Source organism: Artemia sp. Qi Xiang Cuo, chromosome 18 (genome assembly GCF_049724085.1).
Source record: "Artemia sp. Qi Xiang Cuo chromosome 18, ASM4972408v1, whole genome shotgun sequence".
NCBI lineage: Eukaryota > Metazoa > Arthropoda > Branchiopoda > Anostraca > Artemiidae > Artemia > Artemia sp. Qi Xiang Cuo.
This window is the reverse complement of record NC_142811.1, coordinates 61,564,436-61,626,314: the sequence shown is the minus strand read 5'-3', so window position 1 is coordinate 61,626,314 and position 61,879 is coordinate 61,564,436. Positions and strand designations below refer to the sequence as shown.

Here is a 61,879-nt window from a genome sequence, read left to right as displayed (position 1 = left end):
ATTGATTCAGACTTCGTTGGTGTTAACACCAAAAATTTTTTCGGATATAACCCTGCTCAAGCTGTGAAATTTCCCTGTGGACTTTCTTTTTTGGATTGTATTTCAGCAAGCGGATTATCGTTTTGCTGGCCATTTCAAATTCCCTCGGGACATTAAATTTCCATGGCCAGTCTTTCAGAGTGTAAACACACTGCTTTGGACTTATTATTTCACTAACAAGAACTTAATTAATACAGTGACCTTCAGCAGTTATAAAAGTTCACAATTAAGACCGGTATATCTCTCTTTTTTTACCGATGTGCCTCTTGACAGACTGATTAACTCAAACAATGAGATGTTTTCTATCGGAGAGATCTCTACCTTAGCAAAGTTTATTAACTACCCCCTTGGGCCGTTAGAATACTCGGAAGAAATTCCACCAGAAATGGACTGAGTTATCTAGTATTCTGCTACGGTACTCTTGGTGATAAAGCTAGACAGTTAGTGAAGATTGCTTAGTTTCTTATGCAGAGAATATTAATGAAGCAAAGAGATCGAAAACTAAAAAGGGCAGGACACAAGACATTCACAGTAAAGCAGCGACTTCCCCCAATATATACAAAGAGTTTGCAAGAACAGGGACGTCTGAAAATTCTTCTAGTTCGTCTATTTCTGGACTTTTTCAACAGTTAGCTGCGACCCAGGAAGAAGATTACGATAACTCAAGACTAAGCTTTAGTGGCACATAGGAAAAACGTGTTGCAGAAAAAATAGCGCAAAACATTGGAACGTGGGTCTTCTGGTGCTGTACAGATAAATACTCAAATTATTACTGCAGAAATTTATGATGCTATAGTGCTAGATTTTAATCCGAGGTTTGAACGCATTGAAAACTTACTTAAAAGGACTAAAGAGTCAAATTGAAGCACTAGAAAATCGTATTTTTTTACAATGGAGAACAAGCTTGATGATTTTGAACAGGAAGCTATGCAAGACTGTCTCGATATTCTCAGGAATAAAGACAGACACCCGGCTCAGATCTTGATATGACTTGTCCTAAAACCTTTGTTAGAGTCAACTATGTAGGAGTTGCACTATTACTAGGGAGCATTTTGTGTCGATTCAGCGTTTCAGACTCAACTCTGCGGAAGATTCTCGAAATTTAGCCCGCAGAAATCCAGATCCTCGTGGCCCCAGTTTTAGTGAAGCTGGTATCAAAAGAAACTTGCGTACAAAGTGTTTAAAACTAAATCAAAATTAGCTGGATCCGTGGAGTTTATGTTAGTGAATTTCTTACAAAACGTAGAAAGGCAATATTGAATAGTGCACGGGACAAGTTCGGTGTGAAAAATGTTTGGACAGACAAAGTGGTCGCATTTTCGCGAAATTATCCAGCCAAGAAGCGGCACCGCGTCGGCTCTATAGCCTAGCCTGATACTTTACAGAATTTTTCACAGTTGATTTGAGTGGATTTTGTAAGGATACTTAGGGTGATATTTCTCACTCTGGCGTTTTCTAGAGAGTAATCCTTTTAGAGTGGGAGATGCTCTTCATGATGATTTGCTTCCAGAAAGTAATAAATGCTGATTTTTCCCCGCAAAGAGATAGTTGTTATGTGGATGTGATTTCTTCAGGATTAGAGGTGAATGCAAGATCGTTTTGCCTCTGTCATTGGAATTGCCATGTAACTTCAGCGTGTTATGAAATTCTCCAGTTGATTGATAATGTGAATAGTAAATTTGATGTAATTGGCCTTTGTGAAAATTTTTTAACTTCTGAGCATGTTCTGTCGTTATATAATTTTCCAGGATACAGGCTTATTGTAAGGAATAGAGAGAAAATGGGAGGTAGAGGTTTTGCATTTTTGGTTGAGGATCATTTTGTTGCTAAAATAAGGGAGAGACCTATCAGTTTGGATAGAGAGGCAAGGTGGAATCTCCTATCTCTTGAGCTGGAAGTTGGTGGAAAAAAATATATTGATTACTGAGGTTTATAGGCTTTCGCCGAGTACAGTTTGGGAGGAGTTTGAAAATGGTTTTAGTAGTTTAATGGATGCAGTAGAAGAATTGAGTAGTCTGGAGTGCATTTTTGCATGGGGGATTTTAATTTTGAGTCTTTTAAGTTTATACAGTGATAATCTGGATTTTTAAACCTTTCTCCAGTTATGATTTTGATCCATTAGTTGGGATTCCGACTCGTGTTACAGGACAGTCAGCTACACTTATTGGCCAATATTTTCGGTACGATCCGGCGGTATCACATGGCTGTTATGCTGACGTTATAGTAAATGAGGTCTCCGAATCACTTTCCTATAGTAGCAGTGACTTCGTATCAATATGCGACAGAAGCAGAACAGGACGAAAAGGTTAAACGAAGGCAACTAACAAAAGAGAACCTACAGAAGTTTAGAGAGGAACTAAGTATCGTGTCATGGAAACCAGTTTATGAAGAATCTGAAAGTGCTTCTGCGGCATTCGATAAGTTCATGGATATATTGCAGCCAATATTTGAGAGAACTTGCCCAGTAAAGAGCATAGAGGTGAGGAAAAAGGATCCCCGGAAATCTTGGGTAACTATGGAGCTACTTGACTTAATTAGAAAGAGAAACAAATTGTATATGAGTTACTTAAATAGTAACCATGTCAAGATCTAACGGAATTTAAACAAATCCTTAATCAAGTAAATTGGCTAAGGCTGTCATGAATCCGCGAATATTCTGGATATAAATTTAAGTAAAATAAAGAAAATACGAAAACGACATGGAATATTATAAACTAAATCGTAAATAAGAAGAAAGAGACCGAGATTCCTGCTAGTCTGATCTTTGATGGTAAATTTGTTGATGGAAATGAAGAGGTGGCTAATTTGTTTGGTGAATATTTTTCTAAGATTGGTGAATCAATAAGTGAGAATCCATACGATGAAAATAATGAAATTAATGAGACGTTTAGTGATGAAAGGGGAGTTGGATTGGAAATGTCTGCAGATGAAACGAATGTTGAAGAATTAAAACAGATAATAGGATTCGGTAAAATCAAGTTCTCCAGGGAATGATGGAATTAATCTGAAAGCGTTCAAGCATGTTATGGTATATTTGTTGCCTTGTATTGTTTATTTGATTAACCTTTCTTTGAAGAAAGTGATTTCCTACTCGTCTGGAAGAGGCTAAAGTTATTCCGTCACAAAGGGGTTCAAAAACTGATCCGTCTAATTGGAGGCCGACTTCAATATTGCCCCCTATTTGCTAAGCTGTATGAAAAAGTGATGCATCGACGACTTTATAACCATCTGACTACTTACGGTTTTCTCTAGTGATACCCAGTTTGGATTCAGGAAAAACCACTCTGCAATACATGCAGTCAGCAATACGTACCTTGAACGACGTACAAGGAACGTATTGCTGACTGCATGTATTGCAGAGTGGTTTTTCCTGAATTCAAACTGGGTATCACTAAGAAAACCGTAAGTAGTCAGATGGTTATAAAGTCGTCGATGCATCACTTTTTCTTACAGCTTAGCAAATAGGGGCAATATTGAAATCGGCCTCCAATTAGACGGATCATTTTTTGAACCCCCTTTGTGAAGCGGAATAACTTTAGCCTCTTTCAGACGAGTAGGAAATTCACCTTTCTTCAAAGAAAGATAATCAAATAAACAATACAAGGCAACAAATATACCATGACATGCTTGAACGTTTTCAGATTCATTCCGTCATTCCCTGAAGAACTTGATTTTACCAATCCTATTATCTGTTTTAATTCTTCAACATTCGTTTCATCTGCAGACATTTCCAGTCCAACTCCCCTTTCATCACTAAACGTCTCATTAATTTCATTATTTTCATCGTATGGATTCTCACTTATTGATTCACCAATCTTAGAAAAATATTCACCAAAGAAATTAGCCACCTCTTCATTTCCATCAACAAATTTACCATCACAGATCAGACTAGCAGGAATCTCGGTCTCTTTCTTCTTATTTACGATTTCATTTATAATATTCCATGTCGTTTTCGTATTGCCTTTGTTTTCCTTAAATTTCTCTCCATAATATTCGCGGATGCATGACCGCCTTAGCCAATTTACTTTATTACGGATTTGTTTAAATTCAGTTAGATCTTGACATGGTTACTATTTAAGTAACTCATATACAATGTATTTCTCTTTCTAATTAAGTCAAGTAGCTCCATAGTTACCCAAGGTTTCCGGGGATCCTTTTTCCTCACCTTTATGCTCTTTACTGGGCAAGTTCTCTCAAATATTGGCTGCAATATGTCCATGAACTTATCGAATACCGCAGAAGCACTTTCAGATTCTTCATAAACTGGTTTCCAAGACAGGATACTTAGTTCCTCTCTAAACTTCTGTAGGTTCTCTTTTTTTAGTAGCCTTCTTTTAACCTTTGTACTGTTCTGCTTTATCGCATATTGATATGAAGTCACTGCTACTATAGGAAAGTGATCGGAAGCCTCATTTACTATAACGTCAGCATAACAGCTATGTAATACCCGGGTTCGCATGAAAATATTGTCAATAAGTGTAGCTGACTGTCCTGTAACACGAGTCAGAATCCCAACTAATGGATAAAAATCATAACTGGAGAAAAGGTTTAAAAAATCCAAATTATCAATGTATAAACTTAAAAGATCAAAATTAAAATCCCCCATGCAAATGCACTCCAGATTACTTAATTCTACTGCATCCATTAAACTATTAAAACCATTTTCAAACTCCTCCCAAACTGTACTCGGTGGCTTATAAACCTCAGTAATCAATATATTTTTTCCACCAACTTCCAGCTCAAGAGTAAGAGATTCCACCTTACCCTCTATCCAAACTGATAGGTCTTCCCTTATTTTAGCAACAAAATAATCCTTAACCAAAAATACCGAACCTCTAGCTCCAATTTTCTTGCTATTCCTTACAATAAGCCTGTATCCTGGAAAATTATATTATAACGACAGAACATTCTCAGAAGTTAAAAAATTTTCACAAAGGTCAATTACATCAAATCTACTATTTACATTATCAATTAACTGGAGAATTTCATAATACGTTGAAGTTACATGGCAATTCCAATGACAGAGGCAAAACGGTCTTGCATTCACCTCTAATCCTGAAGAAATCACATCCACATAACAACTACCTCTTTGCGGGGAAAAATCACCATTTATACTTTCTGGAAGTAAATCATCATAAAGAACACCTCCCACTCTAAAAGGATTACTCTCTAGAAAACGCAAGTGAGAAATATCACCCATTATCCTTACAAAATCCACTCAAATCAACTATGAAAAATTCAGTAAGTATCAGCTAGGCTATAGAGCCGACGCGGTGCGCTTTGGCTGGATAATTTTGCGTAAATGTGATCTTTGTATGTCAAAACATTTTTTACACCGAACTTGCCCCGTACACTATTTAATATTGCCTTTCTACGTTTTGTAAGAAATTCACTAACATAAAATCCAGCTAATTTTGATTTAGTTTTAAACACTTTGTACGCAAGTTGTTTTGATACCAACTTCACTGAAACTGGGGCAATAGGATATCGATTTCTGCGGGCTAAATTTCGAGAATCTTCCACAGAGTTTAGTCTGAAACGCTGAATCGACACAAAAAGTTCCCTAGTAATAGTCGAAACTCTCATAGTTGACTTAACAAGGTTTATGTCATATCAAGATCTGAGCCAGGTGTCTGTCTTATTCCTGAGAATATCATACAGTCTTGCATAGCTTCCTGTTCAATATCATCAAGCTTGTTCTCCATTGTAAAAATACGATTTTCTAGTGCTTCAATTTGACTCTTTAGTCCTTTTAAGTAAGTTTTCAATGCGTTCAAACCTAGGATTAAAATCTAGCACTATAGCATCATAAATTTCTGCAGTAATAATTTGAGTATTTATCTGTACAGCACCAGAAGACCCAGTTCCAATGTTTTGCGCTCTCTTTTCTGCAACACGTTTTTCTATATCTGCCACTAGCTTAGTCTTAGTTATCGTAACTTCTTCCTGGGTCGCAGCTAACTGTTGAAAAGGTCCAGAAATAGACGAACTAGAAGAATTTTCAGACGTCCCTGTTCTTGCAAACTCTTTGTATATATTGGGGAAAGTCGCTATTTCTGTGAATGCTTGTCCTACCCTTTTAGTTTTCGATTTCTTTGCTTCATTAATTTTCTCTGCATAAGAAGCTAAGCAATCTTCACTAACTGTCTGCTTATCATGAGTACCGTAGCAGAATACTAGATAACTCAGTCCATTTCTAGTGGAATTTCTTCCAAGTATTCTAACTGACCAAAGGGGGTAGTTAATAAACTTTGCTAAGGCAAGATCTCCGATAGAAAACATCTATTGTTTAGTTAATCAGTCTATCAAGAAGCACATCGGTAAAAAAAAAGAGATATACCGGTCTTAATTGTGAACTTTGATAACTGCTGAAGGTCACTGTATTAATTAAGTTCTTGTTAGTGAAATAATAAGTCCAAAAACAGGTGTTTACACTCTGAAGACTGGCAATGGAAATTTAATGTCCCGAGGGAATTTGAAATAGCCAGCAAAACGATAATCCGCTTATGAAAATAAATCCAAAATGAAAGTCCACAGGGAAATTTCACAGCTTGAGCATGGTTATATCCGAAAAATTTTTGGTGTTAACACCACGAAGTCTAAATCAATACTGATCACTTTTGAGATTACTGCTTTTTATAAGCCCATTCTTGCCAATGCCTAAAGAAAGTGTCATGTTGCGCGAAAACGACAAATTTTGGTAAAGTCGTTTTTTTTCACTTTCGCCAACAGGCATCCTGCAAGACGGCACACAGCTATCTGGGTAAAGGTAAAGAATACGGTATTGGACTTTGCAGTCCCTAACGGCGGTGCTGATCTCCGTTTAAATGGGGAGTTGGGGGCCAACCATCCTGTGCTTTCGCACACCCTATTTACCTTCCTCAGATTTTTCCAGGTACCCACTAAAAGCAGGGTCGACTCTGGCTGAACTTACAGAGTCACGCACTAGCCCCGTCCCAAACCTAATAATTGAGTACACTAGGACTCGAACCCCCATCCTCTCGGACAAGGGATCCTAAATCCAGCGCACCTATCCACTTGGCTAGGACGGCTCCATCTGGCCATCTGGGACTGAGCATTATTGTAGATAATTTCTTAAACCACATTGGCCTGACATCACATAAACAAAGAAAAACTAGCAAAAATGGGTTTTTTATAGGCAAATTGAACATACTGAAAAAACGAAGCGAATATTTCGAGAGGACAAACGCCTCTCTTCTTCAGCGCGAAACGAAACGATGTATCAATAAAAGCCAAAAATTAAAAGAATTAAAACCAAATACCTAACACCCATAAAAGCGAGTTATTCGCCAATATCCGCGATTTGCACAAAATCCAAAAAATATGATCTGCCATCGACGGATACTAGCGAACTAGTTGTTCGCTAGTATCCGTCGATGGCAGATCATATTTTTTGGATTTTGTGCAAATCGCGGATATTGGCGAATTACTCGCTTGTATGGTTGGTAGGTATTTGGTTTTAATTATTTTAATTTTTGGCTTTTATTGATACATCGTTTCGTTTCGCCCTGAAGAAGAGAGGCGTTTGTCCTCTCGAAATATTCGCTTCGTTTTTTCAGTATCTTCATTTGGCCTATAAAAACCCCATTTTTGCTCGTTTTTCTTTCTTTAAGCATTATTGTATTGTCTATTATTCTATTATTACTTTTATATTATTATTATATTATATTATGCTTAATTGATGAAGCTAAGGGGTTTGGGAAAAAGGGTTTTCGATATTTTGGTGTTCAAAGAATGATTAATTAAAGTACACAAAGAGTTCTTTAGCGTTCTGGTTATCTGGACTGAAAAAAACAATTTTTTTTAAATAGGGCCACGCTTTCCATCTTTTTAACACTATTTTATCTTCATAACTTCATAACTCTACACCGTGGGGGGGGGAGAGGTCATACTCACTCTGGACAGAAAAAGCTAATTTTTTAAAAATAGACTACTCTCTTACACAATAACTATTTTGGTAAGTTCTTAAAAAATTAGCTCTTATCTTCAATTTATAAGGAAATATTTCATATAAACGTACCTATACTGGCTCCATTAAAACCGCAACACAAATTTTTGTGTGTCCCCCCCCTGCTCTAAGCCACATTTTCTTTTTCTTAATGTCTACCAATGCTGAAGAGTAGTCTATATTTAAATCAGTCAATATTTTCACTTCTTGATAACACATTTTTGGTTCTTCTAATGTATAATTCAATTTGTAATTTGTTTCAAAGACGTACTATATTTTTTTAGTTCAATTTATAGTTCATTTTGTGGATGGCATATTTTTATTAAAACGACTCCCATTTAAAAAGTAAATAAATATTGATAATTACACACAATTTGAATCCTTAATTTAAGCTAAGAATAGCCATTTGTTAAGTAACAGCTAAAAACTACAATCAAAACTAGCAATATCGTAATTTTTGCCGTATCGATTTTAAATTAATAAAAGTCGACTGTACCTCTTAACCGATTAGGCCAATTTAATGTTTTGATAAAGAATGAACCTGGCAACACATAAACCAGATTCCAATGTATAAATTATAAGATTATAAATTATAATACATATATTTATATAAATATATATAAATGTATTTATATATAGATTTAAATAAATTTATAATTTAAATAAATATATATATAAATTTAAATAAATTTATAATTTAAATAAATAAAAATAAACAATAAATAAATTTATATAAATTATAAATTTCCACCTAATAAATTATAAGAATTTCCAAGTAATTGGGAGGCAACTGCCAACCCCCCCTCCAAACGACGCCTCTGCATATAAAGAAAGAAGAAGACCGTAGCGTATATTCTTTTTTGAGATATGGAGAAAAATCGTTTGTCTTATGATTATTCCATTGTCCTTTAAAAACATTTGTAAAATATTCGAACCGAAGAAACAAGAAAAATATGTTTTCACTGTTCAGGTTCTATCTTTCAGTTACTATTAGTGAATTCCCCTCCCCGCTCCCCGAAAAAAGGCTCAACTTCAGCCCCCCCCCCCCCTGAGACAAACCAAGAACTATTTATTTAACTGCAAATAGAATTCGTCGCCTTAATTAAAGTAATTGACTATACCAAGGTCAAATTAATTAAATAGCTTTACCAATTATATATGTTTATTGTTAGATGACAATTTTTGTTGGGATGGTGGAAAAACGACTTTTATGCAAGTATCCCGTCAAAAATTGTATTATATTTGTAGCCTTATTTTGTTAATTAAAGAAGGCACTATATATAGCTATTTCCTATCGAATGAGCCATTAAGCAACTCTCTTATAATATTCCAGTGCTATGTCAGCAGTGAAGAAAAAAAACAAAAAAAAAACAAAAAAGGTCTCATCAGCGCTACCCACCCAAAAATTCTATTTTTTGTGAAAGGGGTTGAATCTCTCAAATAGCAAGTGCTTTAGGTTTTTTATTTACATTTGATATTTTGATGTAACTTTCCCTTGTTGTTCAAGCCAGGGGACTGTATGTTTCCTGTATCAAGTTTTCAGCTCAGGCAATTCCAAAGGTGCAATTTTAATTTTGGCCCCAACACCATTTTCGAGGATTTTCAGACTATCTTTCAAAATTGCAATAACTTAGATTTTGAAATAAATTTTACCACTGAGATTAATCAGAATCATAGAAACTATTTAGGATCAGCTTTAAATGGCAATTTTTACCACTTCAAAATGGTAACTTTTACCACTGAGATTGATCAGAATCATAGAAACCATTTTGAATCAGCTTCAATTGGCAATTTTTCCCGGTTGACGTTGTAACCCCCCCCCCCCCATCCCTTATGGCGCCACTTCTTAAGATGAAAAGCTCTGAAGTACAAAACAGGTATCATTATAATAGTTATGTTCCAGACCCCTTAACTGGAGGTTTACAAGAACCCCTCCTGTACACTCCGCTCCCAACCGTCTTAGTAAGTTTCATAAATTGTCTGCTCATCAGTAAGCTACTGAAACATTAGCAGGCTACCACACCGTCGTAGATGGATGTTTAATGGCTCAATTGTAAGACATTGCTTATATTTACTTGGTTTTTAAAAAAGTCTACCATCTATAAGATGTCACATAATTTAATTTTAACTAGTTTCTGAGGAGAACTTGCGTTTCAGAGAAAAACGGTCGTTTTTTCTTCTTTATTCTCGGCCTATTGGGTTACTAGAACATTATAGAGAGATGCCTCAGGGACCTGGGATGGCACCCAGGGGACCTGGATGGTCCCCTGAGAGAGGGATTAGTTATAGGTCAAATAAAACCCCTTCAAAGTTGCTACATCCTAATAATTCAGACTGAGGGGCATACAAAAAAAATTTGTATGGAAGATTTGTTACTCTTTAGCCTAACATATTGTTATAGTTCCTACTTTCTTCAATTACTCCATGGGTCCATAATAATCATGAGTTCAGTAATGCATAATTTATTAATAGTTACCATGGTGGAACGGTAAATGGACTCTCCTTCTAAATTAAGGGATACGAGATCAAACCATTCTGTGGTAACCATTCAAAAATTTCAGTGCACTACGTCATAACTGTGGAGAAGTTCCAATCCACGAGTCGCTTGGAGTAAAATAGAGTTCATATTTACTGGATGAAGAGCGTCACATTTTCGTTCAACGAATGTCTTCAGTATTGTTTTACATAGCTTCAAGGCAATGTAACAAAACTTTTTGTCTAATTCACTATCTATATATATATATATATATATATATATATATATATATATATATATATATATATATATATATATATATATATATATATATATTATATATTAATTCAACATGGCATAATTTCCATTATAAAGCAAACCTCTCTGTCCAATATTTGCAAAGTTGGTCGGGTATCTTGCCCATGACTTGACGAAGACCTACAGGCACCTCGTTTAAGTAGTGAATGTGGTTCCTTATGCACCTCAGTAAATCACGCACCTGTCAACCCTCATATTTTTTAAACTTCTGGATCCCAAGACAATCTAAGACAACTGGTTCCAATCCTGTCGTCCAGTCTTTATCCATTATTTTTGGAGCCAAGCCATCTAAAGAAGTATTGATAGCTAGTTTACTACATTCTAGATTGAGTCTATCACTGGTAACCTGATAAAACTCCAGAATTGTTTCTGTCCCAAAACACTGGATGTTTGCAAATGGCCGTAGCTACTGGTCTTTTGTCAGGGTCAGATTCCAGCATAGGGTTATTAGACATGTGGCTGGGCAATTGATTAAACAAGACAAAATATACTTTCCTCAAGCAAAGTTCTCTTGCCCAAGTTGGTTTTTGTCCTCACCAGGCCTTAACTAATTAGGGATAAATGGGTGACTTCCCCCAGGCTATGCATAGTAGAATAAGCAATCTATCCCAAAAACCTCAATAGATGATGTGCAACGTTTTTCGGCCTGCATCTCTGGAGCGATCCATCCAAATGTTCCAAAAACAGTGGAACTTATAAAAATGATGTTTAATGACTCATTTGAAAGCCATTGCTCTTATATACGTGTTTTTTTCAATTTTATATTCGTAGGTGCAATATAGCATTGAAAACAAAACTTATGTTGCCACTTCTTAAGTTGAAAAGCTCTGAAGTACAAAAAAGGTATCATTGTAATAGTTATGTTCTAGAACCCTTAACTGGAGGTTCACAAGAACCCCTCCCGTACACTCTCCTCCCAGCCCCTTAGTAAGTTCCATAAATTGTCTGTTCATCAGTAAGCTACTGAAACATTAGCAGGCTACCACACCGTCGTAGACAGATGTTTAATGGCTCAATTGTAAGACATTGCTTATATTTACTAGGTTTTTAAAAAGTCTACCATCTATAAGATGTCACATAATTTAATTTTAACTAGTTTCTGAGGAGAATTTGCGTTTCAGAGAAAAACGGTCGTTTTTTCTTATTTATTCGAGGCCTATTGGGTTACTAGAACATTATACAGAGATGCTTAAGAGCTCATTCAAAAGCTATTTCTCATATGTACTTGGTTTATATATATTTCACCATGTGCGTGCGCCATATGGCACGAAAAAAGGCACTTCTTATGCTGTTTCTCGAGGGGTGCGGCTAACCGAATACTAGAACATCTTAGAACGTTTTGATAGCTCATATAAAAAATATTGCTCATATTTACGTTCTCCCTATAAATTCCACCATCTGCTAGTTTCAAATAGCACTAAAAACGGCACTTTTGGTGCCACGTCTCTCGTGGAAAAGCTAGGGTGAGTGGGCTGCTAGAACTTGTTATAGTGATGTCCGAAACAAAATCCTGGGTACGGGCTGGGACAGGAGGGATGGTTCCCTTAGGGACCTGAATGGTCCCCTGAGGGAGGGATTAGTTATAGGTCAAATAAAACCCCTTCAAAGTTGCTACATCCTAATAATTCAGACTGAGGGGCATACAAAAAAATTGTATGGAAGATTTGTTACTCTTTAGCCTAACATATTGTTATAGTTCCTACTTTCTTCAATTACTCCATGGGTCCATAATAATCATGAGTTCAGTGATATCCTGTTTTAGGTCAAGGTAAGAAGGAAGCATTTTTTGGCATTTATGGTAGGATTGATGAAATGTTTCTTATTTCTTAAAAATAAGGAAGCAACCGTTCACATTGAAAGAGGAAGAGAAGGGCATCTGATCGACGCAGTTTGGGTCGAACCCTTCATTAACGACGGCCAAAGAAATGAAAGTAAAATCAACTGAAATGAAAGCAATACGAAAACTACCAATTAAAACAAAATCCACACCAGCAGAAATAAGGCACTGAGTTTCAGAGGAACCTTTCTAAATGGAATAAAAAAAAAAATGTAAAAAACTCTCAATGGGCATATTAACAAAATCCAACTGTTTTCTTATAGTTTCTTAGAGTTTTGGTTACTATTGAGCTGCATTGTTCCTTACGTACTTTTCGTTACCATGAACTGTTTTAAACACACTGGTAGGAACTGGATGAAGCCAAGATTGTCAATTTTTTTTAGTTTCTCCTTTGTGTTAAACTTGAGTTGGAAAAATAGATTTCTTATTATTTTCTTTGTAGCTAAAAACTGTATCATCAAACTTTTAATCATTATTTCCCTAATTTTTTAGAGTAAAGAACAAACTCTAGTCTAAAGCAACCAAAATATTAAAACAAATGCTATTTTCATAAAAACTGAATCATATACATGATAATGCAATTCACTTATCTATAGACAAGATAACATAAAACAAGTATTTTTTGAAAAGTTGCTTCTCTGGGATAAGGTGCCATATTGGAATGACGTTGTTGCCTGATACCCTGGGGTTTAATCGTTTTGCTTATCTGGGGTAAGGTGCCATAATGGAAGACGTTGTTGCCTGATACCCTGGGGTTTAATCGTTTTGCTTATCTGGGGCATGATGCCATATTGGAATGACATTGCTGCCTGATACCCTGGGGTTTAATCTTTTTGCTTCTCTGGGGTGCGGTGCCAGACGTTGCTGCCTGATACCCTGGGGTTTAATCTTTTTGCTTCTCTAGGGTATGGTACCATATTGGAATCACGTTGCTGCCTGATGCCCAGGGGTTTAATCTTTTCGCTTCTCTGGGGTGCGGTGCCAGACATTGCTGCGTGATACCCTGGGGTTTAATCTATTTGCTTTTCTAGGGTATGGTGCCATATTGGAATGACGTTGCTGCCTGATACTTTTGGGTTTAATCTTTTACTTCTTTGGGGTATGGTGCCATACTGGAATGACGTTGTTGCCTGATACCCTGGGGTTTAGTCTTTGCCAGTTCCAACTAAGAAAAAGCCAAATTCAAACAAAGCAAAATGTTTTTTCCTCTGTGCAATATATACATAAATTGTAGGTGCCCCTCAGAAGCATACATCAATTTGATGAAGAGAGCTATATTAAAGATAGTTTTATAGGGCTGTATATGACATGATAGCGCCATGAATTATAAATCCCTGGATATATATGCATCCTTCATTATTTGAAAGGTTATCACCAGTGGATTGCTCCCTTGCCCTCCAATTTTTGATTCCTTTATTGCAGGATACATTAAATAGCCCTACCAAAATTGCAAAAGGGCACCTTCATAGCTTCCCTTTTATAAATGACGTTGTGGAGGTTATGATGGAGTCAAGAGATGATAGTTTGTTCACGTCTTTTTGGTCATAACTAGTTTCAAATCCACCACACTCCTACAGTGTCAGCAACTCTGCCAAAAGTGCACTAAAATTTTACAAGTAGCAAGTCCCAGTTTACTTTTCATGATAAGGCTACACTGATAATCCAGAAAGCTTGCCAAATTCAATTGATATAAATCTAGTAAAGAACAAACTCCAGAAAATCAGCAATAGATTGTATATATATATATATATTTCCTTTCAAATGAGCCCTGAAGCAGCTCTCTAACATGCTCCAGTGCCCTGTCAGCAGTGAAGAAGGAAAAAAAAGGAAATAAAAAGAGAAGACATCAGCAAGAAAGTGATTTTCCTTGTTGTTCAAGCCAGGGGACTGTAACAATTCCTGTCTAACTTTTCGGCTACGGTGATTTCAGCGGCGTTTTGATCCAACGCCTTTTATGAAGGGTTAAAGGCAATTTTCCGAAATTGCCATAAATTTGTTTTCGAAATGACATTTTACTATTAAGAGCAGTCGAGATAATAGTTACCATTCCTGAATTAGCTACAAATGGCAATTTTTTTTATCACTGGACATTTCAAACGAGTTTTTTTTAATTTCTCGTTACTGTGAGCCGTGGTTCATTCTTTACTAGGTTACAGCTCCTGTTGCAACCAGGATGAGCTAATCAGATCTTTCCCAGTAGAGTTCTGCGTGTAACATGGTTCTTTTGTTCTTTTGCAATTGGATTATCCTAAGAACCTAGAAGGAGGTTCATACCTAGTAACGTAGAAGTAGGGCGTGGTATTGCACTAAAAAGATAATATGCTATCTGAGAATTAATCCGTAAAATGACAAAGGCCTGAGGGGGTTTAATGACGTCACTAGCTGATGGCAGGTTTTTAAAACCCAGTCCTGTCTTTAGTTGTTTTTTTTTTTGTAGCCAGGCGACGTCAAAATGGGTAGTAAATAAGGGTACACTGAATAGGCTGTTTTGGATTAACCTCATATAAAAACGTCTCCAGAGTTTTTTCGGGGGGGGGGGGCGGGGAGGGGGGCACAAACAAAAATTAAAAAGCGCATCAAAAATTAGTTTACGTTAATTTTTGTTACGTTTTTACGAGTCGGGCAAACATTTCTGAGAGTCAGCTTTTACAGCGTCACAACCCCACATACAATATGTCCGAAATTAAGGCAGTCACCGCATGGCATTTAAATAATAAAAATAATTTTGTTGCATTAATGATTTTACCAAAACGTCCTAATTACTTCATATAGTAGCCTATTGATTGATCAACGGTTATGTATTTTTGCAATTGTATCTACACTTCAGTGGAACCTATCAATTACTAAAAAGACGGCCCTTTGGAAGTCCACAACTCCTTGCCCATGAGATGCCCCCCCCCCCCCGCCCCAGTTATGAAACAACAGCTTAGGCTATAAGACCCACCTGACTAGAGCATATCCAAGCGCATCTGATGGCAATATAGGTTCAGCTGGCATTCGTCGATTAATTCCCGGTGAATCAGTTTCACGAACAGGCGAACCAGACGGAAGAGTCTTGCTACTTCCTATCGGAGCTTTCTTCACTTTTTTCTTGATGCTGAAAAACAACAGTACAGCTGAGTTAGGTATGTATGTAAAGAATGGGGTAGGGAGGTCTTTAAGTCTATACCTACTGAAACATCGCGATTTTTGTGATATCGCCTATATTTTTTCGCATAGATCACATGATGTGTGTTTTTTTTAGCATGAATTTTTTTTAACCCATGAGAGAAGGGTTAACATGACTAGGGCATGTTCTGCAGATGAAGGAAGACAGGTTGCCAAAGAAAGTCCTTTTCGGCCAAACGTCTCGGGCTAAACGGAAAGAAGGTCGACCGCAGTTAGGGTGAAAGGATGTTGTAAAGAAAGATTTAAGGGAAATGGGAACTTCCTGGGAGGTCGTAATAGGGAGGCTTTGAATAGATTGGGATGGAGGAGGAGCATGCGTAGCTGAGCTGGCCTCAGGCGATTTGGTGCTGCGGTGAATTGTTAGTAGTAGTATACCCTCTCCCCCCGACCAGCATACATACCGAAATTGAGGTTTCTTTTCATTTTAAACTAAAGATCTAAAAGGACCTAAAACAATATTATTTACTACAGAATAATATATTTGCATCATCAAGCTTTTGTGTATCACTCCTTCTTTGGGGAAATTCATCTTTTCTTCTTATTTTTTTGTGTCTTTTGAATTAGCCCCGTCTAAATTCATTCATTGGACTTCTTTGTCACCGCCTTGGGTAAGATTGATGTGGGATGTCTACTGCAGCGTGGTGAGTACTAATATTATGTTTTTTTTTCTCTTTCTTCTTTCTTTGATTGATTATCCATATATTTTGTTATTTATCATTTTTGTTGTTTTATCCGTGCAAAACGAGCTTGTTTTTCTGTCAGATATTGGTATACTTAATATGCTATGTATATGTTACCGTGAATGTCGAAATTCACCGGTGAATGTCCGAAATACCATTTTTTTTTTCTCATTGGATTTAGTCAGCGCTGCCAGTCAACTTTTTCAATTTAATGCAAGGTTTGATGATGATAGGTTAGGTTAGGTTTTCAACCAATTTCTGATATTTAGAACCAAAAATAACCTAACCTAAACTAACATAATCTAACCTAACTTTTACCATCATAGCTTGCATAAGACTGAAAAGACTGATTCGCAAAGCTAATTGAATACAAGCAGAGAAAAAGAAATGTCGAACATTCACAGGTGGGTGTCGACAATAACCAGATATCGGACATTCATGGTAACATACATATGATTGAAAAATAAATGAATCTGAACCTGAAACTGAATTGGTTTCTGTTTAGCAAGGTTTGACCTCCGTCATTATAAACATAATCTAAAGTTTTTTTTTTCGTACTACAGGATTTTTACACAGGGGGTAGGGAGTCGTTGGATTGTTCTTGTAGGGAATCATTTCTTTAATTCATTAAAGAAGAGGTAAAAATATGTCACTTGTTAAAATTCTGAATATAAATAGGCATAAAAAACTCATAATTGCAGGTTCAACCCTTAGGATTGATATAGAACAGTTCTGCATTTTGAAGACACTATCTTTCTTTATCGAAGACTGGTCCTCTCTGAACCAATCCCGGGAAGGGGGAGATACAGGAAAATAGCGCAGATTTAGCCACTAATTTTTTCCATGGAGGCGAGTCAAACTGAAGGGGGGATATGGATTCCTAACTATGTCCCTTCTATCTGCAGATGTGATAACAACATCTTTCTGTAATATATTAGGTCTTTTTTGGTAAAAGTAATCAGCATTAGTATGCTTTCGTTGCATCGTTCATTCAAAAGAAGACAAAGGAGGGCCATTTAAGCAGTATTAATAAGTGGCAAAGCATGATACAAATCCAAGTATAATCTTTAAAGTTTTGATCAAACGGTTTTCAATAGCAAGTATAATAAACTCTTATTTTGGTCGGCATTTATGAGAAGGAGATAAAGTTGGAGCCCATAGCCAAAAACTTCCCGTTCAAGGGTTCTAAACTTTTGGACCACATACAAATGTTTACGAAAATACGAGGCGTGTTTTTAAAATAAGGTCCGTTTGAATATAACTACACAACGAAAGATTGTTTCAAAAAAGTATATTTATTTGCAGAAAGTACATACTTTACTCTATTTAAAGGCATAGTTGCCAAGCTCGTTCAAACACTTATAATACCTCTCAACTAATTTTAAAGTAGCCTCTTCATGAAAATTTGCCGCGTGATCCGGTAGCCAAGAGTTCACTGCTGTTTTTTACGTCGTCATCACCATTGTAATGGTTGTCACTGAGATGGCAACCGGTTGAACTGAAGAAGAAAAATGGGTTTCGCATATCACGCCCACATTGAGGCAACAGAACATGGTATGGAAACAAATAACACTCCCCTTTAAAGTTGAAGGCCAAAAAGACTGGACAGTTAAAGTTGAAGGCCAAACAGATTCTGTCCCAGCGCAAGATCATGGTGTTAGTGTTTTGGAATAGGCATGGTGTTTTGTTTGTTGACTTCATGCAACGAGGAACCACTATCAACGCAGAAGCATACTGCCAAACCCTCAGAAAGCTCCGCAGAGCGATTAAAAAAAACAACTTGGCATGCTGACACACGGAATTATCCTTCTTCATGACAATGCATAACCTTATACTGCAGGTTAGACATGCAATTTGTTTCGATAGTTTTTCCTGGGAAGTTTTAGACCATTCACCCAACAATCCTGATCTTTCGCCAAGCGGTTACCATCCGTTTTTTCACCTCAAGCAACACCTCGGTGGCAACGGTTACAATGATGACGACGACATAAAAATGGCAGTGAATATATATACCACCAAAATATTTTCCCCTGGTTTAAGTTTAACATTGGTCCCCAAAACACTTAAAGGAAAGCAATTTTACAATTAATTAATTTTTTCTGTACAAGCTATAAAAATATAATAATATACAGTAAATAATGCATCTATCACAGTTTGAGAGCCCCAAATGCCATAATTGGCTGCGTCTACAGGCTTTAGGTGACGTCAGATCCGCGTGCCTGAATCTATCTGGCCAAGAGTCTATTCACTTCATAATCAAACAGTTCGTGGTAACGAACTGTAAGTAAGGAGCAATTCGGCTCAAGAGTAACCAAACTCTAAAAACCGGGGTTTCGATAACAATAGATACATTAAAAGAATTGGCCTTTTATGCTGATTCCAAATACATCAATTCATTAAGTTTAATGTTAGCCATCAAAAGCTATGAGCCTGAGAAAGTCTGCCTGATTTTCGAAAAATGGGAGAAACATCCTCAAAGTTCAAACGATCTTAAAGAAAATCACATCACCAGATTCAGTATATTAGTGAACCCTACTGTGGAGATTTCAACTTCTTTTCTACAAAAATGTAAAATTTTGTATTTTTGCCATATGGAAGATCACAAATGCGTGTTTATTTGTTCGTTTTATTTCCCAGGGATAATCATATCGACCTAATGGTCCTAGAAGACCGGGAGAGAACTCATTTCAAAAGAAATCAAAAGTTCTAGTATCCTTTTTGATTACAAAAAAAAAAAAAAAAATGGAGGGCAAATTTTCGCTCTAAGATATCTGATCAAAATTTTAAGACAGCCATTTGATTCAGCATAGTTGAAAGGTATGCTTTTGGTGATGACATGACCTCCAAAGTCTCTGGGGAAAAGGCTCTAAATTACGTAGTTTGCCAATATTGTTCACATATAGTACTTGTTATTGGGATATTAAATATAAAAAAAAACCAATTTTTTTTAACTGAAAGTCAGGAACGACGTTAAAACTTAAAACGATAATAATTTATTCCGTGTATGAAGGGGGCTGTCCCCTCCTCAACGCCTAGCTCTTTACGCTAAAGTTTTTCATGGTTTAAAAAAATAGAGTTGTGAGAAAGTCAAAATTTAGCGTAAAGAGCGAGGCAGTGAGGAAGGGACAGCCCCTTTCATATACTGAATAATTTCTGTTAGTTATAAGTTTTAACGTCGTTCCTTACTTTCAGTTAAAAGAAACTTTTTTATTATTTAATTTTTTACAGTTTTTTAATTAATTCAGGTTTTAATTTTTGATAAACGTACATGAATAATTAAAAAAAAATGAATATTAATTTTACTTTTATTTGGTTAAATGGCTCTCTTGAAACCTGTTTAATTTTATTTCCAAACGTTTTTATTAGTAATAAGTATACGTAACTTACGAATTAACTTAAGTACCGAACCTCTATATTCTTATATTTTTAATACGTATATTAGAGGGTTCGCCCCCTAGTCAATACCTTGCTCTTTAAGCTAAAGTTCGATATTTGGTCCAATTCTTTAAAAATGACCCCTTAATCACAAATGCCGTTAATTAGAATAAATAGCTCTTATGAAAGTACTAAATAATCTTTGGCTTAAAGAGCGAGGTATTGACTTGGGGATGAACCCAATCATATACATAAAGTTTTCTGTCGTTTTAATTTTTGATGTTGCTCCTTACTTTCAGTTAAAAAACTTGTTTTTTTATATATAATTTCTGATCTTTTTTTAAAATAATGCTGGGAAATCCGACGCCCCCTTCATAGCAATGTCCCTTCTCCCATGAAAACTTCCTTCCTGGTAAGATCCTCCCACATAACCCCCGACCCCCTCCCCCCCCACTACCAGAAAAAATACCCTCTGAAAACGTCTGTATACTTCCCAATAACCAATACTATATGTTAACATTGGGTAAAGTTCATAACTTTCAGCCCTCCCCCCGGGGACTTTGGGGGATTAAGTCATCCTAAAAAAACATAGTTATCATATTTTCGACCGTGCTGAACAAAATGGCTATCTCAAAATTTTGATCGGGCGATTTTCGGAAAAAATGAGTGTGGGAGGGGGCCTAGTTGCCCTCCATTTTTTTTGGTCACTTATTTAATCTCCGTTCGAATGAGCCCTCCTACGATATTCTAGGACCACTGGGTCGATACGATCACCCCTGGGAAAAAAAAAAAAACAACAAACAAACAAACAAATAAACACACATCTTTGATCTTTCATTTTTGTAGATAGGAGCTTGAAACCTCCGCAGTAGGGTTCTCTGATACGCTGAATATGATGGTGTGATTTTCATTAGGATTCAATAACTTTTAGATGGTCTTTCCGCCTTTTTTCAAAAATCAGCCAACTTTTCTCAGGTAACTCACGTAAATTTGATGGGTGGGACTGAACTTGATTAGACTTATATATTTGAAATCAGCATTAAAATTTGATTCTTTTGATGTATCTATAGATATCAAAATTCCTCTTTCTACAGTTTCGGTTACCATTGAGCCGGGATGCTCCTTACTTACAGTTCGTTACCACGAACTGTTTGATATACCAAAATTGTCCTTGATAATTTTCTGCAGGGGAGGGGAGATTTTCCATGGGAAGGAAAGTTTCCGGGTGGAATTTTCCAGGATATATGGTATATATGGAGGGAGGTAAGAGGATTTCCTGGCGTGATTTGAAAAACGGTCAGAAATTAAGTAAAACAAATAAGTTTTTTTTCCAACTGAAAGTAAAGAGGAACACTAAAACTTAAATGAGCAGAAATTATTCTGTATATAACGGTGGGGGGTCCCCCTTCCTTATATTCTAGCTCTTTACATGAAAGTTTTACTCTTTAGGAAAGACTAGGCTAAACAAGCACAAGGAAAATTGATTCTGAATTATCTTTAAAGAACTTATAAGACTTAAGCATAAAGAGCAAGGTTAAAGAGGGACCAGCCCCACCAAATACAGACTTAATTCCGTTCATTTTAATTTTAAATGTTGCTCCTTACCTTCAGTAGAAAAACTTGTTTTTTTTGTTTTACTTAATTCAAACATGAGACCACACAGTCTTGTTCACCAAAATAGAGCAATTGACAGGCTTCATCTGTAGCAATGGACCCACTTCATGTCAAATTAACTTTTTGAATCTTCGTTTCACAATTTGGGTCCTATTTCACCTTTTTGATTTCATCTTTTAAGGTGGGCCTTATTTTCCCTTTCTTTCAAGTGGTATTATTTTTTTATGTTTTGAATAATTTGAAAGGCAAGTTTTGTTTTCTTTTTTGTATTTTTTCTTTTACTATTGACGTGGGCTGAGTGGATGTTTTGCCAATATTACGGGGGTATTCTCAACCATCCCAGGGTATGCTAAACAACATACCCATACCAGGTTATCAGCTATACCTGCATATGGGGTGGAAGGGAGGGAGGCCTCAAATTCATATTTGTAAACAAATCTACCCAATCAAGCAGAATTTTGTTTTCACCTTGCTTTTTCAAATATTATTCAACTCCTTACCTCCAAAAAACAATAAAAGCATTTACGTCTATTACATAGAAATGTCAATTAAACAACTCATTCATTCCACTAGTAATAAGGCTTGTCAATTATGCCCTTTTCAAATTTAAAGACTCACCTGTCAAAAATAGAGGGTTTTTCTCTCTTAACATAATTGCTGGGGACATATCCAGAATGGCCTTTGCTGTTTTGAACTCTCCACCAATGTTTAGAGTCATCAAGTAAAAGCAGTCTTTCATTTTTCTTTAATCCAAGTTCTTGTGTACCTTGGGCAATATAGTCGTATTTTGCTATGACATAGTTCTCTTCCATGCTTCTTCCTGTAAGAAAAAAAAAATAAAGCCAAAAGATATTGTGTCTATATCAGTGGCATCATAAAGTGGCCATCAATAAAGCGGCATTAGGAGAATGAACCCTCCCAAGTTTAATTTATTCAAAAAAACTATTTGTTATTAATTACAAAAGCAACTATATTGTCAGTTGGGAATCAAAAGGTTGTATCTCCAATATTGCAAATTTTCAGAGGAGCAAATAAAAACTTCACAAGTTTTTTTATTTCCTCTCTGATAACTGTAAAACAAAAATAGATTGATATGCATTGATTTTACATATCAATCCATTTTTGTTTTATGGTTATCAGAGGGAAAATAAAAAAGTTAAGTTTTTTATTTACTCTTCTGAAAATTTGCAATATTGGAGATAGAAGCTTTTGATACTTGACTAACACTATAGCAATTTCCTTTCAAATCAGCGATGAAACTTAGCCCTGGTGGGAAAAAAAAATATCAGCATGACAAATGGAAAAACATGGTTTCCCCTATTAGTCAAGAGGGGGGATTGTACTTCCACTGTACAAGATTTTCGACCATGCTGATTCCAATAGTGCACTTCTTCGTTTACATAAGAAACCCTTTTCGACGTTTTCCAGGCTTTTTTCGAAATCACCATAAGCTTCTTTTTGTTTCAAAATTTTACTTTTAAGGTGAAAGGAAAAATAGTTACCATTCCTGAGCCATGTTCAGATGGCAATTTTTTCTCACTAAGCAGTTTTTTTTTGCGCATTTTTAACTTTTCGTTACTATGGGCTACGGTTTGCCTTTTACAAGGATGCAGCTACAGCTGCAACTATGATCTGAAGGACCCCCCCCCCCCCCCGGAAAGATACAAAAATAGTACCTTGAAAATGTACCTTCCTTGGGTTTTGCCCCCACTCATAAAAATCCTCTGCTGAGCCTTCCCCTTAAGGATTGGCAATGGATGCATAGCCACAGAGAAGGGAAAAATTCCTCTTCCCCCCTGAGTATAAGATCATCTCTGACTCAGGAGTTAAACAGGGTTGAGTTCTAACCTTATTTATATGGGTCATTTTATCCACTTTGTGTTAAGCATCACAGTAAAGGCTATGGCAGAGCCTGGGACAAAATGGGGAAGTAAAACTTTCCTAGAATTAGATTATACTGGTTGACTTAAGCATCCAGATGAAGAGCAAAATGGAGGGTTTGGGAGTTCAGGGTACAAGGATAGGTTTGAAAATTAACATTAAGAAGACTAACTTGCGAAGACTGGAAATAAGTGAGGGTGATGAGGTGATGTAGCATAGCAAGAAGATGGATCAAATAGACCGCTTCCCTTACCTAAATAGTATTTTTAGTAAAGACAATGAGTCCAGTGAAGATGCTAAAGGCAGAATTAAGGCCCATGGTGTTTTTCACAGTTCAAAAAGGTTTGGAAGAACAAGAAGATGAGTCTGAAAACCAAGATTAGAAATGATATAATACGTCTCATATTTGGTCTTAAGAAACCCACAAGCACCAAGTTTCAGCTTATGGAGAGTTGATTAACAACAATAAGGGACGGAAGTAGCTTACTCTTGATAAAACATCTTACAAAAATTGAATCAAATAGCTCACACACATTACATAATTGGTCAAGAAATCCAACCATGTCTAGAGGTATTGCAGATGAGTATGCCAATATTCAAAAGAAGTTCCCTGTACCAGCAAAGTCTATTTCACCTACTTTCCCCCAATCCCCTCCATGGAATTGGTCATCTCCCATAATAAATACTGAATTTTCAAAATGGAATAAAGATTTAACCCCCATTGCTTTTGTTCAGAAAAAATTTGAAGAACTTAATACAATTACCTATAAAAATCACTTCCAAATATTTGTTGATGGGTCAAAAATGAATGAGAAGGTTGCAAGTGGTGTTTTCCTTCCTCACCTGAAAATTGCAATGGGCGAGAGATTATTTAATAATTTATGTATAATGTCTGCTGAGTTAAATGCCATAATTATGGCATTAGAACACCTTAAGCAAAACCAATCTTTGATTGAAAAATTGAATAATATTATCATCTATTCCGACTCTTTATCAAGCCTTGAGTTGCTGGCCTCAGCTCCTCAATATAAGTTGGACATTGACACTTATCATTGTCTCAGTATTATTGATAATCTTGCTTTAAGTGGCATAAAAACTTACTTTCAGTACATTCCTAGCCACTCTGGCATAAGTGGTAATCATCAGGTTGATGAAATAGCAAAAAATGCTATAAATATTGACCAGCCAAGTGGGAGACCAATCCCAATTAGAGATATTTACCGATGGAGGCTATCAGATATTAATTTTAATAAGATTAATCCTATTCTTTCCCCCTTTCCCAATAAGTATCTTTCTAAAATTTATCATAGAATTCGTTCTGGAACAAATAGACTAAATTTCCTTGCATTCTCATATAAGCTTTCTAATTCAAGGGGTTCAATTCCCCTGTCCCCTCTCTGCAGGCATTGTAATATGAATAATGAAACAATTGACCATTGCCTCTTTGAATGTAATATGCTGACGTCTGCACAACATACCTTGCTTTCTAAACTGTTAAAATACTTCAAACACCACAAAATCCCACTATCAGTCAAGAGCCTAGCCAACTATACCTGCACACAGAGCATAGAAATCGACATCTATCATCTTATATTTGAACTCCTAGAGTCGAAAGATCTGCTGAAAGATATCTGAATATATCTAATAAATATGAGGCAATCAAGCCAGTAGCTCTGTAGCCCACAGAGTGAAGCAGAAGGAAAAGGGCTAAATAGTTTTACTGAAAAGCCCGCCTGCTGTTAAATAGAAGAAGAAGAAGAAGAAGAATATTGAAAGCTACAGTGCTGACAGTGTTCAAGTATGCTTCTGAAGCATGGCCACTCCAAAAGACAAAGGAGAATTTACAAGATGTGTTCTAGAGAAATTGTCTAAGGATTGTTTTGAGTAGCCTATGCGTTTAATTGACCATATTTCCAACAGTAAGGAGTACAAAACATGTGGTTCAATCCCACTTTCTAGGGCTATAATGAGAGAAAGGTTGAGATGGCTAAGACACAGTTCTGCAGATGAAGGATGACAGATTGCCAAAGATTGTCCTTGTCAGCCAGCCTATTAGGGCAACGCAAAAAGTTGTCCATTCCATCTCATTCATTCCGGTATGGGATGGAATGAGTTTGTAAGAAAAGATTTAAGTGGAAATGGGTTATTAGGAAAATATAAACAGGGAGGCTTTGAATAGATTGGGATGGACAAGCAGCATAAGTAGCTGTGTTGGCCTCAGGCAGTTTGGTATGGCAGTGAGTTGTCAGTTGTAGCAGTAGTTTCAGGGAATGTTGAGGTGGATGTTATACTAAATCAAAAGAATTTAGGCACATCCAGGTTGTCAAAAGGGTTTATCTGCAATATATTTGGAATGGCTTAGGGTGCTAATATAAAACTTTCATGGAATGTTAAGATGGATCCTCCAATAAATTAATACACACTAAGTCTATACAGGTTGTCAAAAGGGCATATCAGCAATATCTCAGGAACAGCTGAGGGTATGAAGTTGACACTAGCAACAGTATGCACAGTATTCAAATCTAAAGCAACTGAGCTTATGAGTAACTAGAAATAACAACACATATAGGAGTATGAAGTAGTTGTCAACAACTATTGTAGTTTGAAATCCTATAAACATACAAAGTAAGTCATTATACATAAATGCAATTAAATTTAATGAGTTTATTTACAAAGACAAAAAGTAAATTGCACATAATACAAAATACTCAGTCCATTTCTGGACACCAAGAACCACAATCAATATCATTTCAACATAATATGCAGAGTGGTCACCGGTCATACTCCCAGAGACAACACTACCTCTCATTAATCAAAAAAACAAATAACTATTACCTTCCTACTCCTTTCCCCAGGGGAAGCCACCCCATCATAAATAAAAAAGAAGTCATACATAATTTAGTTATTTATATTTTAATCTTAAACTTTTTATTGATCATACTTTACATTATAGGTCTGGGAGGGGCAACTGCCCCTCCCAGACCTCGGTTTGCCCCCTTCCCCCCCACAAGACCCCAATTAGCCCCCCCCCAGTTGAAATTTAGTTTCTTCCAAAATCTTGTCAAAACTCAAATAAACCTGCATAATTCAAGCATCAACAGAGACAGATCAGTTTATTAATACATATTTACCTTTACAGTACTATAAGTTACCTTTATATAGTAGGCCTACTACAAAGTACATTTCTAGACTTTTAAAGTACTAAATAGTACCTTTATGGAACCAAATGGCTTATTTGTTTTTTTAGTTTTTACTGTCATTTTCACTTGATTTGGGAAAATTGGCTCCAACTTTGCCCCCTCCCTCCCCCAAGGAATTTGACAAAATAACATCACCTGTTGACATCCATGGCTCCCATTTATACTTGGCCCTTGTGAAGCTTGCTTCAGAAAAAAACATTACTATCCACCAGTTGCCAACCCAGGCATCCCATGTTCTGCAGCCCTTTGACAGGGTTGTTTTCAAAGGGCTGAAATCATTCTATGAGCAGATGTCATATTGTAATATGTCCCCCAGGTGATATCTTACCAAAAATGGGACTCAAGAGAAGTGTATGTCATATCTGGGAGACTTACCTTACCCCTTCACTGATTAAAAAACCATTACAAAGAACAGGAATTTATGATTCTGCTATTCCAGTGCATATCAACTGTAACCTCATTGACAAGGCAAAGTTTGATCCAGTCAAGTTAAGACAATATGTTGCAAGTAAGAATCAGTCTTAAACAGTTCAAAAAATCAGTCTTAAATATCTACTTAAACAGTTTCTGATAATAAACAATCAGATTCTTCTTTGATCTGTCTATTATTAATGAAATTAAATAATGATATTAAATAAATAATAATTAAGACTACAATTCCCTATTTGTCCTCTATGTTCACAAAGAAATTTTATGCTGGATCTTGAAAATTAACTTTGTCATACTATTGATAGCTTTCATAGTTCTTGAAGTCAGATTTTTTTTTTTTTTTTTTTAGTTTCATCATTCTGCTGTTTATCTTGATATTCACCAATACGAGAAGGCACTCGAGCTTTGTCGACGTTATACACCTTTGTTTGTGGCATCCCATCCGTCATTTTCAGAAGAAGAAGTTGAGGAGTTTTAGAGAAGAAATGTCTTTTGTCTTAGCTCACACACATTACATAATTGGTTAAGAAATCCAGCCATGTATAGAGGTATTGCAGATGAGTAAGCCAATATTCAAAAGAAGTTCCCTGTACCAGCAAAGTCTATTGCACCTACTTTCCCCCAATCCCCTCCATGGAATTGGTCATTGCCCATAATAAATACTGAATTTTCAAAAGGGAATAAAGATTTAACCCCCATTGCTTTTGTTCAGAAAAAATTTGCAGAACTTAATACAATTACCTATAAAAATCACTTCCAAATATTTGTTGATGGGTCAAAAATGAATGAGAAGGTTGCAAGTGGTGTTTTCCTTCCTCACCCGAAAATTGCAATGGGCGAGAGATTATTTAATAATTTATCTATAATGTCTGCTGAGTTAAATGCCATAATCATGGCATTAGAACACTTTAAGCAAAACCAATCTTTGATTGATAATTCGAATAATATTATCATCTATTCTAACTCTTTATCAAGCCTTGAGTTGCTGGCCTCAGCTCCTCAATATAAGTTGGACATTGACACTTATCATTGTCTCAGTATTATTGATAATCTTGCTTCAAGTGGCATAAAGACTTACTTTCAGTACATTCCTAGCCACTCTGGCATAAGTGGTAATCATCAGGTTGATGAAATAGCAAAAAATGCTATAAATATTGACCAGCCAAGTGGGAGACCAATCCCAATTAGAGATATTTACCGATGGAGGCTATCAGATATTAATTTTAATAAGATTAATCCTATCCTTTCCCCCTTTCCCAATAAGTATCTTTCTAAAATTTATCATAGAATTCGTTCTGGAACAAATGGACTAAATTTCCTTGCATTCTCATATAAGCTTTCTAATTCAAGTGGTTCAATTCCCCTGTCCCCTCTTTGCAGGCATTGTAATATGAATAATGAAACAATTGACCATTGCCTATTTGAATGTAATATGCTGACGTCTGCACAACATACCTTGCTTTCTAAACTGTTAAAATACTTCAAACACCACAAAATCCCACTATCAGCCAAGAGCCTAGCCAACTATACCTGCACACAGAGTATAGAAATCGACATCTATCATCTTATATTTGAACTCCTAGAGTCGAAAGATCTGCTGAAAGATATCTGAATATATCTAATAAATATGAGGCAATCAAGCCAGTAGCTCTGTAGCCCACAGAGTGAAGCAAAAGGAAAAGGGCTAAATAGTGTTACTGAAAAGCCCGCCTGCTGTTAAATAGAAGAAGAAGTCTTTTGTGAAAGTTTGTTCCAAGAACAGACATTTACGACAGTCAGAAGCTCCAGCAAGGTTTTACGTTAGCAAAGTCATCTTGCTTTGCAAAAATTCTTGTGATTTTTATGGTAATTCAGAATGGGGTGGATATTGATCAAAATGTAAATAGGCTGGTAACATTGGAAAAGTGTGTGCAAAACCTTTAGATTTTTTAGAGAAAACGAAAAGTAAAGTGTTGAGGTCAGTGAGTGATGTTGATGAGAGTTTGAAAACTACTTTACAATCAGCAAAATCATCTATGCCTCATATTGATGAATGTCAAAAACTTGCAAGTCCTTCATTTGGTATGAGTACTGTGACTAAGCTTCTTAGGAAGAAGCCTTCTAAAGATTGAAGCTTGAGTCCAAAATCCTCAAAGTCATATCCACCTCTTTAAAGACTCATGGTTCTTACATTGAATCTGAGGTTTTCTCCTTAGTGAAAAAGGCTTTTAGGAAAATTGAGCAATCTCTTAATGATGAACAAACACAAAACAAAGATTTATCAAATATCTTCAAGGACACACATCAAAGCTTCAAGGTAAATTAGAGCATCGTTTTAACCATTTAAGCTCTGATGGTGTGGAATCATAAGCTGATAAGGTTTGAACAGTAGCTTACTTATAATGGCTTCTCAGTCAAGGAAGATAAAGATTTGAGTTTGCAAAAGAGGATAAGGCAGATGAATTGGATAACTCCAGAAATGATTGATTGTGTTGGAAATGAGATTGGATACCATCCAAAAATTAATGGTACAAGCAATATCAAATCTTATAGAAATCGATTCAAAGAGGATTCCTCAAGACAAGCTTGAACTCATTGTAGAAACCTGTAAATTATCATTTTAGATTGTTGGTGAGTCTGTTGAAAATTTGGGTGACACTGCTGGATCTGCTGATGATCTTTTACCAATATACTCATCTATATCCTGCTTAGGGCTTATCCCCCCCCCCCAGTGTGGTTGGATATTATGTATATCACTCATTTTGCCAATCCTGCCTGATCTGAATCAGGAGAAAGTGGATACTATTTAACCAATTTCCGAATTGCTATCAAGTTTATACAGAAAATGTTGGGGAAAGATCTGGACTTAACAGAAGAGTAATTCAACTCATGTAGGTCTGGTGAATTATTTCCATTAAATGCTCTAAGAAATGGTCACTATCAATCAGAGGGATTACAGGTAATGTATAACAATTTAAAAACGCTGGAAAATATGCAATTAAAGTATGAAGAACTTGAAAGTGATATGGTGCTTGTCAAAAAAGAGATTCAGGATTTCAATGAAAATATTTCCAAAGAAGTTAAAGAGGTTCTAGATCAGTATCCAATGAAGTTGAAAGGACCAAATTTGGATTTCTGGGCAATGCTCCCCAAGATTTACCCCCTCCTTTAGTTCCAACTGTAGTTGGTCCACATTTGCCAGGACTCAGTCAAGTGGATGAAGCGTTTTTTGTTGGCGGAAATAAAATTCCAGTAATACATTGTGAAGCAAATGAACCCTCTGAAATGGATACCTTTGGTATGAGTGCTCTAGCATCAGTTATACTCAAGTTTCAGTAAAAAAAAAATTGTTTGTCATGATGAAAATTCAACAATTTCCTTAGGACTAGGTATCATTAAATTGTCTTTTTGAAAGCAAGTTAAAAATAAAATTCTAGAATGAAATACAGAGTAATTTATTAGAGAACTGTGGATTGAGAGGCAAATGTTTAAATGGCTTAATTCAGTTACTTGATAGCTGAATTGAAGTTATCAAGTATTTTGCAGTAGGTTGCATCAAGACATGGCTAATTGTAGACAGAGAAAAGCCAAGACAGATAGTTCAAGTAATTGAGAGGCAAATGTTTGGGGCATGGGTAAATATATATATATATATATATATATATATATATATATATATATATATATATATATATATATATACTATATATGTATATATGTACATATATATATATATATATATATATATATATATATATATATATATATATATATGTATATATGTATATATGTATATAAATATATACATACATACATACATATATATATATATATATATATATATATATATATATATATATATATATATATATATATATATATATATATATATATATATATATATATATATATATATATATATATATATATATATATATATATATATATTGCCTAATTTTGAGCTAATTTTTATTATCAAGGCTGTGTTTGTGACAATTCATCCCAAGCCCCCACCCCACAGAAATAAAATGACAAAATTCTTACTTTACACACAGCTATCAGATTTAAAATTAACTCTCTTTATAGACAGATTTGCAAATATTTCAAAATCAGCAATTTTTTGTTGGCTGAGCAAAACTAGCTACATTTATCAAATGTGATTGCTGTATTTGGCATAAAATGAAATAATAACAAAAATTACCTAAAAACATGCAATGGGATGAAAAATGAAAATGTGGTTAAATGACACTGGCTGCATATTATAAAGTAAGAACTTCTTTTTTTATGTAAGTTCTTTTTATATAGCCTAGGTGGGGGGGGGGGGATTGTCACAAACACAACTTTAACCATGGGGACAAGGCTGGTCTTCTTGGACCAGCCTTGTCATGTGAAGGTCACATACTTCTACAAAATAACATTAGACTGCATGGTCAATGGGTTGAGACTTGACTTCTTCAATCCAATGTTGCCAAGTACCATTTCATTCACTCTGACGAAATGAATCCTTGCTATTCTTATTTTCTCTTAGGCCATTCTATCTCCTCTGTTAATGATGAGCAAGATCTTGGAGTCACCATTGATAATGAAACAAAATTCAGTAATTATGCTAAGAAGTCTTCTTCTGTTGCTAATTCAACTCTGGGGCTGATTAAGTATACCCTTTCCACTCATTCCATCAAACTCCTTAGTCTTCTGTAAATGAGAAATATTCATTCCAAGCTTGAAGTTGGAATGTCTCTAGCCTCCTGTATTTTAAAAAAGACATAAAAGTTTTGGAAGATATGCAGAGATGTGCCACCAGTGATATCCAGCTTGCAGGAGCTTTCTTACTCTGAAATCCTAGCTAATCTGAAACTCTCAACACTTGTATACAGGAGAAATAGAAGTGATGCCATTCTAACCTATATGTTAACAAGGGCTAACACTCTCCCAGGATTATTTCCTATTGTTGATCCTAATTCAAGAGCCAGAGGTCATCCACTGAAACTTGTTAAACAGTGCATCCTAACCAGAGTCTGCACTCAATTCTTTTCCTCAAGAATTGTCAACACTTGGAATAAACTCTCTGAAGACACTGTTACTGCTGAATCTGTAGACATTTCAAGATTCAGCAGACCACAAAAATCAAGCATAAAACAAGCAATCTGAAAATACCCCTTTATTTGTTATTACAGCAAGCCTCCTTCTGAAAAGCCCTTACTCTACATATTTACCATAATACGGTACCTATTTTGATATTTTCACTGAAAAAATGCAACAAATTTGCTCTACACTAGATTTTTAACAATATATTTTGCCCCCCCCCCCTCAATTGTTGTAAATTGATACCAATGACATCATCTCTTTCTGGTAAATTTAATTAAAAGAACAAGCTTTTCTACTGAAAGGAAGGGGCAACATTAAAACTGAAAACAAGCAGAAATTATTCTATTAAAACTGAAAACAAACAGGATTAAAGTATCCTGCTTGCCCCTCCCCCCTCTTCCCTCTTAAGAGCTTGGACTATATAAGCACTAACAAAAATTTCAACTAAGACCCATGCTCTATTCTAAGACAATCTATTCTGTTAGATGTCCTGATGACAAGAAATTAATACCTCTCCCTCTTAATCCTTCATAGAAGTTGGGTTTTCATTGGTATGAGGCATAACAAGGGTATTAGCTCTTACTTTGCAGTTTGGCTGGTATCTGACAATCTAAAGATTCCCTTCCCTCCCAGAAACCCCCAAGAGTACAACCAGGTCAAAACAGTTTTACTTCTTATCAAGGTTGGTTGAGATTTAAATAGTTATTGAGGTAATTCTGCAAATAAGGACTCAATTCTCAAGGAAATTCAGTCCTCCCCTTTTGTATACAAGTCCAATCAACATTGTCTGTCATGAGTCAACCCAAAAATCTCAATCATCCCTAAAGTTCTATGACCGTTTACCTTAGTTCTGCCCTAAGATGGATGGATGATAGACTATTAAGGAATTTGGACAGAGTCAAACTTCAGAGAGGGATGTCTCCCCTCATATGTACCATAATTTCTGTTTATTTTAAGTTTTAATGATTTAAATAAAAAATTTTGTGTTACAAAAGTTAAAGCTTCTCCTTAAATGAAGTTTAAGATAAGTATTTTCAGCTTCACGACTTTGCTCAATTCCAATTTACAAGGTTTCAAAGATCTGCAAATAGATTTCCTAAATTTAGAAAAAAAAAACATTGATATGACTTAAAATTCTACTCAAATAACAGCAATTGGAATTTCAAAACTAAAACCAGAGAAAAAGAAACTGAAAATTTCTAGGACTTAGAAATAAGAATAGGGTTAACATAGGTTATATCCTATGTTATTTGTGCTGATTGTATTTTTACTCAATGCACCATGCAGGAGGAATCTAAGAAATGGAGACAGCACTTGTATATACTCTTTGTGGACTTTGAAAAGGCATTTGACTGTCAAACCCTGTGGAGAGTATAGCAGTTTTACAGTATTCCCAAGAAGCTAATCTATCTAATAGTTGCCATGAACAAAGAGACGGAATGCTGTATTAAAATATTGGACGGCAACATACACTACTTCAAGGTGATGACTGACATTAAGCAAGGCTGTGTCCTGTCACCTCTCCTCTTCGTCCTAGTTGTAGATTACATCTTTAGACAGACAAATGGACATGGAATCTGGATTACAGGGAAACTTCTTCAGGACACTGACAATTTTGGGCTCATAGAAGCTGACAAGTCAAAGCTTCAGGAATTCCTGAACAAACTTGCAGAGAAAGCTGAACAATTTGGACTACAGCTCAACACCCCAAAGACAAAAGCTATGTCAATCAATAGTTTACCCATGGGAATCCAACTAAGAGAAGAGGACATTGAACAAGTAACATGTTTCAAGCACTTAGGGAGTGCATTCACTTCTAGTGGCAACTCTGAAAAAGAATTGTACACCAGGATAGCCTTGGCCAATGTATCATTTCAGAGACTTCTACCAATCTGAAAATCTACAGTATACTCATTGAAGTTGAAACTCAGGTTGTTCTAGAGCAATGCACTGTCTGTCCTGAGTTATTCTATGGAATGCCTTCAGCTAACTGCAGAACAGGAGAAATGCCATTACTGGTGCATTATGTGGGTACTGCTATATATTGTATAAGAGACAAAACCTGCCAAATGGGTAATTTGCAAGAGACTGCTATAGAGAAATGGAATGCAAAGCATGTTTTTCATTGCAACTATGATATTTAAACTGCTACTTTTTGGGAATTAGGGGGGGGAGGTACCTAGGTTAGGTTATGTATTTAATATATGGTATGCTTTACCCCCCATCCCCCTAATGTGCAAATATATAGCCCAATTTTGTTTCTAAACTATTATATTTTTATCATAATTTATTTTATTTCATTAGCATTAACCAAACTTGACTTGTTTAGCAGTGTCCACATAATGCACCAGTACCAAAATGCCTTACTGTCTTTGAGAATAATGGTATTTCATAAATCCTTAGAATCAGTTGGAGAGACCATGTCAGCAATGATGAGATCTGTACCTGCACAGGCCATCCAAATATTGCAACTGCTGTACAACAACATAGATGGCAGTACTTTGTACACATCCTCTGCATGCCAGATCACAGACTTCCAAAAATGCTCCTCCACTGGCAACAGGAAGGCACCTGTCACCATGGAAGACCAAAGAACACACCCCATAGGACATACAAATGTGACTGAAGAGCCCTTTAGACAAGTCTCATCCCAGAGTGGGAAGACATATATGCAGCAGCTCACATGAGGGAAGATTGGAGGCTACTCACTGACACCCTGTGTGCCTCTGGAGGAACTAAGGTCTATAGTAACATAGGCTAGTACTTTGGCAATACCTTCCCAGAGTATGTTTTGGCCTCAATTCATAACTAAAAAGTATCATTTTCCTATTCTAACCCCTTTGTAAGGGGACTCCACCCTTTGACTATTGGAAAAAATTACTTTATAAGCTTATATAGAATGGTACTACCCAATCTCCTTATAATTAAAAACATGTTAGTCATCTAGTTGGAAAATATGGCCCATCTGTATAGGACAAATCTATATTTGCCAACTAGTTGACAATAAATGTTACCCTAACAAAAGTTTCTTTTCTAACTAGTTGACTAATAACTTCTCCCCAGCAACACTTAAATTTGCCAACTAGTTGACAATAAAATTTGCCCCAGCAAAACTTTCATTCTCTAACTAGTTGACTAATAACTTCTCCCCAGCAAAACTGAATTTTTCCAACTAGTTGACTAATAACTTTTCCCCAGCAAAACTGGGTAACAAACATTACCCAGAAAAAAAATTCATGTTCAAACAAGTAACTTCTCCCCTTGCAAGAAGTTCCCATTTCCTTTAAATCATTCTTTATGACATCCTCTTACCCCAGAAAAGGGCAACTTGCTTTCCTTTTAGCTCTAGACACTACTACTACTAACAACTCATTGCAGCACCTAGCCGCCTGAGGCCAACACAGCTACGCACGCTCCTACTCCACCCCAACCTATTCAAAGCCTCCCTTTTTAAACCCGCCCACGAAGTTCCCATTTCCTTTAAATCTTTCTTTATGACGTCCTCCCACCCCAGACGGGAACGACCTGCTTTCCGTTTAGCCCTAGATGGTTGGCTGAAAAGAACAATCTTCAGCAATCTGTCATCCTTCATCCGCACAACATGCCCTAACTACCTCAACCTTTCTTTCATTATAGACCTAGAGAGCGGTATTGAACCACATTTTTCGTATAGCCTATTGTTTGAAATATGGTCAGTTAGCCGGGTACCCAGAACAATCCTTAAGCAATTTCTCTGGAAAACATCTAGCAAATCTTCATCCGCTTTTCGGAGCGCCCAGGCTTCAGAGCCATATTTGACCACTGTCATCACTGTAGCTTCCAATATTCTAATCTTGGTTTGCAGACTTATCTTCCTATTCTTCCAGACTTTTTTTAACTGTGAAAAACCACCTTGAGCCTTGGCTATTCTATTTTTAACATCTTCACTGCTCCCACCATCTTTACTAATAATACTACCAAGGTAGGTGAAGCTGCCCACCTGATCAATCTTTTCATTACCCAACGTCACCTTTTCACCTTCACTTGTTCCTAGCCTTAGTGACTTAGTATTCCTAACATTAATTTTCCAACCAATTCTAGCGCCCTGAACTCGCAAAACCTCTAAAACTTCATTCATTTTGCGCACACTTTCATCTAAGATACTTAAATCATCAGCATAATCCAAGTCCAGGAGACTTTTTCCTCCCCATTTGATTCTGTGGTCTCCCATTGCCTTTCCTGTGCTCCTTAAAACAAAGTCCATCAAAATAATCCATATAAAGGGGGATAGAACACAACCCTGCTTAACTCCTGAATTAATACAAAACCAGCTGCTAACCTCATTTCCTACCTTAACCACAGCAGTGTTATTCTCGTACATAGCAGTAATCACTTTAATGTATTTGTCTGGTATACCATACAAGGATAAAACCTTTACTAAAGTTCTTCTATCAACAGAATCAAACGCTTGCTCATAATCTATAAAACTGAGGACCAAAGGTGTTTGAAAGCTTAGGCACTTCTCAATTATTAGCCTAAGAGTGAAAATTTGGTCAACACATCCTCTACCTTTTCTAAAACTGCACTGCTCTTCTCTTAAAACTTTGTCTACAGCATCTCTCAGTCTAAAAAGTTTCATATTACTAAGTAATTTGCTACCTACAGAGACCAGACTAATGCCTCAATATTTACCACACTCACTTTTATCACCTTTCTTATAAAGTGGCTTAATTAAGGTTTTCCTAAAATCGCTAGGTACTTCCCCTTATTCAAAAATTATATTCATAATCTTCAATAACTTATTTCTAACCTCAGAGCCACCATATTTAAGAAACTCATTTACCACCCTATCAGCACCTGGAGCCTTATTATTCTTTAGTCCTTTTAGTACTGTTGCTAATTCCTCCTCACAAAACAAATGTTCCTTCACATCCAAGGTATCACAAACTTTTTCATTTTCCTCTATATTTTTTCCTGCAACTCTATCTTGGTTAGGCAAGTTCTCAAAATGTTTGGCCCATCTTGCTTTAGCTTTTTACTTATTGGTAATTGACACCCCATTCCTATCTTTAACTGGGACAAGTCTGGATTGACTACTACCTCTCAATTTGTTAATGTGCCAGTACAATATTTTACTATTATGCCGTCTAGCTTCATCTTCTAAATCCTTGGCAATTTTATCCATGGCCTCCACTTCACACCTCCTTAGTTCATATTTCAATGCTTTCACCATTTTCTTTTGTTTTCATGCAATCTATCACTCAGATAATTCTTGTACAAGTCCTTTCTCCTTTCTATTAAACATAAAGCTTTTTCACTAATATTCTTAGCTGCAGTTCTAGCTTTCTTCCCTAATACACCTTCAGCAACTTCACAAACTATTTTTCTAAAATTATTCCAATCATCTTCTACATTATCAAATTTTAAACTCCCAAGATTAGTATTTAACTGTTCCTGGAAAGTTTCTCTCAAATTCTCATCCTGGAGTCTACAAACATCATAATTTACCGGGAGGTATTTACCCTTCCAATATTTCAGCTTTAAATTAACCCTTGACACTACTAGATGGTGACTTTTACTTTTAACATCAATAACGGTAATCCTATATACCTTAGTATCTTGTAATGATCCTGTCAGTCTTTGGTTTACTATAACATAATCAATAAGGTTTGCTTTCTCACCATCACTTGAATACCATGTTAACTTATGAGCCATTTTATGACCAAATACCGTATTGCTTATAACTAGATTGTTATACCTACAAAATTGCAAAAGTCTGAATCCATTACTGTTTCTTTTCCTACACCAAATTTACCTAGGCTGGGATACCAACTATCCCTATTTCTACCAACCTGGGCGTTAAAATCTCCCAGCAATAACATCATATTTCTACCTGGGACCTTGTCTATTTGCTCCTGTAACTGTAAGTAAAATTCATCTGAGTCACTAGTACCTCCGTCAGTCGGTTCTACAGGGGTGTATACTACTATAACTGATACCCTGAACTTTCTAGTCATAAAATCAGCAATTAGTATTCTATTATTAATACCTTCCCAGCCTAAACAAGCCTTAGCAGCTTCCTTATTCATCATGAGCCCTACTCCCTGTCTATGTACCCCATCCTTCCTGCCTGAGTAAACAAATTCTATATCACCTAATTTGATGCTTCCTACCCCTGGGATATGAGTTTCTGAAACTCCTAATAAATCCAGTTTGAATCGTCAAATTTGTCAGTCAAAATGTCGATACAATAGTCATTTTTTAATGTTGTAACATTCCATGTTCCAATTTTCATGTTCTAGACAGTAGCTCTAGACAGTTGGCTGAAAAATCTGCAGAATGTGCCCTAGCTGTCTCAACCTTTCTTTTATTATATCCCTAAAAAGCAGGATTGAACCACATTTTTTGTACAGCCTACTGTTTGAAATATGGTCAGTCAGCTGGATACCCAGAACAATCTGTAGGCAATTTTTATGGAAAACATCTAGAAAATTGTCATCCACTTTTTGGAATTTTATTTTTGTATATATTGATGGGATCCCTATTGAAAAAATAAAGTTTTGCTAGGGAGAAGTTACTAGTCAACTAGTTGGAAAATAAATTGTTTTTGGGGTGATGTTTGTTTCTAGCTAGTTGGCAAAATTAATATTGCTGGGGATAAGTTATTAGTCAACTGGTTGAAAAATAAAAGTTTTGCTGGGGATATGTTTCTTGTCCACTAGTTGGCAAATATAGATTTCTCTTTTTCCAACTAGATGACTAAAACTAGACAACTAGATGACTCAATTTCCAACTAGGCTGACTAGTTGGAAAATATTCCAACTAGATGACTAACCTGTTTTTAATTATAAGGAGATTGGATAGTACCATTATATGTAAGCTTATAAACTAATTTTTCCAATAGTCAAAGAGTGGATATCCCTTTGTAAGATAGCAAAAAGTAGGTTGTATAGAATTTTACCAACCATATTCATCCTATTGCTAGCAAGTGTGATTTAAAGTAATTTTAAGGTAATATTAGGCTACTAGCCTATGAACTTTTTTACCTCTTGGGGCCCAATTAAGGGATCAAAATGTAGTTTTCCCTAATTCACACAATGTATACACTTTTATCCTAGTTAAATTGTATTGAAATATGCATTTTTACCCTAGGTTGTTCTTATTTAATCATTGCAAAATATATTATTTAAAATGATTTAAAAATATGGATAAAAATGGAAGGGAACATGATAGGCTAATGCAATTAATATATAAGCTACACTGAACATAAAAGCATACAAAAATCTATGTTTTAGTATTTTTCTTTTAGATTTCTTTAAGGTAAAAGGCTATAAAATACAAGATCATAGGGTAAGACACCCAGTAGTTGGACACCTGCCTATTCTCAGACAAAATGTAACTAACAGGGAACCTACCTCTAGGCTAATGTGCTTAGAAAGTTTTTAGAAGATGAAAAGAGTATTTTCTGTCCAAGAATAGGCAGGTGTCTAAAGGTAGGTTCCCTGTTAGTTACATTCTGTCCAAGAATAGGCAGGTGGCCGACTACTGGGTGTCTTACCCTATAGGCCTACCCTAGGCTAAATGACTTAGGGACAAAAATATTCAAAAATTAGGGTACCAGGATGTTTAGTTTAGATGAGGCTCTGAATAAAATTAAAATCTTTTTGAAAACTAGGCTTCATAGCTCTAAGAGCCCTAAATTAGCTGACATGCTCAGAAAAGACAAGCTAGACTATCTTATTAGGCTAATTTTTTCAATCTTAATAGGCTGAGTTGGAAAACTATGATAATTACGAACCAGACCGATTTTTCTAATTAGCTTGCGAGTCCCAAATAAATATCATTAAAGCAATTTCATTTTCACATAGAAGTTGGAAAAAACTCAGAATTTGTGAGTTTATTTACAAATTGCTGATGATAATGAAAAACTATTCATAGCCCATTGTACATAGGTAGCGTTATGGTTAAATAATTCTGAGCCATTGTGCTCATATTTATATTTTCTTCATGTGTCAATCCTTTTCCGGGGTGTTAGATATGGAGAGAATTCCCCTCCTCCAGTGTTTTAAAAATAATTTTTGGTCACAGCCACAGATTTACTTCAATTTCACCAAAATCTTAATTTTAATTCTTTTTCTTAAGCAACAAGCACTTGGAATCACATCACTTCAGGTTCATTGTCTATTACCACTACTACTAACCACTCACCGCAGCACCAAGCCACCCGAGACCAACATACTCCTCCTCCATCCCAATTTGTCCCTTTCCACACCCCCCAGAAAGTTTCTTTTAAATATTTCTTAGTGACATTCTTCCAACCCAACCGCGGGTGGCCTACTTTCCGTTTAGCCCTAGACGGTTGGCCGAAGAGGACAATCTTCGGCAATCTATTATCCTTCATTCACAAAACGTGTTCTATCCATCTCAACCTTTCTCTTATTGTAGCCCTGGAAAGCAGGATTGAACCACACTTTTCTTACAGCCTAGTGTTTGAAATAAGGTCAGTCAGCCGGGTCCTCAGAACAATCCATCTGCAATTTCTTTGGAAAACATCTAGCAAATCTTGGTCGGCTTTTCGGAGTGCCCATTCTTCAGATCCATATTTGAGCAATAACATCACTGTAGCTTCCAATATTCTAATCTTGGTTCACAGACTTATCTTCCTATTATTCCAAACTTTTTTAACTGTTAAGAAACATACCGAGCCTTGGCTATTCTACTTTTAACATCTTCACTACTCCAACTGTCTTTACTAATAATACTACTGAGGTAAGTGAAGCTGTCCACCTGACCAATTTTTTTTATCCAAGGTCACCTTTTCATTTTCACATATTCTAGCCTTAGACTGACGGAGTCACTAGTGACTCAGATGAATTTTACTTACAGTTACAGGAGTGAATAGACAAGGTCCCAGGTAGAAATATGGCGTTATTATTGTGAGATTGTAACGCCTAGGTCGGAAGAAATAGGGATAAATGGTATCCAAGTAAGTCGAATTAAAAACCAATATTTGAATACCGAAAGGATGGATGCTTTTTAGTTTAAGAGAAGATAATTATGTAAATACTAATACTACTACTACTAACAACTCACCACAGCACCAATCCGCCTGAGGTCAACACAGCTACGCACGCTGCTCCTCCATCCCAATCTATTCAAAGCCTCCCTTTTTACATCCGCCCATGAAGTTCCCGTTTCCTTTAAATCTTTTTTATGACGTCATCCCACCCCAAACGAGGACGACCTGCTTTCCGTTTAGACCTAGATGGTGGGCCAACAAGAACAATCTTCGGCAATTTGTCCTCCTTCATCCGCACAATGTGCCCTAGCCATCCTAACCTTTCTTTCATTATAGCCCTAGAGAGCGGTATTGAACCATATTTTTCGTATAGCCCATTGTTTGAAATACGGTCAGTCAGCCGGGTACCCAGAGCAATCCTTAAGCAATTTCTCTGGAAAACATCTAGCAAATCTTCATCCGCTTTTCTGAGCGCCCATACTTCAGAGCCATATTTGACCACCTATCATCACTGTAGCTTCTAATATTCTAATCTTGGTTTGCAGACTTATCTTCCTATTCTTCCAAACTGTTTTTTAACTGTGAAAAAACACCCCGAGTCTTGGCTATTCTACTTTTGATATCTTCACTGCTCCCACCATCTTTACTAATAATACTACCAAGGTTAGTGAAGCTTCCACCTGATCAATCTGTTCTTACCCAACTTCACCTTTTTATCTTCACTTATTCCAAGCCCTAGTGACTTAGTCTTCTTCACATTAATTTTCAAACCTATTCTAGCACCCTGAACTCGCAAAACCTCTAAAACTTAATTCATTTTGCTTATACTTTCATCTATGATGCTTAAATCATCAGCACAATCTAAGTCCAGGAGACTTTTCCTCCCCATTTGATTCCGTGGTCTCCCATTTCCTTTCCTGTGCTCCTTAAGACAAAGTCCATCAAAATAATCGATATAAAGAGGGATAGAACACAACCCTGCTTAATTCCTGATTTAATACAAAACCAGCTGCTAACCTCATTTCTTACCTTAACTGCAGCAGTGTTATTCTCGTACATAGCACTAATAACTTTAATGTATTTGTCTGGTATACCATACAAGGTTAAAACCTTTACTAAAGCTCTTCTATCAACAGAATCGAATGCTCGCTTATAAACTGTAAAACTGAGGACCAAAGGTGCCTCACTGTGTAGGCACCCTCTGTAAATATTTTCTTTTCCATTGATTCATATTGTAAAAGTGTTATTTTGTCTTGTAGTGATTTAATGAGAAATTAACCGAACTTGAACTTGAACTCAGGCACTAATCAATTATTAACCTAAGAGTGAAAATTTGGTCGACACATCCTCTATTTTTCCTAAAACCACACTGTTCTTCTCTTAAAACTTTGTCTACGGCATCTCTCAGTCTAAAAAGTATCATATTACTAAGTAATTTACTACATACAGAGACAGACTAATCCCTCGATAATTACCACACTCACTTTTCACTTTTATAACCTTTCTTATAAAGTGGATTAATTAAGGTTTTTCTAAAATCGTTAGGTATTTCCAATTTTTCAAAAATCATATTCATAATCTTCAGTAACTTATTTCTAACCTCAGAGCCACCATATTTAAGAAACTCACTAACCACCCTATCAGCACCTGGAGCCTTATATTTTTTGTCCTTTTAGTACTGTCGCTAATCCCTCCTCACAAAACAGATCTTCCTTCACATCTGAGATATCAGAAACTTTTTCATTTTCCTCTATATATCTTCCTTCAACTCTGTCTCGGTTAAGCAAATTCTCAAAATGTTCGGCCCATCTCTCTTTAGTTTTTTCCTTATCGCTAATTGCGGCCCCATTCTTATATTTAACTGCGCCAAGTCCGCATTGACTACTCTTTCTCAATTTATTAACATACCAGTAAAGTGTTTTGCTGTGTTGCTTTCAAACTATAGCTATTAGGTACTGAGCAGTGCTATTTGTAACCCTTGCCTCACGCTTCCTTAGTTCATATTTTAAAGCTTTCTCAATTTATTTAGATCCCCTCCGTTTCCCTGTGGTCTATCATTCAGATAACTCTTGTACAAGTCCTTTCTCCCTTCTATCAAACAAAAAGCTTTATCACTAATATTCTTAGCTGCAGTTCTAGGTTTTTTCCCTAAGACAAATTTAACAAACAACAAAAGCACGAAGAACAATAGGGAAATCTTTTTGCAAGACAGTGGAGATAATTTGAATGAATATTTCTGCCCTATGTCCAAGGGCTGCCCTCAGTAAGACAAAAATATCTAAAAGAAAAAAGACTCACAACAACATGCGACCAATAAAACCAAAAATTAATTTTTTTTTTCAAAGCAGTCCTAGCATCCTTACTTCAGTGAATTTCAAACAGGACTGATAAAAAGTAAGTTAAAACAAGGCGATTCAATGAGATGAAAGAAAAATAATTCACAAACACGTTCTTATTGCTAATCCAGCCTCTTTGGCAGCTAACCTCAAAGGTCTTTTTGTGACCGGTTCTGTGTTAATGTCTATCGGTTTTTAAAATATTTTGTAAGAATTGACCAATGAAATCTTTTATTTTATTAATTTAGGCAAAAAACACGCTAATGTCATTAAAAAGACCTTACAAAATATTTAAAAAAAAACAATAGACATTAACAAGATGCCAAGATGCTAACAATACTTACTGAAAATGGTAAAAAACTAGACTCTATAAACGATAGTATAAAAATGTTAGAAAATCGTATGGTATCAGTGGAAAATACACAGTCTGAGCTAAAATCAGAAGTTAATACTACGAGTTCGCGTGTTACACAGCTTGAATCTGATGTTCTAAGCTTAAGAAATCAAATGTCAATTATCGCTAGTGCAACGAAAAAGTATGAAACTGGGAATGCAGATCTGTCTCGTTAGCTTATGGCATCAGAATATCGACACACAGAGATGAATTTTATTGTTTGGAATATTCTTTTCGAAAAGACTACCCACGCAAAAACGTTTTTTTGACCAGATGGGTTTAGAGGGTGTAGGCCTGCACCGGGTCCCAAAGGTTCGTGGTGTTAGTGATTTCAGTCAGGTGCAACAGTATTTTAAAGATCAGTTTGGGTCTGGAGATGAGAAGGTCAGTGTGCTTAAGAACTGAAAGAAATTAAAAGGAAAAGTTGTTGTACACCATAGAAATGTATCTGTTAGCGATGATACACCAATATCAGTTCGGGAAGCTCGAAGGAAGTTGTATGTAAAGAAATCTAGATTAAATGCTATAGGAGTTTCATCATGGGTTTCCAATACAGTTACAGCATATATCCAGATCGATCGTGGTAGTGTGGCGGCAAAATTTGGTTACGATGAGCCTATCCCTGAGTTATGTGACCAATAGATGGTTATATCATGAATGGTGAATTAAGAGTTTGTTAAGATATTTTTTTTTTTTTTTTTTTTTTTTTTTTTGTATTTGTGTTTATGGAAAAAAAATTAAAATTTTTTATTTTTTACTCATTTATTTAGTTTTTGTTAGAATTTAGAATGGGTAAGTGGTAGACACAGGTAGAGCATTGTGTTTTCTTCAATTATAATTTTCTGGAATTCAGTAATGGAAACAGTAAGCCTGTATTGTGACAGGTTAGTATTAGTGTCAATTTTTTCACTTTTTTTGTATTCGTTTGTTTATTTATACTATTTTGTTAATATGTTTCTTATTATTTTTAGGTTATATTGTGTTTTTTTCTGGAGCTTCGATTACGTTGGAAACGGGACCACCGACCCTCCGAGTTATAGTAAGTTATTCAGTTGGTTAGGTTTGGTTGCAACTACCCTCCTTTTCTTTTTTATATATATATATATTTATAAAAAATGGTAGTTGTTCGTAATGATCGTTTGGATTGGCTTGAGAATAATCCATTGAGTGTTTCAGATTTAGGATTAGGGGTACTTCACAGGGATTTTGATATGGGGGTAGATGATGTTTTTCCGAAGGTTAATTATAAGTGCCCAATTGATTTACATACTAGACTGGCACCGGATAAACTTGGCATTTTTCCTCTGAATCGTCAGGGGTTAAATAGCACATTGGATTATTTGTCGGAGCAGTGTATACTATCTGATTTTCATATTCTTGCACTTACTGAAACATGGTTAATGAATAATAATTTTGGACAACTGGATATATTAAATTACAATATGTATGTTAAGAACCGTACTCACTATCAGCATGGAGGACTTGCCCTGTATATTAGAACTGATTTGAATATGAAGGTTAGATGATTTGTCTGTTAATAAAGAGATGGTTTTTGAGTGTTTTGTTACGGAGGTTGATAAGAATGGTGACCCATTTTTTATTGCTGTTTGTTACCGCCCCCCTTCAGCTAGTGTAGATTGTTTTTTAGAATTATTAGAGCAACAAATGGACCTTCTAACTCGTAAGAACATGCCGTGTTTTGTGTGTGGAGATTTTAACATTGATTTGAAATTGTTAGCATCTAATTCAAAAGCCCGGAATTTTTTGAATTTAATGTTAGGTTATGGGATGCATCCTGCTGTAAATATTTGTACTAGAGTGACGGATTCGTCTTCATCTCTAATTGATAATGTATTTTTGAATGTTCCCCATGATTCGTCGAGTGTTGTGTTAAATGATGTTTCGGATCACTTTGGTTTGGCTATACTAGTTCCGGGTATATTTAAGAATATTAATATTAATTGTGATGCTCGCCCTAAGCCTAAGAAATTAATAGTTGATTCAAATACTATTTCAAGATTTAAGCTTAGGATAGAACAGTTAGACTTTAATTTTTTACAAGAAGAATTAGATTTAAATTTAAAGTTTGAGCTTTGGTATGGTAAGATTAAGGATACGTTTTTGGAATGTTGTGAAGTGTCAGGAATACAGAAGAGAAGGGTGTCTCAGAATAAACCTTGGATTACAAAGAGTTTGTTACAGTCAGTTAATAAAAGACGTTTTTTATATAAGTTGTCAACAAGGAGCAATGATCCTCATGATAATGTAATATATAGAGTTTATAATAGTAGGTTAAAGGCTGCACTCCGACTGGCTAAGGTAGAATATTATAAGGTTAAATTTAAAAAAGTTGAGGGTAACCCGAGTAAGACTTGGACATTGATTAAGTCGGTGACTTGCCCTGGTAGCGTCTTGATCCGCCCAGATAGTATGGGAATGAATAATAATGTTGCAGATGAGATGTGTAATCACTTCACGACTACTGGACAGCGTGTGCCATCATCGGTGCCAGTATTTGATCAAGATGGAGATTTTCGTCAGTTCCTACCTGAAGATTGTGATGTGTCTGCGTACCTTAAATCTGTAACTATTGATGAATTATTTGATGTTATAAATAATATGAAAAATGGAGCATCAGGAGGCGATTTTATTTTATTTCGTTGAAGGTTTTGAAGTCGATATTAACTGTTATATCTAGTCATTTTTTAGGACTGATAAATAATTGTTTAAAAGCTGAAATATCTCCTGATTGTCTAAAATGCGCGAATGTTATCCTGATATTTAAAGTAAGGGATAAGAATTGTTTTAATGATTATAGACCGATTTCTTTACTGCCATTTATTTCTAGTGTTTGAAAAGTTGATTCATAGTAGGATGGTAAGTTTTTTCGAGAAAGATAATTTTTTAGTTCTAGTCAGTTTGGATTTAGGAGTCATCATTCTACAGAGCATGGAGTTTTGTTTTTAACAACTTTTATTAATGATGCTTTAGACAAGGGTCTGAAGAAAGCTTCGATATTTTTGGATATTACTAAAGCATTTGACTCTGTTGATCATGATATACTAGTTCAAAAACTATATAGTAGTGGTATACGTGGTGATTTTTTAAATGTCATAGTTAGTTTTGTTAGTGGAAGGACTCAGTGTGTTGTGATGGATGGAGTTACATCTAAAATTTAATATATTTCGATTGGAGTACCCCAGGGTTCCGTTTTGGACCCTTTGTTGTTTTTGGTTTATATTAATGACCTTTGTAGAGCTTCAAGTAATGTGTCTTGTTCTTTGGACCTTGATACTTATGGTACAAAAGGAATTCTACCATGTTTTGCTTATGATGCCCATTTCACCGTAGCTGCTAGAACTGAAAATGAGTTGATGACTATATTGAAACAAGGTATTTCTTCGATTGAAAAGTGGATGCGAGTAAATAAATTGAAACTGAATCATAATAAGTCGAATTTTATGATTTATGGTAGAATTACTGGACATTATCCATGGATTAATAATATAGAAGTAGTGCACCATACTATTGTAAGATCTACTAGTACTAGATACCTTGGTGTTATAATTGATGAAAGCCTTAGTTTTAAAGACCATATTGCATCTGTTAACAGCAAATTGTCTCGTAATATTGGTATTATGGGTAAATAGGTATCTTTTTCCGTGTGAAATTCTGAGAATGTTGTATTTTTCTATGGTTCACCCATATCTCATTTACTGTTGTATGGTTTGGTCGAAAACATTTGTAACTCACCTCCATCCGCTCTGCGTAACACAGAATATGGCAATTAGAGTTCTTTATGGTAATCAAATTGACCTATCTGCATCGGTGAGGCATCTTTACCGCGAGTATAAAATTCTACAGTTGGCAGGAATATGTGTATTCTATAATGCTCTGTTTATGTTTAAATATTTAGCTTCGGAGTTACCATCATGTTTTTCAGGAATGTTTAGTCTTGCGTCTACTACTCACGATCATTTGACACGATCTTCTCAGTTGGTGCGAAGACCAGCTATGGTCACGTCTAGGTCTAGGTTTTCAATTGGCCATGTTGTTCCGTTAGTTTGGGAGAGTTTGCCAGAGGATTTGAGGAATGATGGGGGTTTGCAGGATTTTCGTAAGTCGCTAAAGAACCATTGTTTTGATGTGTATATTTTGAATGGATTATTCCATGCCACTTAAGTTTTTTTTTTGTGGAGGGCTTAGTTGCAGCTTAATATTATTATAATTATTATAATTTTTTTGGGTGTTATTTGGAGGTTCGTTGGTTTTCGGGTCCGGTAAGTTGAGCACTAAATTTTTTTTTTTTTTTTTTTTTTTCTATTTCTTTTTTTTTTCTTTTTTCTTTTTTTTTTCTTTTTTGGTTTCTTGGTTTTTTGATTTATTAGGTGGGTTTTCTACCGCACAAGCATTGCTTCAGGGAATCGATGATGTATATATATTTTTTTTTGTTTAAATAAACCCATTGTTACTTAACACAGAACAGATCACAAAAAGACCTTTGAGGTTAGCTGCCAAAAACCCTGGATTAGCAATAAGAACGTTTTTAAATTATTGATCTTTCATCTCATTAAATCGCCTTGTTTTACCTTACTTTTTATCAGTCCTGGTTGAACTTCGCTGAGGTAAGGATGCTAGGACTGCTTTGAAAATTTTCTGATTTTTAGATTTTGGTCGCATGTTTTTGTGAGTCTTTTTTCTTTTATATATTTCTGTCTTTCTGAGGACGGCACTTCGACATAGGGCCGAAATATTCATTCAAATTATCTCCACTGTCTTGCAAAAAGATATCACTATTGTTCTTCGTGCCTTTGTTGTTTGTTATGGAAAGGCAGTGTGGTCTTTGTCACTATTTTATTATCAAATTTTAAACTCTCAAGTTTACTATTCAACTGTTTCTGAAAATTTTCTCTCAAATTCTTATCCTGGAGTCTAGCAACGTCATAAGTTCCCGGGAGGTAGTTACCCTTCCGATATTTCAGCTTTAAATTAACCCTTGACACTACTAGATGGTGATCTTTACTTTTAACATCAATAACGGCACTTCTATATGCCCTAGTATCTTGAATTGATCCTGCCAGTCTTCGGTTTACAATAACATAATCAATAAGGTTTGCTGTCTCACGATCACGTGAATACCATGTTAAATTATGAGCCATTTTATGACCAAACACCGTATTGGCTATAACTAGATTGTTACACCTACAAAATTTTTCAAGTCTATATCCATTATTCTTTTCTTTTCCTAAACCAAATTTACCTAGGCTAGGATACCATCTATCCCTATTTCTACCGACTTGGGTGTTAAAATCTCCCAGTAAAAACATCATATTTCTACCTGGGACCCTGTCTATTTGCTCTTGTAACTGTAAGTAACATTCATCTGAGTCATTAGTATCTCCGTCAGTCGGTTCTACAGGGGCATATACTACTATAACTGATACCCTGAACTTTTTAGTCATAAAATGAGCAATTAAATTAATACCTTCCCAGCCTAAACAAGACTTAGCAGCTTCCTTATTCATCATGACACAGATGAATAAGACATCATTGCACAGGGACACAAGAGTTCATAAGAAGTTACTAGACAGGACAGGGACAGGCTGCACAGGGTTTATATGCATTCAGTATATGCTCAATATCATGCTTCATATACGTATACATATAGAGCTTGTTCTGGTACTTGATCTTCTTGTTCTTGACTGGTGCAAAACTATTAAGTTGACACTAGTGACAAACTTTAGGTTGTTCGTGTTTATTTTAAGGGGCTGAATGATGCTAAGTGCAGTTTCGAGCAAATATTCAAAAGACCTGATTTGTCTAAAAGATTTGACTTGGGATAAGATTAAAATGGCAGATGAAGGACTTTTGACCATCTTAGAAAGTAGTGCTTTCTAAGGTGAACTTTTAACCATCTTAGAAAGTAGCTGAAGAAAGAAATTCTTATAATTAGATCTAAGGAAAAAATTATGCTCTTAAAATACGGATTCAAGCTCAAAAGAATTAGAACGTTTGCAAATCACCAATGCTTGTTGGCGCCACTGACCTTCACGACAAGGTTGAATTTTCAAAAACGTAGGTGGATAAGGGTTGGAATAAGTTTTGTTTTTAAGTTAAAGCATACAGAATGTATTTTTTTCTTGAAATCCAGGAGGTTTTTGGTCAATTGTAGCGATAAAAAAGATTGATATTTGTAGCGATAGAAATTTCTCCGATAGCGCCGCTTATAGCGCTGAAGATTGTGTCAACTAGGCTAGCGCCGCTCTCAATTAATGGGAGAAAATGGAATATGTAGACATATAAATGTAGCCTCTTTTTTCTCGAGCTATCTGGAGATCAGATTCCTTTGGGAGCGTTTTCCTTGGAGATATGCGAACTAATTACTTATCATTAGGCTAGACTAAATACAGACATATAAAATGAAATAAACACAGATAAAAAGGGCAATAGATTTATTGAACTCACATGCTTAGATGCACAGCAATGGGTCACTTCAATGACAATAACGGTGACAAGAATATGAGAATTTCGTCTGAATCCTCCCAAATCTTATATACGAATAATACCAAACCTGACTTACGAATCATCTCAAAAAGTACATCTACCCCACTATCAAAACATAGCTTTTCAGTCCTGCGCCATGAGGACTGGCTCACCATTGGCCCAAGAAGACCAAGGATGTAAATCTTTCGTCCAATAATTCCTTTTAGATATTTCTGATGATTCAGGCGTTCACACGGTTTTTTGCCATTTAAACTTCCTAAGAAATATCGTAGGTAGCATATTTTTTATTTCTCACTCTCTTAGCGAAATCTTAAGCCTGGATAGTGCTCTTCTTTGTCTGAGGTGACTGCACTTTTTCTCTTTGCTGATTAAGGACTTCATTTTTAAAACTAGGTTTAACTTAATTATAGAAAATCGGAATTATCTTTAGAAAGAAGGAACTTTATTTTGGTATTTCAAATACATCGCATCTTACTCATGGTACACAATTTTTCCACTGGAAATGCCAAAAACAATAATATCCAAGGCCCGGGCGAGGTAAAGTTACCCGCTTTCCCTCCAATAAGTGGTGTCTTTTCATACTGTCCTCTACTACTCCTTCATTAGATTTGTTATCCCTATTTTCTGTGAATTCATTAACTATCACCTTGGTTTTACTTCGCTTTTTAATATTCATATGCCATAATAAGAACAGTTAGCAAGGACCATCTTGTAAAGGATTGACATACCACGTCATCACTACTTCTATAGCTCTTAGAGATACCCTCTGCTTAGTGGTGCATCCAGAGGGGCGCCCCGTCCCCCAACATTGTGGAAGATTTTGGTTGGGACCGTTTGCTCTGGTTGGGGGTTGAGATGAAAGTTAGTTTTTGGTATTGGTTTTTAATATTTGAATTATTAATAAGTTTTTAATTGTTAAGACTGTTTCTTTTGCAAACAAGTTTGAAACAAAGTTTCAGTTACTTTGTGTGGTCTCTGTTACATTTTATTGATGACACATACCGCTTAACAGTATTTAATTAAATGTAGATTTATCAAGGTAATCTGTCTGTTTTACCACAAAAGCCAACTGAGAGGCCAAAATCTTCATCCCGTGATAACAAGGCGGGAAAATTTAAAATCCAATTTCAGGTTTGTGCTGTTACAACCAAGAAATCAATCAATCAATTTATTTAAAAGAAACACAGAAAAAATTACAGAACTTTAGGCCCCCACAAAGGCTCTTTGACCTGTGAGAGTGGGAGACTAAACATAACATTAAACAATAACACTAAAATCAACCAGAAGGAAAACAAAAAAAAAACGGGACTGGAAAACTTCATGTTTGAATTTCTTTTTACTATTAAAAATTTGTTTTCGAGTCTTGCTGTGGCAGAGAGGCGAAGAAATTGATATCATTGCTTTTTTGGCTTTCATAAAATTTGAGTGAGCTTTTTTACAAAGCGGGGTGGTTTTTCCAGTGGTATTTTTTAGGGAATTTGTATAATAAAAAGTAAATGTATGAGAAGTGCAAACATATTAATTTACGTTTTTGACTTCGATGAGCAAATGGTGGTCAATTTACTGCCTATTTTGACCTAATTAACTAAAAAAAACTTTCCGAAAAATAAGTTTTTCAAATAAAAGTAAAGGCCATTTTAAACTTAAGCTCATCAGATACAAATACCTTTTAAAATTCAAACTCAAAAAGACCAGAAATTACTAATAAAGAATAAATGAAACCCAAAACGAACAGAAATTAAATTAAAAAATAATAACAAAAACATAGAACAAGTAATAGTATAAATGAATAAATAGATCTAAAAGCGAGTAATGCTTAGATTGAATATGAAAATCAAGCTTAAAAAAAAAAAATTCTATTTCCTGTTGAAGTATAAATGAAACTTAAAACGAACAAAAATGAAATAAACAATCAATGCAAATAAACATACAATAGATATTAATATAAATTAATAAATAAATCTTAAAACGAGTGAAACTTAAATTGAATATACAAATCAAGCTTGAAACGAACAAAAATCACTACAAACAAGAGTTTTGGTATCACCTCCTTCTCTCACTGTAAAAGTCTAAAACCTAATCCGTTATTGGTGCTTTACTGAAAACCAATTTAATGACAAATATTTTCTTTTGTACTTAATATTGAAAATAAACATTAAAATTATAGTAACATTTTGAATTGATGTGCTTTCAGCAATTAATATCATTATACATCAAATATTCAGTTTAATTTATTAACTATTTTTAAAGTTGTTAAAGACGAATATAGTTTCACTACAAACAAGTGTTTGGATACTGCCTCCTTTCCTAACTGTAAATAAAAGCCAAATGCCTGCTGCGTCATTGGCACTTAACTAAAAACGAATTATCTTACATATATTTTCTTTTCCAGTTCTTACAGCATTGAAAATAAATATAATATTACAGTGAATTAAATTCTTTAACTGATAATTCTTTCAACGATCAATATCATTATATATCAAATATTCAATTTAATGCTGTTTATACTTTCCAAGACTGTTCAAGACGCATATAGTTTTCAGTAAAGCGCCAATGACGCAGTAGGTTTCAGACTTTTACGGTGAGAGAAGGAGGTCATACCCAATCTCTTGTTTGTAGTGATTTTTGATCGTTTCAAGCTTGATTTGGATATTCAATTTAAGTTTCACTGGTTTTAAGATTTATTAATTAATTTACATTAATATCTATTGTATGTTTGTTTGCATTGATTGTTTATTTAATTTCTGTTTGTTTTAAGTTTCATTTATTCTTCAACAGGAAAATATTTTTTTTGTTTTAAGCTTGATTTTCATGTTCAACCTAAGCATTACTTTTTTATCTGATGCATTTAAGGCGTGAAGGAGGGGGGGGGTCTAGTTGCCCTCCGATCTCTTTTGACTCTTAAAAGGTGAACAAGAACTTTCAATTTTCAATCAAATGAGCCCTCTCCGAAGTTTATACGAGCCTCCCTTCCATAAGAACTATATATGCCCCTAGAGCATTACTCATAACGCCTGCCTCCAGGCCCTGGCGGGTTGCGTCGACACAAGAATTTTTCTTATCTGACCTTTGAACTATTTTTAATGAAATGGCTATTTTAAATATTTTATCGGATGGGCTTGGGGAAAAAAGGGAGTGTGGGGGGGGATAGTTGCCCTCGGATATCTTTTGAATCTTAAAAAGTGAACAAGAACTTTCAATTTCCAATCAAATGAGCCCTCTCTGAAGCTTATACGAGCATCCCTTTCATAAGACCCATTTATTCCCCTAGGGTATAACTTTAAACACCTACCCTCGGGCCCTGGGGGGCTGTGTCGACCCCGGAGTCTTTTTAATACGGTCTTTGAATTATTAAAAAAAAACTATCTCAAAGTTCTTATCGGATAGGTCTGAGCAAAAAAGGGCGTGTAGGGTGGAACTAGGTGCCCTCCAATCTCTTTTGACTCTCAAAAAGTAAACTAGAACTTTCAATTTCCAATCAAGTGAGGCCTCTTTGAAGTTAATACCATCATCCCTTTCATAAGACCCATATATGCCCCCAGAGCATAACTTACAAAGCCTGCCCTGGGCCCTGGGGTTTGTGTTGACACCAGCATTTTTTTTCTATGATCTTTGAACTATTTTTAGCAAAATAGCTATCTTAAAATTTTTATTGCATGCATTTGGGAAAAAAGGGTTTGGGGGGGGGGGCGGAAGCTGATTAACCTCCAAGATCGTTTGACGCTTAAAAATTGATCTAGAGCTATCAATTTACATTCAATCGAGCCCACTCTGAAGTTCATCCTAACATTTAATCCGTAAAAACCATATATGCCCCCAGAGCTTAATTGATAAACCTTGCCCCTAAAGACTGTAGGGGGAGTGTCCTGTTCAAACATATAATTTCCAGAAGTTTCAACTACGTTGAACAAATTGGCTATATCAAAATTTTGATTGAATATGTTTGGGGAAATGGTGGGCGTGGAAGGGGTTTCAGTTGCCTTAAAATCACTTTCGACTATTAAAAAGGGAACTAGCCATTTAAATTTCCAATCCAACGAGCCCTTTCTGAAGTTTCTACGACAACGCTGTCTATACAGAACCTTGTATGCCCCCAGGTCATAACTTACCACCCTTGCCCTGAGGGCCGTGGGGCAGTTGTCATCCTCAAACACCTAATTTCCAGAACTTAAAACTACGTTCAACAAAATGGCTATCTCAAAATTTTGATTGGATGTGTTTGAGGAAAAAGTGGGTGTGAGAGGGGGGTCAGTTGCCCTCCAATCACTTTTGACTATTAAAAAGGCACTAGCCCTTTGAATTACTAATCGAATGAGCCTTTTTTGAAGTTTCCACGACAACACCTTCTGTAAAAACTTATATGCCCCTAGGGCATAACTTACAACCCTTGCCCTAAAGGCTGTGGGGGAGTGTCCTCCTCAAAAACATAATTTCTATCTAGAAATCAACTACGCTGAACAAAATGGCTATCTCAAAATTTTGTTTGGATGTGTTTCGGGAACTGTTGGGCGTGGAAGGGGTGTTAGTTGCCTTCCAATAACTTTCGACTATTAAAAAGGTCACAAGCCACTCCAATTTCCTATTGAATGAGCCCTTTTTGAAGTTTTTACGATAACTTCTTCGATACGAAGTGCCCTGCTCTAAAGGAAAAAATAATAAATAATACATTGTGCCAACATCGTTCTTATATGCCCCCCCCCCGAGCATAACTTTAAACCCTTGCCCTGAGGGTTGTGAGGGAGTGTCCTCCTCAAAAACATATTTTCTATCTGGAAATCAACTACGCAAAAAACAAAATGGCTGTCTCAAACTTTTGATTGGATGTGTTTGGGGAAATGATGGGCGTGGGGGGCGGGCTAGTTGCCCTCCAATCACTTTCGACTATTAAACAGGGCACTAGAACTCTCAACTTTTAATCGAATGAGCCCCCTTTGAAGTTTCTATGACCAAACTTTCCATATGAAGTGCCTCTGGAAAAAAAAAATAATAAATAATAAAACATTGGAGCCGTATGGCCTTTACTATAGGCAACGCAATAGCGTTGTCTTTGATTAAAGCTCTTCATCGTATGACATATACCTCCTCTGTTCAACCTAAAAAATTGAAGTAAAGGCCAAACTCCATAGAAATATCTGAACTTTAATAAGGTTTCGTATAAATATATACTTAAAACTAAGTATATGAGTCGAAATACTCCTTCAAAGGTCGGAGTAATCATCTAAGAAAAATAGATTTTTAAAAAATTGTTTATAAAAGAAGTTTTATTGTTTATAAAAGCAACCGGTTAGATTTTTTCATCTAACCGGTATAGATGGGTCTTTGAATTCTTACTCAGAATCAGTTGAATGGTAATTTTTTTTTCAAATATTTACTAATGAAATGTTGAAAAAAGGGGGAATTCATACCACTTGAGCTAACCACAGGAACAGAACACAACTGCAATATTACTTCAGAATTTCTCACCTTCTCAATACCAACCAGTGACAAAATATAATTATGTTTTTGCATAGGGTTGCATATATTTATCCATAAAATTGTATAAACTGCTATATATACCGCTGAGGCTTTTTATGCTTATTTTGATACATGTCACCCAATCTTATTTCCACGATTAGTTGCTTATAAATCAACATCTGAGCCAAATTACAAATTTTGATTTTTGTACTCAACACACATATCGAGATTTAAACGTTTGAATTCTAGTATCTGAAAATTTCATGTTTAAAAAAAAATTGATTAGAAATCTACCACAACTTGAAACTCAGAGGATTTAAATCACCAGTTTGTATCTATCAAATACAAAAAAAAACAAAAAAAAACACATGATTATTTGTTTTTTAAGGAGCATTTCGACTCATATACTTAGTTTGAAGCATATACACACATGCATTTTTATTAGAGTTCATTGTTTTCTTGTTACACCCTAAAAGAACTATTATTTAAGGTTTAATTCATCTTTTAAGAAAATACAAGTTGTATCTTAAGCCTCATTTCCTACTCTTCATTACTATCATATTTACTAAGTGATGCCACAAAGTTAGGCGACATGCTAAATGATTTGACCTATACAAATAGTTACAAAGAATACAAAACTCCAAAAGATGGTTCAAGATCAATTTTTTTGAACAATACAAAGCTTAACTCACTCGCTATGATGGTCAGAAATGCAAAGGTGAAAAATTATACAGAAAATAGTACATATAATATTTATTTTCTTATAGATGGTGAACAGCTTTTTATTTTTTTTTATGACGGGGTGGTTTTTATAATTTACTATTTTTTGTATCAATATTTTCGGTACTTATGCATTATGCGGGCACCGCAAAGAAGTAAAGTTTCGTTAATGCTAATGAAATATAATAGAATGAATATATAATAGTTTAGAAACAAATTTAGGCTATATATTTGCACATTAGGTGTGGGGGGGGGGGTAAAGCAGGGCATATATTAAATACGTAACCTAGCCTAACCTAACCTAGGTACCTTTTCCCCTCCTACCCCCACCCCCACCCCGAAAAAAAATCGTTTAAATATTGAGAAACCACGCTTTGCCATAAATTTATTTAGCAAATCACCCGTTGTCTGCTAATGAAATAGCAGTTTGACGGGTTTCGTGACTGTTTTTTTGATACAGTATATAGTGACGCCCGCATAATGCACCAGTACCATATTTTTATACCATTTTAACTTCAAAAGATTTATTATAACTTTAACCCTCCCCAGATTTTAGATTAAATTTGAGACCATTTCCACTATTTACCTAAGACGCATAATTGTCAAGGTGCCCCTTTAATTGCTGGTAGTTCTTTGTTTGTAAGTTTATCGAAGCCATCTAATATGCACCCCCCGCAAAAAAATCCCGGATCCTCCCCTGCCTCTCCTAGAACACCTTTTTATTTTATGAGTGACAACTTTTTTTCAGTTCATTATCTATCCTTTTAATCTTCATTTGGTAAGGCCTTTCAAGGTTGAAGTAATTGTGGAGGGCTTTTGGTTGTGATAATTTAAATTAGCCTATATGACACGTTTTCAATAAGAGAGGTAATGCTGATACTTCGCTTTTTAATGTGTATCCACCATAGTAAGACCAATCAGCGAGAACCATCTTGTGCAAGTTTGACAACCCCTGACATGCCAGAACCCCCTGATCACTAAAATGAGTATTGTCCTCGTCTTGAGTCTTCAACTCGGGAGATTTGAAAGATTCTTGAAAGCTTTGGGAGGAATAAAGAGTTTTTGCGGGGTTCCTCTACTGTTTGAACGCCATATCCATAGGGGGATGGGGCTTTTTTTGCTCTAGGGTTTCCCTCCATGAAGTCCACTGTTTAGGTTTGACCTTGGAGACAGTTATATAATGATTTTGTCCTTGCTGGTCATCCTTGGCAGTTTCATTCTCGAGCAAAGTACCTTGACTCATTTTTATGGGAAAATTCATTAAATCCATAGTTTCTCGCAGGTTTGTTTTAGTTAATTCTTTGGGGGGAGTTTTCTTTACCGTAATACCGGGGGTTTCTACAGCTCTGTTTAATTCATCTTGTAAAGACAGAACCTTTCTATTGGTGATGCAGGGGAAACCAGATCGTCTGGAAATCTTAGGGGGGACAAGGGGTCAAAATTCTGTAGGGGAAAAAATGGGTTTTTGGAGATATTATATAATCTAACTCTCCTGCGCTCACCGATGAATAACTCTTTGGATCTTTTGGTGTTTTTATTTCGGGGAAAAATCCTGGTATTAGCAACTTTTTCTTAAGAATAACTAGATTTTTCATTGATAAAAATTCTTCTAAGTTTTCCTCATGACTGTCATTCTCGAAATAGTCTTGCTTGAAATTAAAGGGTTTTAGCTCTGCCAATCTTGATCTAGGGGGCTCATTTTCTGCATCTGACGAATCTGTAGAGGAGGGATGTGATACCCATCTCTCTGTAAATTTGGCTCTTTTTATTCGGCTAACATGCGCTTTGTAAGTTCTTCTACTATCGGGGTTTTCCATTTTAAAAGTATATTCGTTATTGTACTTTTTGACTATTCTGTATGGTCCAGAATATTTGTTGGAAAGTTTTTTTCCTTCCGTTTTTGCCTCGTTCTTTAGGTAGACGCAGTCTCCTACTTTGAAATCTATACTCCCCTTGACTTTGGGTTGATTTCTTAGCTCTTGGCTTATTTTACATTTTTCCAACTCTTGCCTAACTATTTTATAAGTTTTCCTCATCTTATTTATGAATTCTTGTTTGTAATCTCCCGAGCTATTATAATACTGCCGAAATTCAATAATCTCATTATACTGGATTCTAAAATCACGACCAAAAAGTAAATAAAATGGATTGTCTTTTATTGTTACTGAATAAGCAGTGTTGATTACGTTAGTTAAATAAGGTAAGAATTGATACCAGTCGTTCCTATTGCCTTTTGTATAAATACTTAGTACGTTCGAAAATATTTTATGCCTTTTTTCTATTTTACCATTAGCTTGTGGGTGGTACGGAGCTGTCACCATTTTCTCTATATTAAGAAAACTCATTAAATATTTTGTTACTTTTGAAACAAAATTGCTCCCGTTATCACTCAAAATTTTATTAGGAATGCTAAATTTTAAAAATAATTTTGCTAACTCCTTACTGGTGGCATAAGCACCATGATTTTTTAATGCTTTTGCAAAAGTAAATCCTGAAAAGTGGTCTATAACCGAAAGAATACAAGTATGGCCTCTGCTAGAGACAGGCAAGGCTCCACTTGTTCCGTATAAGTCAAATGAGATAATATCGAAGGGGTACTTTGCTACTGGGACCCTTCCCATTGGAGGATTAGGATAAGCTGGGGGGATTTTTCTTAAGTTACTTGCTTTGCATATACTTACAAACTCTTTGTTTTTTCATTGCCGACGGCACGTAAAAATATTATTTTAACTTATGGAACGTTTTTAATACTCCTAAATGTCCACCTGTATCTGAATGAAAATATTCAAATGCAGGAACTATTAAGTTTTGTGGTAGCACAGGTATTATTGAAGTTTGGTTTCTTTTTGTCTCACCAGTCATGATTCTACACAGTATTTCTTCATCAGGATCATAGTAAAAATTATCTATCTCTTTTCTAAGAGTTTTGAATCTATCCGGTAACGCATCGTCATTCACAAAATAATTAATAAGCGCTGAACAAGTTTCGTCCTTTTTTTGCTTTCTTTTTATATTTTCATAAGACAGGGTACAATAATTAACCTTATTTTCCTTTACTGTGTCTTTGACTTTGTTTTTCTTACATTTATGTTTGCTCTTAGCATTGATAGCGTTAACTTCATTTTCTTCAGCTTCCGACGGAATATTTTCTGGGCATTACTCAAAAAGTCGCAAGCTGCGTTTTGTTTACCTTTTAAATGTTCAAATTCGTAATCTAGGTCTTGGATTTTCATAATCCATCTAGCTAGAATGCCCATGGGGTTTTTAAATGTGCGCAGGTACTGCAAGGTTTTATGGTCTGATTGTAGTATAAAATTTTCTACCAATTAAATAGTGTCTAAATTTGTCCAAGTGGTGGATTATAGATAATAATTCTAAGTTTGTGGCGGAATAACTAATTTCGCCTTTTGATAAGGTTCTACTCGAATAGCATATAACTTTTCTATTTTTTTGATTAGAAGGTCCTTGTAATGGATCAGGGTTTCCTATGGGAATTATTTGCGAAAGAATAGCCCCAATGCCTTTTGAACTAGCATCGGTTGTAACCACAAATTCTCCGTTTTCGAAATCAGAATGTGATGAAATTGGTTCAGAAGTGAGTGCCGTCTTGAGATGGTCTAGGGAAGTTTAAGCTTCCTGGGACCAGGTAATATTTAGGGAGTTCCCTTTAGTTAATTCCGTGAGGGGTTTTGCAATTTGGGCGTAATTGCGCACAAACTTTCTAAAGTAGCCAGTAAGACCTAAAATTCCCCTTAATTCTTTCATAGTTCTAGGGGGTTTGAGGTTTTCCACACATTTTATTTTATCAGGGTCTGGGGATATCTCTCCTTGTGTTACTACTACTCCTAAAAATTTAATTTTAGGTTAAAATAAATTTAGTTGCTCAGGCCGACATTTTAAATTGCCTTGTCTGAACTTCTCGAACACCTTAACTAACGTTGCTAAGTGTTGTTCAGTGTTTTCTCTCACGCATATATCATCATCAACAAAATGAATGATATTCTTTAATCCTCTTAACAGGTGCAGTAGGGGTCTACATAACGCGCTTGAACTTGTTTTCAGTCCAAATGGTACTCTTAACTATTCATATGAACCATATTTATCTGCTTAAAACGTAGTTTTATGGACAGCCTTTTTGGCTATTTTCACTTGGTGGTAGCCTTGGGTAAGATCCAAACAAGTAAAAAATTTGTTTTTGCTTGAAATTGAGTCAAGATTTTCATCCCTTCTAGGTAAAAGAAATATATCGCTATCTACTTGTTTATTAAGGGCTCTGTAGTCTACTACAAGTCTAAGATCTCCATTCTTTTTTGGTACTAAGATCACTGGTGCCCTATACGGACTTATACTTGGGCGTATAATTTCATTTTTTTCTAATTCATGGATTTTATTTTTTAACCATTCTTTTTGCTTATATGGCACACGATATGGCTGTTTCGCTACAGGATTACCAGTCGTTAAAAATTTAGTGTTCATAAAACGGTATCAGCCCGATGTCATCTACAGATGCAGAAAAAACATCTTTAAAATTCCATAATAATTCGCATAATTTTTTCTTAAGTTCTAAGTCCGTAATATGATCCATATTAAATTTGTTTAAAATTGTGATTTAGTTAAAGGATATTTGTTATTTGAAGTTTTAATACCGTTAACTAGGTTTCTTTTAGAATTTTCCCATGTATTTAAACCATTCTCCGTTAAAACTTGAATTTGAACTAAACACGCCCCCTTTTTTATTGTAATTGTATCATTTTCTTGGTTATTAGTTACCCAAATAAAACCTTCTCCTTTGTCATAAGATATAATCTGTTCCTCGCAGAGCAGATTTTTGGATATTTCAGACGGTGTCGCAAACCATATTTCTAATTTGCTAATGACTGGCTCAATCATCTGTGATATTTGAGTTTTTTGCATCGTTTTGGGAGGGACTTTTGTTTTCCTTATCGCGAATCCATAATATTGCTCTTTATTTTCATTATTTATTAGATTCATACTGGCGCTATGCCGCGCCATTGCGGCATCTTGCTGCGTCACATTGGGTTTTACTATGTTTTGCCATAATTCCTCTATTTTCTTGATTTGGTTTGACCTGTACTGGCGCATATCTCCTATTTTTGTTTTCGCAAATTCAATACGCTTATTTTTTAAAATTTACTTCATCTCTGTAATGTCTCTCAGGGTAATTGAACAAATTTCCAATTATGCCATGTCTTTGCGAGACATGAGGTTTAGAATACTGCGACATTATACCACCAGAAATTTTGTTTACTGTTACGTTGTCTTCATAACCTCTGTTACAATTTCTTAAGGTAGAAATTTCGTCGCCTACCTTAGCCGGGTAGACAAGCTTCTCAATAGCCACGTCTATTAGTATTCTATTAGACCTTAGAAAATTTGCGCCAATGATAGCCTCATATGGAAAG

General features: G+C 35.6%; 2 protein-coding genes and 1 pseudogene across 2 annotated transcripts; 2 read left to right on the top strand and 1 right to left on the bottom strand.

The window, feature by feature from the left end:
- Positions 1-7,001: 7,001 nt before the first annotated feature.
- Positions 7,002-39,925, bottom strand: dock (SH2/SH3 adaptor protein dock). The gene is made up of 4 exons (XM_089104250.1): positions 39,828-39,925; positions 22,095-22,296; positions 15,584-15,736; positions 7,002-7,110 (listed from the first exon to the last, which is right to left on the bottom strand). Exons 2-4 carry the CDS (start codon positions 22,286-22,288, stop codon positions 7,002-7,004), a joined length of 456 nt encoding a protein of 151 aa, XP_088960376.1. The 5' UTR covers positions 22,289-22,296; positions 39,828-39,925.
- LOC148941747 (rab5 GDP/GTP exchange factor-like) lies at positions 23,467-30,304 on the top strand (annotated as a pseudogene).
- LOC148941746 (uncharacterized) lies at positions 33,473-33,946 on the top strand. The gene has a single exon (XM_089104248.1). It carries the CDS (start codon positions 33,473-33,475, stop codon positions 33,944-33,946), a length of 474 nt encoding a protein of 157 aa, XP_088960374.1.
- Positions 39,926-61,879: the final 21,954 nt, after the last annotated feature.

Excerpts from the sequence above, each read along its gene's own strand:
- dock (XM_089104250.1), bottom strand. The coding sequence starts at position 22,288 with ATGGAAGAGAACTATGTCATAGCAAAATACGACTATATTGCCCAAGGT. Across the intron at positions 15,737-22,094 it reads AAACCCTCTATTTTTGACAG|CATCAAGAAAAAAGTGAAGA; the intron begins GTGAGTCTTTAA and ends GTTGTTTTTCAG. Across the intron at positions 7,111-15,583 it reads CTTGGATATGCTCTAGTCAG|TCCCAGATGGCCAGATGGAG; the intron begins GTGGGTCTTATA and ends AATAATGCTCAG.
- LOC148941746 (XM_089104248.1), top strand. The coding sequence starts at position 33,473 with ATGAACAAAGAGACGGAATGCTGTATTAAAATATTGGACGGCAACATA.